At 34.2% G+C, this 72,089-nt stretch overlaps 1 protein-coding gene across 1 annotated transcript; it reads left to right on the forward strand.

Moving 5' to 3' along the window:
* Positions 1 to 34,192: 34,192 nt before the first annotated feature.
* Positions 34,193 to 35,448, forward strand: LOC124893094. The gene is made up of 2 exons (XM_047404217.1): positions 34,193 to 34,513; positions 35,053 to 35,448. The coding sequence occupies exons 1-2, from the start codon at positions 34,193 to 34,195 to the stop codon at positions 35,446 to 35,448; spliced, it is 717 nt and encodes a 238-aa protein (XP_047260173.1).
* Positions 35,449 to 72,089: the final 36,641 nt, after the last annotated feature.

A 72,089-nucleotide genomic window follows, 5' to 3' on the forward strand; every position in this document is an offset into this window, starting at 1 on the left:
TGCTTAAGTGTTAAATTGTGATTTATTTTATGATATTCTTATTTTGGTATTGATAAAAGCACATTATCTATTAGATGTCCATGAGATCCTAAATTAGTGATAATGGTGATTTATAGAAATGTGCGTATGAGAGGCTTATTTGATAATGATATCTCCTTGTATTAATGCCATGAATGGCTTGTTGATGTTTGGATTGTTGATGCGTGTATAAATGATTATTGAAATTTACTTGATGGAATTGTCACATGACTTTAGGTGTACTTGTAAACTTGTTACATCATATTATATGTTGTGAGGAAGTGTAAATTTGATATTAATATTACTTTTTTATGTTGGATCGGGTACCATGCCAGTACTGATATATATATATTGGATCGGGTACCATACTGGTATGGATATTTATATGATTAATCAGGTACCACGCCGATACAGATATGTATATGTTGGATTGGGTACAATGCCGGTACAGATATATGTATATTAGATCGAGTACCACACGAATATGTATATGTTGGATCAGATAACATGCCGATACAAATATATTTATAATGGATCAGGTACAATAACAGTACGGATATGTATATGTTGGATCGGGTACGATGCCGGTACAGATATATGTATGTTGGACCAGGTACCATACTGGTACGAATATATACATGATGTATCAGGTACCATTCCGGTATGGATATTTATATGATGGATCGGGTACCACGCCGGTACGTTACGTAAACATAGATTGTTCCCTATAGGTCATGACTATTTGGGAAAAAATAAGTCCCATATCATATGTGTACATATTTATGTTGATTCTGTGGATGTTTATAGCATGGTTGATACTCTTGATGGTTATGTGCCTTGTTTGTGACCACTTTTTGATCTGTTATTGCTGTATTATTGATTCATTAGGTATTTGATTGTGTGATATGTATTTGAAGAAGCGAAACTTTATACTTACTTATATGTTGGTTGACTTGCTTAATTTATATGTGTTTTAATCGCAGCTTACCATAATAGCTAGTTATCATTCTTTAATATTATATGAGAGCATTTATTTGTTAACTCGAGAGTTTAGTGTGGGTTATCCATGATTATGGGTTTGTTTCTGTGAATATGAGTAATGCAAAAGATAAGGTGAATAAAGAGGAATGGTGATGTATTAGCGTTAAATTGTGGTTGATTGTATGAACTAATGAGGCTAGAGTATATTAGTAGTGAATATTATACTGATGGAGTTGAAAGAGTAATTGAATAATGTAACTTATATAGGTAAAGTAATAATGTTATTAGATCCTTGGTTGAATTATATTCCATTCAAGATGTTATGATTTATTTTCCTTAATTCTATTTTATGATTATATGAACTAACACAGTTGGCCGATGATGCGTACCAGTACATGTGGTTGTACTGACCCTACTTTTCTACATTCCTTATTAGGGTGTAGACTGAATGCAGGTTAATTTGAAGTTAATAGATGGATGATGATATTCAGCACTAACTTCTACCTTTCTTCCAGGCAGATGTTAGAGTTCTTGTATTATTTATTTCATTGCCAGTCTATGTTGTAATAGGTAGCTATTGTACATAATTGGCCAAGTCTTGGGATAGTGAAGGTCATTTGTAAGAAATTTTTGAAAAAGTTTATTTATTAGTATTTTATTTACTTTATATTTCCATAAAAATAGAAGTCTTCCGCATATTTTTAGTTAGGTAATAAGGGCTCTCCTTGCTACTTAGAATAGAGTAGGTGCCCGTACGCTCTATTAGTCTGGGTCGTGACAAAATCTTAATCTTTTCATATCATTGCACCATTTTTCTCAAAAAGAATATCTTTATCTAAATGAATATCTTTGTTTATACCATTCTTTTTTAATAGAATTTTCTGGGCTATTCCATATTTATCTAGATATTCCAAGTCAGGTTCAAATATTACAGCTAACCTAATCATGCATAGGGAATCTCTTACACCTAGCATTTCACTGGAAGTGGAACTTATTGATTTTTTAGTTTTTAAATTTGTAGATTCATATTCTACTTTTGTAATTATTTTTGAGAAATCAACTCCTTTTAATTTTCTTTCAATATCTTTTAATGTTACTTCCCTTTCTTCCACAGATTTCGAGATTGAAGGTCTAGAAAAGGACATTGTTTTACTTGAAGATAGTTGATTAAAGGATTGTGATCTTAGAAATTCTAAATCTATAGATCCATTTGGATATTGTACTACTTGTTCAATATTTGAATTTTCTTCTTCTATTTCTAGCTCCGTTCTGGAGTTGAAATGCCAATTCTTTTATATTAATACATGATCCCATTTTATCATTTTGGGGACAAAGGTATTACTGTGATTATAATTAGCTTCCATAAGCATGGTAGCTCCTTTATTACTAAATATAACCCTTAGGGGCTAAGGTTGTTTTCATTAATCTATAAAATACTCTATATATTATTGTTATTTCTCTAGTATTTACCATACTATTCATGTTTTTTTTTTAACATTTAAAGTAAATGTATCCATAAAATTTTGATCCTTAATATCTACAAAAAAATTAGGATAACAATTAAAGTATGTCGGGCCATTAGCTAGGTTACTTTGTAATACTGCTAATAACAAATCATCAAAATTTAATAACTTATTATCTCTTAAAAGTAGACATATAGGAACATCGAAACCTAATATATAAAATGGTTTAAATGCTACTTGAACAAGACCTATGTGAAGGAACATGTTATTTTTTCTATATCTATTAATATCTTCAGCTACTAATAATTTAATAGTTTCAGTATTTCTATTAATTGCAACAGTAGATTCAGAAGTTTTGATATTATAGTTTTTTACAAAATCAAAGTGTGCAGCTTTATAGACTCTATTAAAAAATTCTTTTGGATCATTTCAATTTTGTAAATCACTTTCTATTTTAGCAATTTTACTAGAGATAGTCAAATTATTAAGACTACTTATTTTGTTTTGGTTGGTTGGAGTATTCATTAGGATTTTTGTAGATGGGAGAGAAAACACTATCCTAGGACCAAAATCTAATTTAGATGTTTCTTCTACAATAATTATTTTTGAGTGCAGTAATTACTAATTTTCTTCTTCTAAAACTCCTTTATTTTATTACTATAGGCTTGGTAACGAGAACACCCTATGGGTCCGGATCTATTTTTAACACATTATTTGAGTTAACCCAGCGGAAAATTCAAGATTTGCCAAAGTCTAAACTGCTATTAAACTGCTACCCAACTTAAGGAATAAAACTAAGAATATAGAGGAAGAACAACAGTAATTACTAAGCTGACAAATGATTATTGCAAGAGTAACACAAACTTCGACCAGCTTAAGGACAGCGTAATGCTCTAGCCTCTCCTACTCATACTTACACCCCCTCTGGGCAACTTGGTCCTAATATTATTTTGGGGACGGATCGAAAAAATGGGGAGCAAAATAACAGTTTAAAATAATTTAATCTTTGAAAGTATTTTAAACTTTCAAATTAAACTTTAAAACAACAAAATAAGAACAAAATAAATGTAAAGCTAAATTAATTAAAACAGTAGAGAATGAGAGAAATTTTTACTTACAAAAAAAACTAAAAAGAGATAATAAAATAACTCGAAATGAGCTATGAAGCTTTTAAAAACATTTTGGATATATAAAGTTATCATCCCCTTCAAAGGAAGCTACCTAGAAGATTAAAAGACAACATAAAAATTATAAAGATAAATCTGAAAAATCTCATTATAAAAGACGATTTAAAAGATCTAAAAAAGCTTCTAAAGGTGAGTATAAAACCAGCAGAAAAGGGTCAAAAATAACCCTCAACTATTAGAAATGGATCAATATGAATGGAATGTTATGCCTTTTGGACTAAAAAATGCTCCATCTGAATTTTAGAATATTATGAATAATATATTCAATCAATATAGTCATATATCTATAGTATATATAGATGATGTTCTAATATTTTTTGAACATATGGACCAACACTTTAAACATCTCCAAACCTTTTTAAAAATTGTCAAAAAAAATGGACTAGTAGTTAGCATTAAAAAGATTAAATTATTTTAAAACTCTATTAGTGTCACGACCAAAAAATAGGATCATGACTGGCACTAAGGAGTTTAGGACTCTAAAGCAAGCCTCGTCAGAATTCTACAGAAAATCGGGTAGAGTTTCCCCTATTTTTTAGCCTAACAAGAAATTTCCCTATCTCAAATCCACAACACAATAATAAAACATCACACAACCACATCAAACCCCAACACAATCCACCAAAATCATCAACAATTCATTAACACCACCAAATAATAACATGAAATCCATCTCTAAAATAGGAGAGGAAGTCTAATACTCCACAAGTCCTAAATTAATGAAAGAATACCCCAAACTCTAAAGACATCACTATGGAGTGACTCTAAGAGTTTCTAAGACACAGAACATAACAAATAAATAAACTCCTACCCACGTGAACAAATGTGGGGCTCACCATGAATATGAAACTCGAATCCTTTAGCCAACGAGATCCTCGCCATCACCTGTGTTCTCTGAAAAATAATAGAGAAAAGAGAGATTCTAGCTCAGTGAGTAATAACACTTAAACACAATCATTTTAATAGGGACAATTCATAAAACATCATTAAATAAATTTTCTTTTAGAAAACAGTAACAGTAAATAGTATCATTTGTTTGGTATAAGCAAAGTAAACCAATAGTTTAGTAATAAACTCAATAAGCATTATATCATATCAAATAATATATATTGAGAGTTTTCCAAGAATGAATCATCTAATTGGTGTGGCATTCTACATCAGGAATAGCCCATAATAGTGAACCACTCATAAAAGAGTCAAATATCATATTAGTAGGTCCCTATTTGATGGAGATCAGTAATAGTTTTCTAGTTCTACCTTTCTATTATCAGGGGATGTAACAGTCATTAGTAAATACAATGTGTACCAGGTCTAATGATTCCGCTGTTAGCTACGGGATTAGAATTAAGCTCTGTTCCTATTTATAAATCTTTATAAACAATAAGATATTTATATGAAAGCATTTTTCAGAATAGTACATATCATTTAACGTTCATATAAAATCATGTTACAAGTAAACTTGAAAAAAAAGACATGTCAAAATACATATTTCTCATGTAAGTGAAGAATATTCACAGTAATTATATCAAATCTCAAATAACCATTTTAATATCATATCAATTAAAGGACTTGCCCCACATGCAATTTCATAATATTTCATAACTCATTGTTTCATCAAAATCAATTATAAAATATGCAAGTTAACAAACACAAATTATGGCAAGATTACTACTCACGGTACATGTGTTGAAATTCCAAACTGATTTGTATCACTTTCTTAGATAAAACCTATAATCACATTATATCCATTCTCGTGTTAATTCTCTAATTTAGTTTAACTTTGTGATAAAATAAGATAACCCAACCCTCATTATTTCATGTTAAGTTTCAATTCATCAAACTTTGTATACAAAACAACACCTTATTGTCCAAAATTATTGTCTTTAGCAACTAAATTTCAATACACAAAATAAATTATCAAAACTAAAATCACTATAATAATGTAGGAATGAATTTACCTTAACCCAAAAGAATCTCTCGGTAAAACCCTTAAGCTTTTCTTGCTTTAAAAAAATTGGAGATTGAAAATTCTCTTTTCTTTTGCTAGCTTTGCATGATTTGTTGCTGACAATTATGCTGTGACATGAATGACATAGGGATAATCCCTTTAAAAATTATTTTTAAAGTTAAGGTGGGAGATGGGCCCTAGGCCTTGGGCCCTTTTTCCTCTTTCTTTCTTTTTCCCTTTCAATGTGGGCTTTAGCCTATTTTTTATTCCTTTTTATATCCTTTTTCAACTATAATTTCTTAATAATTTATAATAATAGGGTATTGCAATTAGAGTTTTTGGTCATAATTTATATCAAGGAACCTATAAACCGATTTGTAGAGCCATAGAATTCTCCTCTAAGTTTCCAGACTAATTAACTGCTAAAACCCAACTTTAAAGATTCTTAGAAAGTCTTAACTAGGTTGCATATTTTATTCCTAATATTAGATAGTTTTATAAGCCCCTTTATTAGTGTCTTAAGAAAAATTCAGTAACTTGGGGCTAGAGCATACTAATACTATTCCAAAAATTAAATCAATAGTTCAAAAACTTTCATTTCTAGGGAGACCGCATCCAGAGGCTCTTATAATTGTAGAAACTGATGCCTCGGACATAGGATAAAGAGGCATTCTTAAATAAGGATTTCCATAGAGTCTACTGAATAATTAGTAAGACTCACATCAGAAATTTAGAACGATACTAAAAAAAATTATAGTATTATTAGAAAGAAATTTTGGGTATAGTGCTATGTATTACTAAATTTCAAGATGATTTAATAAACAAAGATTTTTTTACTAAGAGTGGACTACAAATAAGCCAAAGATATTTTTAAAAAGAATGTTAAAAATTTAATTTCTAAACTGATATTTGCCAGATGGCAAGCCTTATTATCTATTGTAACACCCCAAATTTTTCGAACTAGTCTTTGAACCATCGTTCTTACGTGTATAAGTTATAATCTAAATGATTTCCATGTGAATATAAGTTTTATGATATTTATCCTCATGTTTGATATGATTTTGATGTGAAAAATATTCATAGCAATGACTTAGATCAAAGTTAATCTAAGATCATTTAATTCGCCCAAAATTTTATATTTGATTCTACAAGAGTCTACTTTAAACGAGTATAACTTTTCATATATGAGGAATTTTTCATCTCAACACATACCAAATTTTAGATAAATGAATTGCTTTCCAAAGATACCAATTTATCCTAAATCCGATACCCGAGTGAAAAGTTATAGTATTTTTTGTCTGAGGCAGTAAGCTGCAGCGATTGCACCGCTCAGTGGTAAGCCTCAAAATCCTAATCCGAGTTACAAATTTTCTATTTAAATGAGTAAGGGGAAATTCGGTCTTTTTCCACCTCAACCCAGGTCATAAATACACGATCTAAAGCCTCTGTCAGGGTATTATTTGCCCTCATTATCCTATTTTACTCTAAAAAAAACCCTAGTCAATCCTCTTTAAGAACAATCAAGAATCAAGCTTCCCAATTCAAGAAATCTTTCAAGATTTTGTTTCTTCTTTAAGATTTATTATTTTAAGGTATGTGGGAGTTCATTCATATGTCACCTTTCACCCATGGAGCCCAAAAACCCTATTTTCAACTAAAGAATGAATTTTTATTCTTATTAGGGAAATTTGTATGTTCAAGAAAGATTTAATTTCATATTTTTATGGTGTTTTTAATTTAATTCATCCCACATTTGATTCCATGCAAGATCTTAAATTTCATAAGATATGAATTTACATTTTCCATGCTTTATTCAAGTAAATTCCATGATAGATCCTAAATTCATGATGTTTAGCAGTATTTCCATGTTTGAAATTCATGCCTTCCACATGTTTGATGAAATTCCCATATCATGTTAAGTAAATTTCAAGATGAATCCCCAAGTTATGAATTTTACCATATAATTCTATTGTTCACCCATGTTTAGGACATTCTTATGTTCAAGCTATGAACTTTACATATTTTGATGAAACACCCATGTCCTATTTCAAGAGAATTTCATTTGAATTCCTAAATTGATGATTTTAGTTATGTAATCATGATATTATCCCATGTTTAAGATATTCCTATGTCCAAGTTCATGATCCCCATGTGTTTTGTGAATTTTCCCATGTTAAAGTATTAATCTCCATGTGTTAGACGAAATGTCCAAGTGATGGGTTTCTTTAAGTAATGGATACTTATTATGGTAACTAATGCTCTCATGTGTTCTTATTGTTATTGCTATAGTCCTGGGGGTTATGACTACTCGAAGTTTAGCTTTTGTCTAGTTTTTCAGTATCTACAGAATAATATCAGTTATACCATAGGAAATATTATTCAGTAAGCGATATGGTCAGTTGTGAGTCCAATTAAGTTAGATCTATCCGCTTTTAATCCCAGTATCATTTTACACTTTAATAATTACCTTAAAATCCATAGGCACTATTTTTTTAGAATGCCTTGACTTGAGCTTATCAACTATTAGTTAATAGTGCATGCACTAGTTAGTATTTCAGTGTTTTTTAGGTGGGAAGAGGATTTAGCACCGAGCAAGTGCAGAGATGGAGATTTCCCCGTCAGTTAGGAAAAGTTGTTAGTAGCAGTCCTTGTACTCCAAAACTACATAGCCAGCATATGATATGAAGAGTTACCGATCAGTTTAGGTTTGATGACCTCCCAGGGGTCACCCGTCATATTAGGCTTAACATCCTTAGTCCTTCAAGGAAGTACATTAGTATAGTGGATCCAGACAACCATTGTTAGTACCCATGGCATAGTACTGAAACCCTTCTAACTAGAGTTACGAGTTAGACCCTAATTAGCTCATAATGGGGCATGTCTGTTAGATGACACCTCCCACAGTCTCAGTTACAAACTCAGTACAATAATTAGTTCAAAATTGGTTTTAGTATTGCTTGAGCATATAATATAGATATCAGTTATTCAGTTATCAAATTTTAGTATTTCAGTTTATAGACTATTTCAGAATCATGTTATATGCTTAGTCTTGCATTCTCAGATATTACAGTTATCACGTATTTATACTCAGTTATCTCATGTTGCTTAGATAGTCCGTACCTCATAAGAATAGTACTCCACAGTTTCAGTCCAGTTATTCAAACTAAGTACAACCCAGTTCTATATGTCCAGTATTCAGTTATCAGTTATTCAGTAATCATATAATCTTAGTATATGTCAATTTACATTACATAGTTTCAGACTCATCATTCATATAGTATCCATATTTTATCGTATCCCAGCTTCAGTTCTGCTTATATAATAAGAGTACAGTTTTACAGAAACTAAGTATAGAAATTCACCAGCTTACCAGATTATGTTCGTTGCTTATGCTTTTAAGATATTTTAGCTTTTAATTTATTCCATCCTATTGGAGAGTCTACATACACTTAGGATGCATGTTTTACAATTACGTTTGAAATTAGTTTTACTTATTGCATCACCTCTGCATACTTAGGACATTCTAGAAGTACTGATCCATATATACGCCTGTGTGGCTACATTATTTGTAATGTAGGTACCATTTGTAAACCGCACATCATAATTAGACAATTGGAATTTCCAACCAGCAAGTGATAAGTTCTCTTATTTTTGGAACTTCATACAATTTTTAGTTTATGTATAGGTAATTTATTTTCCATGTGTATTGATTAGTGGTAGTTAGAGGCATGTTCTAGCTACTTATAGCCAGTATAGTAGAGGCTCCATAGATATCAGTCAGAGTCAATCATGTAATTTCAGTTTCTTGCTTCAAATTTATCAGATTGTAAAGCTTTATCAGTATTATATTTATTTAATATTTTTAGTATGATTTTGTTTCTGCATAATAGAACCACTCTTTTTTATGTTATAATTCAGTTGCTTAACAGTATGCCAGTTTATGGGATAGCTTGGGATTACTTGGGGTTCCTAAGCACCATGTGATGACTAGGGGTAGTCTCGAGTCATAACAAACATGGTATCAGATCTAGGTTTTTAAGTGTCCTAGGATGTTTATGAAGCCGTTTCTAGTAGAGTCTTACGAAATGGCACAAAAATGTTTGTACTCTTTTTCAAAAGGTTATAGGGTATTTAGTAAATGTTTCCCTTCTTTCATTTCTTAGATCATGCTATAGAAAGGTTCTCTAAGAAACTTACAAAGATTCCCATCCTGCTCTATTCATGCCACCTCTATCTTATTTTTGAGGGAATTAGTCAAGCTCAAATTTCTAATAGCTTCCTCAGCTAGTCCCCATAGATATTTATGGGATAACATGTTGGCTCAGAAAGTATTCCATCAATGCCCTTATATCCTAAAGTTTGAAATATTTCATTCATGTTCATAAAAATCATGCGTTAAGCCAAAGTCAGATGTGCTTTTAGATCCTTTCTCAGAATTCCACTTTACAGTATGTGATATAGAGTTAGAAGCATAAACCCAAAAGTTTAGCAGTAGTAGAGTTGGATAGCATTATCCTAATTGAGAAGATTATATATTTATGGGGATAATTGTACGGAAGATAAATCAATCGGCTTGAACAGTGTATGCAAGAGTTTAAGTTTGTTTATTTAAAATTAAGCATGATGGTGTAGATGTGAGTTAAGAGAGGTGATATTAGTAGTCTATGATGATATATAAGTATGTGATATGTTTAGTGAGGCAAGTATGTATTAAAGAGAGTGTAAGTATATGGTGATGATTGCGGAAGCTAAAGAAAGTCAGGGGTAGCATATTTTATGAGAGTTTAGTATTTATGTGTATCATTATACCTCAGGCTCTAGAGTAAAGTAATTGCATTTCAGTTTAGAGTTTAGTAAAGTTGTCCACAGACTTAGAGTAATGGCATAAATCTAAGAGGGAGATGATAGAACAGGTAACCAAGTTGGTCCCTCAGATTTTAGTAGTGATGCTAGAGTATGGTAGAACATCAATAAGGGAGGATAAATCCCAACACATTCTTATTTCTGTATTGTATTTCAATTATCATGATATCTATTCATGCCTTACATGTCAACTCCATCATCATAACTCATAGCTATGCACTTTATAGAAAATCATGTACTTTCCTAGCTCCTATTGTGAGGAGTTTAAGTTCACTCAGCATTACGAATCATGTTCTATGAATTCATGAACTTCAAACTCAGGTCATGCACTTCATGACTCACGTACTTATGCGTTACAATATGTTCAGTACTAGTAATCATGCTACACTCCTACTGATTAAAAAAATTCAGTTTATGTCATGTATGACCTTTGTTTAGATCTCTTTGATAAATCCATGATGTTGATGCTCTCTTTCTCAAACCTCAATAAAGTGTCAAGTTTTGCATAGTATCCCTTCGTGTTTTAGGTCCTCATTGTCTAACCATTCAGTACCCTTACTTTATGTCAAGATAGTGATGATGAGAATTTTTGATAGCATAAGGGGTTTTAAATTCATGATTCAAAGTAGTATTACTATATTATGGGCTCCCTTAGGCACGAACATAGTAAGAGAATTCATACTATCTCAGACTTCAGTAGGTAGCTTTATCGATGCCCATGTGTAAATTTTACGTAGCCTCATGTGAAGTGCATTTTCAAAGTGGAATGTATAGTTGAGTTTTGGCTTTCAATATAATTCAGTTTGCATAACCAACAATCCAGTCTAGTAATCAGATAAATAAGTTCCTATGATTTCCCATCTTTCTTAATCATAAGGTAATACATTCACGACCATGCACATTGTAAATTCAGCTCATTTCATGCGTTAGGCATCATATTTAAATTCAATATATTCAATCATGATACAATTCGTAAGTGTCCCATGCATCATCTCAATTTTTCCTTAGTATTTTAGCCAAGTCAGTATCATTCGGGAGACGAAGTATCTCAAGGGGACTATGTAATACCCCGAATATTAATGTCCTAAATATTTTATCTTTTCTTCACGAAACAAGTTCCATCTAGAAGGTATGGTTACCCATAAGTTGACTCCCTTTTTTTTTATCTTAGCCTTAAGACCATTCTCATGTCATTACATGTATTCATGAAATCAGTTCATTTCATGTATCATGCTTAGACTTAGTTTTGAAATCATGTTCCAAGTCATGCATTCAAAACATGATCTCAGATACCTTCATATATTACTCTCAGTCTAACCAGTTTCATTCAAGGAAGAATGTTTCCAAGAGGGAGATAATATAACACCCTGCATTTTTCAGACTAGTCTTTGAACAGTCGTTCTTACGTCTATAAGTTATAATATAAATGATTAACTTGTGAATATAATTTTCATGATCTTTATCCTCATTTTAGATGTGATTTTGAGGTGAAAAATGTTCATAGGAATAACTTAGATCAAAGTTAATCTAAGATCATTTGATTTGCCCAAAATTTTGTATTCGATTCTACAAAGGTCTACTTTAAATGTGTATAAATTTTAATATATATAAAATTTTTCATCTCAATATCCAGAAAGTTATAGATAGTCGAATCATCTTTCCAATGATACCAATTTCGCCTAAATCCGATACCCAAGTGAAAAGTTATAGCATTTTTGTGTGAGGCAGTAAGCTGTTGCGATTGCACCGCTCAGTGGTAAGCCTCAAAATCACAGTTCGGGTTATGAATTTATAATTTAAATGAGTGAGGTGAAGTTGGGTCTTTTTCCACCTCAACCTAGGTCGTAAATACATGATCTTAATCCTCTATTAGGGCATTATTTGCCCTCATTATCCTATTTTACTATAAAAAAAACAAACCCTAATCAATCATCTTTAAGAACAATCAAGAATCAAGCTTTCCAATTCAAGAAAGCTTTCAAGATTTTGTTTCTTCTTCAAGATTGTTTATTTTAAGGTATGTGGGTGTTCATCCATGGGTCCCCTTTCACCCATGGAGCCCAAAAACCCTCTTTTCAACTAAAGAATGAATTTTTATTCTTATTGTGGAAATTTTTATGTTCAAGAAAGAATTAATTTCAAGTTTTCATGGTGTTTTTATTTTAATTCAGCCCATCACTGATTACATGCAAGATTTTAAATTTCTCATGCTATGAATTTGAATTTCCCATGCTTTATTCAAGTAAATTCCATGATAGATCCTAAATTCATGATATTTAGCAATATTCCCATGTTTTAAATTCATGCCTTCCACATGTTTGATGAAATGCCTATATCATGTTAAGTCAATTTCAAGATGAATCCCCAAGTTATGAATTTGACCATATAATTCTATTGTTCACCCATTTTTAGGACATTCTTAGGTTTAAGCTATGAACCTTTCATGTTTTGAAGAAATACCCATGTCCTATTTCAAGAAAATTTAATGTGAATTCCTAACTTCACAATTTTAGTTATGTAATCATGCTATGCTCCCATGTTTAAGATATTCTCATGTCCAAGTTAATGATCCCCATGTGTTTGGTGAATTGCCCCATGTTAAGGTATTAATCTCCATGTGTTTGATAAAATGCCTAAGTGATGGGTTTCTTTAAATAATGCATACTTATTATGGTTTCAAATGCTCTCATGTGTTCTTATTGTTATTGCTATTAGTTCCTAGGGTTATGAATACCTAAAATTTAGCTGTTGCCTAGTTTTTCAGTAACTATAATATGATTTTAGTTATACCATAGGAAATTTCATTCAGTTAGTGATATGGTCAGTTGTGAGTCCAACTAAGTTAGATCGGTCCCATTTTAATTCAAGTTATGATTAAAATAATTATCTCTTAATCCGTATGCACTATTATTTTCAGAATACCTTGACCCGAGCTTATCAGTTATCAGATAACAGTGCATGTACCAATGTATTTCAATGTCTTTCAGTCGAGAGTAGAATTTAGCACCGACTGAGTGTAGGGATGGCGGGTTCCCCGTCAGCAAGGCATAGTCGTTAATAGCAGTCCCTATACTCTAGAACTGTATAGCCAGCGTAGGATTTGAGGAGTCAACCATAAATTTAGGCTTGACTACCTCTCAGGGGTGGCCTGTTATTTTAGGCTTGACACCCTTAGTCTTTAGATACAGTACATCGGTATAGTAGATCCACACAGCCAGTGTTAGTACTCGTGGCACGGTATTGACACCCTTCAAACTGGGGTTACTAGTTGGACCCTAATTAGCTCAGATTAGGGCATGTCAGTTAGATGATACCTTCTACAGTCTTAGTTAAAGAATCAATCTAGTAATCAGTTTAGTAAAGCAGTTTTAGTGTTGCTTGACCATATCATATAGATATCAGTAATTTAGTTATCATATTTCATAATTTCAGTTTGTAGACTATTCTAGAATCATTTTAAATGCTTGGTCCTGCATTCTAAGATTCTACAATTTTTACGCATTCACGTTCAGTTATCTCATGTTGTTTTGATAGTCCGTACATCATAAAAATAGTACTCTATAATTTTAGTCTAGTTATTCAGACTGAGTACAACCCAATCCTAGAAGACCAGTATTTAGTTATTAGTCATTTAGTAATCGTATAAGCTTAGTATATGTCATGTTTCCATCACGTAGTTTTAGACTTAAAAATTATATAGTATACATGTTTTACCTTATCCCAACTTCAGTTATTCTTGTATCATAAAAGTATAGTTTTACATAAACTAATTGTAGTGATTCACCATTTTACAAGATTATGTTTGATGCTTATGCTATTAAGATATTTCAGGTTTTAGTTTATTCCAGCCTATTGGTGAGTCTAATTAAACTTAGCATGCATGTTTTACGATTACGTATGAAATCAGTTATACTTATTGCATTCACCTCTGCATACTTAGTACATTCTAGAAGTACTTATCCACATATACGTCTATGTGGCTACATTATTTTATAATGTATGTACCATTTGTAGCTCGCATATTATGATCAGACAGTTATAATTTCCAACCCGTAAGTGATAAGTTCACTTATTTCAGAAACTTCAGATAGTTTTTAGTTCATGGACAATTCATTTATTTTCTATATGTATTAATTAGTGGTAGTTGGAGGCATGTCCTTGCTACTTATAGTTAGTATAGTAGAGGCTCCATAGATATCAGTCAGTGTCAGTCATATAATTTCAGTGTTTTTCATCAGATTTATTAGATTATAAAACTTTATCAGTATTGTAGTTATTTTAGATTTTCAGCATGATTATATTTTCGCACAGCAGAATAGCTATTTACCGTATTCTAGTTCATGGGTTAGCTTGGGATGACTTTTTGTTCCTAAGAACTGTGTGATGACTCGGGGGTAGTCTCGGGTCATTAAAAACTTAGTATTAGAGCTAGGTTTTCAAGTGTCCTTGGGTGTCTATGAAGCCGTGTCTAGTAGGGTCTTGTGGAATGGTACGGAGACGTCTGTACTTTTCTTTGAGAGGCTAGAAGTTATTTAGGAAATATTTCCCTTCTTTCATGTATCAGATCATGTTATAGATAGGTTCTCTAAGAAACTTACATAGATTCTCATCCTGCTCTATTCATACCACCTCTACCGTGTTTTTAAGGTAACAAAAATAGTAACGCTCAAATTTCTACAGCTATAGCTTCCTCAGCCAGTCCCCATAAATATTTATGGGATTGTATATTGGCTTAAAAAGTATCCCATCAATGCCCTTATGTCCTAAAGTTTGAAATATTTCATTCATGTTCATGAAAATCATGCATTAAAATGAAGTCAGATATGCTTTTAGATCCCTTCTCAAAATCCCATTTTACAGTATATGATCTAGAGTTAAAATCATAAACCCAAAAGTTTAGCAGTAGAAGAGTTGGGATAGCAATATCCAGATTAAGCAGATTATATATTCATGGGGCTAGTTGTTTGAAAGGTGAACAGGTAGGCTTGAACAGTTTATGCAAGAATTTAAGTTTGTCAAAATTAAGCATGCTGATGTGGATGTGAGTTAAGAGAAGTGTTATCAGTAGTCTATGAAGAAATGGAAGTAGATGATATGTTTAGTGAGGCAATTATGTGTCGAAAATAGTGTAAGTATGTGATAATGATTGCGGAAGCTAAAGAAAGTTAGGGGTAGCATATTCTATGGGAGTTTAGTATTTATGTGTATCATTATACCTCGGGCTCTAGAGTAAACTGGTTGCATTTTAATTTAGAGTTTAGTAAAGTGGTCCACTGAGTTAGAGTGAAGGCATAAATCTAAGGGTGAGATGATAAAACAAGTAACCAAGACGATCCCTAAGATTTTAGTAGTGATGCTAGAGTTTTGTAGAACAATCATTAAGGGAGGATGATTCCCAACACATTTTTATTTCAGTGTTGTATTTCAGTCATCAGGGTATCTGCTCATGCCTTACATGTCAACTCCATCATTACAGCTCATAGTCATGCACTTTATAGAAAATCATGTACTTTCCTAGTTCATAGTATGAGGAGTTCCAGTTCACTGATCATTATGAATCATGTTCCATGAATTTATGAACTCCAAACTTAGGTTATGCAGCTCATGACTCATGTTCTCATGCTTTACAGTATGTTCAGTTCCAGTACTCATGCTACACTTCCAATGATCAGCAAAATTCATTTTTTGTCATGTATGCCCTTAGTTTGGATCTCCTTGATAAATCCATGATATTGATGCTCTAAACATCAGACCTTAGTGAAGTGTCAAGTTATTCATAGTATCCGTTCATGTTTTAGGTACTCATGTTCTAACCTATCCGTACCCTTTATTAATGTCAAGATAATGATGATGAGATGTTGTTAAAGCACAAGGGGTGTTAAATTCATGATTTAGATTAGTATTATAGTGTTATGGGTTCCCTTAGGCTTGAACGTAGTAAGAGAATTCAGTTCATCTCAGACTTCAGTAGGTATATTTATCGATTCCCATGTGAATATTTTATGTAGCCTTATGTGAAGTGCAATTTTGAAGTGGAATGTATAATTGAGTTTAGGCTTTCAATATAATTCAGTCCATATAGCCAACAATCCAGTCTAGCAATCAGATAAGCAAGTTCCTATGGTTTCCCATCTTTTCCATTCATGAGGTAATTCATTCACGACTATGCAAGTCATAAATTTAGTTTATTTCATGCATTAGGCAATAGATTCAAATTCCATATATTCAACCATGATTCAGTTCATAAGTGTCTCGTGCATCATCTCAGTCTTTCCTTAGTATTTTAGCCAAGTCAGTATCATTCGAGAGATGAAGTATCCCAAGGGGAAAATGTAATACCCCGAGTATTAATGTCCTAAATATTTTATCTTTTCTTCACGAAACAAGATCCAAGTTGAATTAATGGTTACTCATAAGTTGACTCTCTCTTTTCTATCTTAGCCTTAAGACCATTCTCATGTCATTGCATGTATTTATGAAATCAGTTCATTTAATGTATTATGATCAAACTCAGTTATGCAATCATGTTCCAAGTCATGCATTCAAAACATGATCTCAGTTACCTTTGTACAGTACTGTCATTCTAACCACTCATTCAAAGACGAATGTTCTCAAGGGGGAGATAATGTAACACCCCGCATTTTTTGGACTAGTCTTTGAACTGTCGTTCTTATGTGTATAAGTTATAATCTAAATGAATCCCATGTGAATATAATTTTAATGATCTTTATCCTCGTGTTTGATGTGGTTTTGAGGTGAAAAATGTTCATAGCATGACTTAGATCAAACTTAAGCTAAGATCATTAGATTCGCCCAAAATTTGGTATTCGATTCCACAAGGGACTAATTTAATTGGGTACAACTTTTAATATCAGTGGAATTTTTATCTCAAGACCCAGAAATAATTGAATCAACTTTCCAACGATACCAATTTTGCCTAAATCCGATACCCAAGTGAAAACTTATAACATTTTTCGTGTGAGGCAGTATAAGCTGCCGTGATTGCACCGCTTTGCGGTAAGCTTCAAAATCGCAGTCCAAATTATGAAGTTTCAGTATAAATGAGTTAGGAGAAATTAGGTCTTTTTCCACCTTAATCCAGGTTGTAAATACTCGATCTTAACCCTCTATTAGGGAATTATTTGCCCTCATTATCCTATTTTACTCTAAAAAACAAACCGTAATCAATCTTCTTCAAGAAAAATTAAGAATCAAGCTTCCCAATTCAAGAAAGATTTCAAGATTTTATTTCTTCTTCAATATTTATTATTTGAAGGTATATGGGAGTTCATCCATAGGTCCCCTTTCACCCAAGGAGCCCAAAAACCTTTTTTTTCAACTAAAGAATGAATTTTTATTCTTATTATGAGAATTTTTATAATCAAGAAAGTTTTAATTTAATGTTTTCATGGTGTTTTTAATTTAATTCAGCCCATGTGTGATTTCATGCATGATTTTAAATTTCTCATACTATGAATTTGAATTTCCCATGATTTTTTCATATAAATTCCATGATAGATCCTAAATTCATGATGTTAACATTATTCCTATGTTTTAAATTAGTGCCTTCCACATGATTTATGAAATTTCCATATCATGTTAACTCAATTTCAAGCTCAATCCCTAAGTTATGAATTTTATTATATAATTCTATTGTTCACCCATGTTTAGGACATTCTTATGTTCAAGCTGTGAACTTTACATGTTTTAATGAAACACTCATATCCTATTTCAAGAGAATTTCATGTGAATTCGTAAATTCATGATTTTACTTATGTAATCATGTTATGCTCCCTTGTTTAAGATATTCCCATGTCCAAGTTTATGATCGCCAAGTGTTTGGTAAATTGCCCTATATTAAAGTATTAATCTATATATATTTGATAAATTGCCCAAGTGATGGGTTTCTTTAAATAATGGATACTTATTATGGTTTCAAATTCTCTTACGTGTTCTTATTGCTATTGCTATCGAGTCTTGGGGGTTATGAATACCCAAAATTTAGCTGTTGTCTAGTTTTTACAGTATCTACAGAATGATTTCAGTTATACCATAGGAAATATCATTTAGTCAATGAGATGGTCAGTCGTGAATCCAATTAAGTTAGCTCATTCCGGTTTCAATTCGAGTATCAGTTTAAACATTAATAATTACCTCATAATATGTATGCATTGTTATTTTCAGAATACTATGACCTAAGCTTATCAGTTATCAATTAACTGTGCATTCACCAGTTAGTATTTTAATGTCTTTCAGTTGGGAGTAGGATTTAGACTTGAGCGAGTGCAGGGATGGCAGCTTCCTCGTTAGTTAGGTAGAGTTGTTAGTAGTAGTCCCTTTATTCTAGAACTACGTAGCCAGTGTAGGATATGAGTAACCCATCAGTTTAGGCTTGACTACCTTTGAGGGGTCATCCGTCAAATTAGACTTGACAACATTCATCCTTCGAGATAGTACATTAATATAGTGGATCCATACAGCTAGTGTTAGTACCCGTGGCACGACACTGACACCCTTCCAACTAGGGTTACGGGTTGGACCCCAATTAGCTCCGATTGGGTTGTATCGGTTAGATGATACCTCCCACAATCTCAGTTAAAGACTTAGTCCAGTAATCAGATTTTTATATCAGTTTTAGTGTTGCTTGACCATAGCATATAGATATTAGTTATTCAGTTATCAGATTTCAGAATTTTAGTTACAGACTATTTTAGAATAATGTTATACTCTTGGTCTTGCATTCCCAGATATTACAGTATTCACGCATTCACACTTAGTTATCTTATGTTGTTTTGATAGTCCGTACCTCATAAGCATAGTAATCCACAATTTTAGTCCAACTATTCAAACTAAGTATAGCCCAGTCCTACATGACTAGTATTCAGTTATCAATCATTCAGTAATCAGATAATCTTAGTATATGTCTGTTTCCATCACACAGTTTTAGACTCAGCATTCATACACTATCCATGTTTTACCGTATCCCAACTTCAGTTCTGCTTATATCATAAAAGTGTAGTTTTATAGAAACTAAATGTAGAGATTCACCAGCTTACCACATTATGTTTGTTGCTCATGCTTTTAAGATATTTTATCTTTTAGTTTATTCCAACCTATTGGTGAGTCTACTTAGACTTAGCATGCATGTTTTATAATTACGTATGTAATCAGTTTTAGTTATTGCATTCACCCATGCATACTCAGTACATTCCAAAAGTAATAATCCACATATACGTCTGTGTGGCTACATTATTTCATAATGTAGGTACTATTTGTAGCCCACATATTATGATCAGAAAGTTGCAATTTCCAACCAGCAGGTGATGAGTTCTCTTATTTCAAGAACTCCTGACAATTTTTAGTTCATGTACAGTTCATTTATTTCCATGTGTATTGATTAGTGGTAGTTGGAGGCATGTCCAAGCTACTTATAGTCAGTATAGTAGAGGCTTTATTTATGTCATTCAAATTCAGTCATTTAATTTCAGTGTCTTTCTTCAGATTTATCAGATTGTAAAGCTTTATTAGTGTTCTATTTATTTCAGATTTTCATTATGATTATATTTCCGCACAGCAAAACAAATATTTATCATGTTATAATTTATTTTCTTAATAGTATGCCAGTTTATGGGTTTTTTTAGGATCACTTGTGGTTCCTAAGCACCGTGTGACGACTAGGAATAGTTTCGGGTCATTACATCTAGTTTTTATTTTCAAATAGAATTTGTAATGGGAAAAAACAATTCACTCCCAGATTTCTTCTCTCCCATATTTATTGACTAGGGAACTTCAACAGAAAAATACTGAGACCCGAAATAATAGAAATAATATCGCTCATACCCCATTTCAATTTGAATGTTAAAAGATATTCAATATTGGTACAATTTCCATCTTTGCAAAAGAATCCATCACTAGTTACTACTATTTAAATAAGTTTATATCAATATAAATGCTTCTACCAAGAAACATGTTTTACATAAATTAATTTAGAATATAACTTCACCAAATTATTTCTCTAAAGACTTTAAATAGAAGGGTTAAAAACCTTTTTGAAGCGATCAATATTAACTCATTTTATAAGATTTCGTTAATTCTACCAGTAACTTTAAGATAACTAAACATTTTAGTTTTCTAATATATAAAATTATTTTTTGCAACAAAAATTATGTTGATGAATATTTAATTTTGTATTAATCAATTAGGTATGAATTATGCAGATAAAAATGCAATTTTGAAAAGTTTCACGTAGAATATCTCTACACTATCAAAATATTAAATAGTTTTCATAGATTATGGGTTTGTTTTCAAAGTCAAAATTAAATTATAAACACCATCAAAAAGATCTACACTATGTTCTCACCCGCGGAAAGAACCCAACAAACCATGTCACTACAGAATAAAGAAGCACAAGACACAACAAATGATGGACCCCATGAAATTCACCAAAAAGATCATGTGACTTCAAGACAAAGAAGCACAAATATTCATTTTACAAAAGACAAGGACAGATAAGACAACATGGTGGACCCTCCAAAAGGCAAAAATCCCTTCAAAAATATTTTAAAGACACATCTCTTCAAAGTCATCAAAGGTAATAATAACCTATTCGATGGGTATATAGTCATCAACTACCAGACAGGTGTAAGGGAAATAACATGTACTAGTATATAAACAGATGTAAAATAGAAAGAGTTTCTAAGATATGAGTGAGCACTTTTGAGGCCTATTTAAGGGATTTCAACTTGTAATAGGAGAGCATTCTATAATTTCCACAACTCAGAAACTCTCTACCATCTCCCACATTTTCCATCTCCCTCTGTAATCTCTGTACATTTCCCTAATAAATAAATTTTTTTTTGTAAGTATAAATTTCTCTCTTTCTCTACTATTTTATTTAATTTTTCTTTACATTTATTTTATTCTTATTTTGTTGTTTTAAAGTTAAAATACCTTCAAAGATTAAATTATTTTAAACTGTAATTTTGCTCCCCATTTTCCCGACCCGTCCCCTAAATGGTATCAAAGTCAAGTTTTTCAGGAGGGAGTGTGAGAATGAGTAGGAGTGGCTACAACGTTACTCTGTCCTAGAGGTGGTCGAAATTAGTGTTACTCTTGGAATAATCATTTTCTAGTTAGTAATTACTATTTTCTTCCTCTGTGTTCTTAGTTTTATTTCTTAAGTTGGGTAGCTGTTTAATAGTGGTTTAGACGTTGGTAAACCTGGAATTTTTAGTTGGATTAGCTCCGAGTATGTGGTAAAAATAGAGCCGGGCCCAAAAGGTGTTCCTGTCGCCAAGCCTATGGGAATAAAATAAAGAAATTTTAGAAGAAGAAAGTTAGTTATTACTACATTCAAAAATAATTATTATCTACATTCAAAAATAATTATTATCGAAGTTACATCTAAAGTAAATTTTAGTCCTAGGATAGTGTTTTCTCTCTCATTTGCAAAAATTCGAATGAATACTTCAACCAACCAAAACATAATAAATAGTGTTAATATTTCTGCTATCTCTAGTAAAATTGCTAAAATAGAAAGTGATTTACAAAATTGGAATATTTCAAAAGAAAGTTTTAATAGAGTCTATAAAATTGGTCACTTTGATTTCCTAAAAAAATATAATATTAAAACTTCTGAATCTACTATTGCAACTAACAAAAATATTGAAACTATTAAATTATTAGCAACTGAAGATATTAATAGATATAGAAAAAATTACAAGCTCCTTCACATAGGTCTTGTTTAAGTAGAAATTAAAACATTATATAGATTTGGTTTAGATGTTCCTATATGTCTACTTTTAAGAGATAATAGGTTATTAAATCTTGATGATTTATTATTAGCAATATTACAAAGTAACCTCGCTAATGGACCGGTATACTTTAATAGTTGTCCTAATTTTTCTATAGATATTAACGATTAAAATATTATGGATACTTTAACTTTAAATGTTAAAATGAAAAACATGAATAGTAGGGTAAGTACTAGTGAAATAGCAATAATATATATTGAATATATTATAGATTAATGGAAACAACCTTAGCCCCTAAGGCTAAAATAGATAGTAATAAATGAGCTACCATGTTTATGGAGGCTAATCAAAATCACAATAATATCTTTGTCCCAAAAATGATAAAATAGGATGATGCATTAATAAAAGAAAATTGGTATTTCGACTACATAATGGAGCCAGAAATAGAAGAAGAAAATTCAAATATTGGACAAGTAGTACAATATCAAGATGGATCTATAGATTTAAAATTTCTAAGATCACAATCCTTTAATCAAGCATTTTCAAGTAAAAGAATGTCCTTTGCTAGACCTTCAATCTCCAAATCTGTAGAAGAAAGGGAAGTAACATTAGAAGATATGGAAAGAAAATTAAAAGGATTTAATTTCGCTAAAACAATTCCCAATGTAGAATATGAATCTACAAATTTAAAACTAAAAATAAATAAGTACTGCTAGTGAAATGCTAGGAGTAGAGATTCCCTTTGCATGATTAGGTCAGATGTAATATTTAAACCTGACTTTAAATATCTAGATAAATTATGAAATAACCCAGAAAATTCTATTAAAAAGGATGGAATAAAAAATATATTCATTAAAAGAAAGATATTCTTTTAGAGAAAAATGGGACAATGATCTGAAATAATTAAGATGTGATATTGAATTTTTTAAATGGTTTGAAATCATAGGAAAATAGATGATCAAAAGGATTCGTTAAACATTATTGTTAATAAATGGTATACTACTAGTAATAAAATTATAGAATAAGTAATTCCCCCCCTAGAAGAAATTAGTCTACCAGTAGGATGGTAGAGTTGTTACTGGCTCACCTTTGAAATTAGATATAATAGATACTAAAGGTGATCCTACTAATAACGACATAAATTAGATACTTGTAATATCCCATACAATTTTTTATATTAGTATTTTTAAAAATAAGAGAAAAAAGGGAAAAGGGAGTGGAAGAACCTGATGGGCCAAGCCCATAAAACTGATGGGCCGTATGACTTAGAATTGGCAAATCTGCCAATGTGAGACAAAACAGAAAAGGCCAAATGGATTATATAAAATAAAGAGAAGGGAAACACTTTAGCCTATTCTCATAATTTCATGTTCAGGGATCATCGGGCAGCAAAAATAAATAGAAAAGTTAGTTAAAAGAAGGTGCAAATCCTATTGCTCAACCCTTCGGAAGTTCTGAAAAAGAAATTTTAGCATCTATTTGATTTGAGCTATCATTACCAACATTGATGGTAAACCTTCTTAGATAAATTTTTCGGATTCCTAGTTTAGGTAAATTATTTGAGGTACCGAAACTTAATTGCTAACGACAAGAATTATAGGTAGCAAGGTACGGTCTTGGATGCAAGGTTTGATAAATTGAAAGTTACCATGGAACTCTGATGGTTTAGTAATCTAATTTTATCATGGAGTTAACCTAAACAAGAAAATTAACACTACAATAGATATGATGTGATTATAGGTTTGATCCAAGAAAGTGATATTAATCGTTTGAGGTGACAAGTTTGGTATTTCAACACATATACTGTGAGTAGTAACCTTCCCATGATTTGTGCTTTTATTGAACTTGCATATCTTATACATGATTTTGATGAAAACAAGAATTACTAAATGCTTGAAATTGCATGTGGGGCAAGTCTTTTACTTGATATGATATTGAAATTGGGTATTTGAGATATTCATAAGATATATTTGTCGTTACTTGGGATATGATCACTAATCTTATGAAATTTCTTTAATTATATGAGAAATAAGTATTTTTTACATGTGGTTTATTCAAGTTTAAAAGTAATATAATTTGATATGAACTTTAATTGCTTTGTACTATTCTGAAAAATACTTTCATACGAATATCTATTGTTTACAAATAAAGTATAAGTGTGAGTAGACCTTAATTTGAATCCCATAGCTAACAGCAGAATCATTAGACATGGTGAACCTTGAATTTATTAATTACTGATAAAATCCTTGCTAGTGGGAAGGTAGAACTAGCATACTGTTATTGATCTCCCTCGACTAGGGACCTTCTGATATGATATTTGACTATTTTATAAAGGTTCCACTATTATTGGCTTTAATTGATGTAATGCCATACTAATTAGAAAATTAATTCTTGGAAACTGTAACACCCCGCAAAATTGTCCATGCATTAGCTCATGGTAATATGCTCTTAGAGTTAAATAACTAGAATATTGTCAAAGAGACTTGGTCTTATTTTTGGCTTCCAAAATGAGTAAAGTTTAAACCATAAATAATTTCCCTTATTACAATTTTTTATAATGTAGGAAATTAAATGAACTTTCCGTCGATATAAGATTCGCCCAATCCGATACCGGGATAAGAATTTAAGGCTAATTTAATTCCTAATCATAAAACACCATCATTTTGGTGCTTGGCATGTCGTGGAGTAGGCCTATTTAGCAATTGTCAAATTCTAGTAGCATAGCGCGATTGTAGCGCATCGCACTGAGGTTCCAGGTCCCAACCAGTGGGACAACGCGATGGCTCCGAGTTGCGGTGACCTTAATAATTCCCATCATCAATTTTCAGTGAGCCACCGCAATCGTGGCACGTCGTGGTGGTCCATAAAATAGGGCTCCCAATTATATTCTTATTCCATCTCATTTAGGGTTTATTGGGTATTTTCACCCCCTTATCATCTTAAACACGAGATTTTAATCCCAAATGACCTCATTATTAATATTTTCATCAGAAACCATCAAAAATACACCTTAGGGTTTCAAACAAGAAAACCCAAACAACTCAAGATTCAACTATGGATTTTAGAAATTGATTGAAGATTTGGGATCCCCAAGCCGTGGGCATCAAGAATCATCCTTTAATTTCCTAGATAGAGGTACGTGAGGTTTATCCTAAAAACTACATGGGATTATCAATACTAGAACGTTATTTAAAGATTATCAAGGATGAATTTTAAAGGGGTTTTGGAGCTTATGATTTAACTTTCGCATCTTAGGTCTGTTGATGATAGTTTTGTTTTGTTCTTTAGGCCTTTCCCCCTTAAATTGATTTAAACTTATATAAATATATATGATATTGAATATTTGATTGAGAGCATTATTATTGAAACCCCTCTCTTTGATGGTTAGAGTTGATGAACTTGGTGGGAATGATTTGAGATGCTTGTTTAATTTTTTGAAGGGGATCTTTTCAGTATTTAAGTATTTAACATGATATTTATGATTATGAGAGGGAGTTTCTTTTTATGATTTCTTCCTTGTCTTAAAAAAGAAAGAATTATCTATGAGTGATATCTTTGACATGACCACCTTGTGTATGTGAAATGGTGAAAAAGAGAGTTTCTTGCATATGTTTACATGAGCTTTAACAAAGAGTTTCTTGAATGATTTATTGATATGGTGGTCCCAGATTTAAGTTTTGAAACAGAGATTATTATATGCTAATAATGGCTCAGAAATGAGACTTGAAAGTCATTGGTATGACGATACCATATAAATGTAAGCCATAATAGAGTTAGAGTTTTTAGAGTATGTTTTCAAATAATTCATATCTTAAAGAGTTAAAAAAGGGAATAAAGAGAGTTAGGTGGTTGCCTAAAAAGGGCTAGAGTTCAAGTAACTCTTAGCTTAAAATCGTGATTTGTGTATCCGGGTATATTATTTTTACACTGGTGATGGCCGTGTGGCATAGTAGAGTCAAAGACTCCAACCCTTATGGCACACTTAGCTTAAAGGCTTGCCCACCGAGTCAATGGCGATTTCCATATGGCCCATGGAATTTTAGAGTTGTAGGGTATACCACCTAGCGCAGGAGTAAAACAAAGAATGTCTCCGAGTTCAAATGATTTTCTTTCAGAGTCTTTCAGAAATGCCCATTAGATTTCTTACTATATGATATGCTTATGAACTATTTTTAAATTGCTCTCATATATGTTGAATATAAATGATTATTTTGGATTTGATCTGCGTAGCAGTACATCTGTATAGACCTCCTACCTCTCAATTTTGGAGGCTCGGTCTAAGGGTCTGGCTAATCAGTAGAGTATCCCAGAGAGAAGTGATCTGTGCAGTGGTGATCCTTATTTGTTCCAGTAGGCCTATTATTTTAGATTATATTATTTCATTTTTTTGGTTTACTGGGGGGCCTTATCCTAGCTTTCAGATAGTTATCAGATTTTCATATAATAGATATTTCCTAGACTGTTCCAGATGTTATTTTGTTGAGTTTGGAATTCAATCCTTATTGTTAAACTAAAACCAGAGTATGACCATGTTTCCATATTTGATTATATTTCTGCATCTCCTTTTATTATGTGAATATTGTGCATGATTACCAGATAGAGTAGGATTCTTGGGCCTTCTTGGTTCAGGATGTCCATTATGGCTTGGCCCTAGTTTAGGTCATGAAAAACTTGGTATCAGAGAATGGCTCATGGTCCAAGGGTATCTACAAAATTGCATAGGGTAGAATCTTATTTATGGGATACAACAAGCCACACTTATAAGCAAGAGGCTAGTAGGAATTTAGGAATATTTCCTTTCTTTGTAATTTAGTTCGTGCTTTGAAGTCTAATCTATCCTCTAATCTATCATCTATTGCATTTCAGAAAAATAATCATGCCTCCCCATCGTACTAACGATCAGAATGCTCAGACAGATGAGGTCCGTCCAACTCATGTTATGAGGACCCAAAATAGATCTCAGACTTCAGAGATTGATACTACTCTGGAAGTCCCACTTGCTCAGACCAGCCCACCTAGGGCACCCATAGCTCTCCGGATAGGGACTAACCGCACTCAGCCTAGTGAGAGAGAAGTATCTAATGCTTAATTCAGATATTTCATTCATATGCTTGCACAGTTCGTAGCCATATAGACTCAATGGTTTGAAGATATTGGGTATATATCTTTTAATTCTGAGGCTATAAGAGTGGGCCAATTCATGAGGATAAACCCGCCCAAGTTTACTGGTACTAAGGTAGAAGAGGATCCACAGGAGTTTGTGGATGTGATGGATAAGATTTTTAAGTTGATGCATGTAGATGAGTTAGAGAGGGTTGAGTTAGCATCTTAATAGCTTAAGGATGTTGTGAGCCAATGGTATAATGAGTGGGAAGATTTAAAGAGTGAGCATGCCGAGCCCATAGTTTGGGCCAAGTTCAAGGAAGCTTTCCTCGATCGGTTCTTTCCTCTCGAGTTGAGGGATGCCAAAACTGAAGATTTCATAAATGTAAAGTAGGGAAAGATGAGTGTACAAGAGTACACTCTAAAGTTCAACCACCTAGCCTGTGAAAAATAAGGGAGAAATCATCTAGGGAGATATCAGTTTGGTGCTATCGTGTGTTATTCGTATGGCCAGCTAGGCCATATTCATAAAGAATGTCCAGCAGTAAAGGGTAATGTTGGTGGATCCAAGTCATAGGCTAATTCTTCTTCACCACCACCGCCTCAGAAGGGTGCCACTTCTGCCGTTGGAAATGGCCGCAACCGGTTGTACGCCTTAAACAAACTCCAAGAGGCAGAGTCCTCACTGGATGTAGTTACTTATAGATTGCAAATCTTTTCCCATGATGTTTATGTGTTACTTGATCTCGGGTCTACCCTTTCATAAGTGACCCCTTATGTCGCTTTTGGTTTTGGGTTTGAACCCGAAGTGATTGCTGAGCCCTTTTAATTTCTAATCTGGTGGGGGATTCTGTGGTGGTTAGGAGGGAGTATAAAAATTATGTGGTGACTGTTTGTGGCCGAGAAACTGTGGAAGACCTCATAGTCCTAGAGATGCTTGATTTTAATGCTATCCTAGGGATAAACTGGCTTTATTCATGCTATGCCACATTAAATTGTAGATCCCTAAGAGTCACCTTTTCTTTTCCAAATAAACCAATGATAGAATGGGGGGGGCATTCTTTAATGCCTAGAGGGAAATTTATATCTTATCTCAGAGCCTATAAAATTATTTCTAAAGGTTGTTTGTACCATCTTATTCGAGTTAAAGATTCTAATACCGAAAGTCCTTCCTTTTTATCTGTCCCGATAGTAAATAAGTTACCAAAAGTCTTTCCAGATGATCTCCTGGGAATACCACTTGATAGGGAGATAGATTTTGGCATTGATTTATTGCCAGATACCAGTCCCATCTCTATTACGCCATATAGAATGGGTCCAGTAGAGTTAAAAGAGTTGAAAGAACACCTATCAGATCTTCTAGATAAAGGTTTTACCCATCTTAGTATTTCTTCCTGGGGTGCACTTGTGCTCTTCGTGCAGAAGAAAGGTGGTTCCCTTCGTATGTGTATAGATTACCGTTAGTTGAATAAGGTCAAAATTAAAAATAAATATCCTCTTCCTTGGATTGATAATCTTTTTTACCAGCTTCAGGAAGCTAAATGTTTTTCAAAGATAGACCTTTATTCGAGATATCATCAGTTGAAGGTTAGGGAGTCAGAAATTCCCTAAATAGCTTACCAAACCTAATACAGTCATTATGAATTCTTAGTCATATCCTTCAGGTTGACTAACATCCCTGCAACCTTCCTAGATCTTTTGAACAGCGTATTCCATCAGTTTCTAGATCTGTTTATTATAGTTTTCATTGATGATATTCTAATTTATTCCAAGAGTGAGAAGGACCATGCCAATCACTACTTAATCATCCATTAGACTCTCAAAGATCAAGAGTAGTATGTGAAATTTTCCAAGTGAGAATTCTGCCTTAATGCTATTGCTTTCTTGGGGCATATCGTGTCTAGTGATGGGATTAAGCTTGATCCCCAGAAGATTGAGTCATTGAGAAAATAGCGCAGACCCACAACTCCTATCGATATTTGGAGCTTCTTGGGTTTGGCAGGGTATTAAAGAATATTTATAGAGAGTTTTTCTTCAAAAGCTGCACCACATACTAAGTTAACTCAGAAAAAGGTGAAGTTCGTGTGGTCTAACTCCTGTGAGAATAGTTTTGAGAAGTTAAAAGATAGGTTGACAACTGCTCTTGTTTTGACTCTTTCGAAAGGTACAAAAGGGTTTATTGTGTACTGTGATATGTCCCGTGTGGGACTTAGGTGTGTACTTATGTAGCACGGTAAGGTGGTGGCTTATGCATCTAGGCAATTAAAGGTGAATTAGTGAAATAACCCCACCCACGACTTGGAGTTAGAGGATATGGTTTTTTCACATCAAATCTAGCGGCATTATCTTTAAGGGGTAGATGTTGATGGTTTCATTGACCATAAGAGTTTACAGTATATTTTCTCGTAGAAAGAATTGAACCTCAGGCAATGGTGCTGGTTGGAATTGGTAAAGGATTATGACATGAGACTACAATATCATTCGAGCAAGGAAAATATGGTAGCCGACGCCCTTAGCAGGATGTCTATAGGTAGTCTTTATCATGTTAAAAAAGGGAAAAGAGAGGTGGTGAAGGATATTCACCGACTAACAAATCTTGGAGTACGAATCTTAGATTTCAAAGATGGAGGGGTAGGTTTTCACGAGATAGCTAAATCATCCCTTTGTATGGAAGTTAAAGAGAAGCAGATCGAAGATCCCATCTGGATGTAGATCAAGAAAGATGTGGGTCAACAGAAGGTAATGTTCTTTTAAATTGGTGGTGATGGTATTTCGAGATATTAGGGTAGATTATGTGTGCCAGATGTAGATTGTCTACGGAAGAGAATTCTTGACGAAGCTCACACTTTGAGGTATGTTGTTCACCCAGGCTCTACCAAGATGTATCATGATCTGAAAACTATTTATTAAAGGACTAATATGAAGCATGATGTGGCTAACTATGTCGCCAAGTATTTGAATGTCAACAAGTTAAGGTAGAACATATGAGGACTGGTGGTTCTTCCCAAGTGATTGCCTTGCCCTTATGGAAATGGGAAATGATCAATATGGATTTCATTACAGGACTTCCGAGGTCCCGAAACCAGTATGATTCTATTTGGGTAATTGTTGACAGGCTGACCAAGTTAGCATATTTTCTCCCTGTGAGGACTAACTATTTGGGAGATGATTATGCTAAATTTTACATTGAGAGGATAGTCTATTTGCATGGGGAACCTGTATCCATCATATCTGACAGAGGTACGCTTTTCTCTTCACAGTTTTGGAGATCTGTTTAGAGGGGTTTAGTTACCCAAGTAAACTTGAGTACTGCTTTCCACCCTCAGAATGATAGGCAAGTTGTGCGCATAATTCAGACCCTTAAGGATATGGCTCCATTTAAAGCTTTGTATGAGAGAAGATGTAGATCCCCAATAGGGTCATATGAATTAGGTGAGACTCAGCTTTTCGGGCCTAATCTTGTTCATCAGGCAATAGAGGACATAAAAATAATTAGAGAACGACTTGAAACAGCCCAGAGTAGAAAAAATCCTACGTCAATGTTAGGAGAAGAGACTTAGAGTTTAAGGTTGGTGATTGGTTGTTCCTCAAAGTCTCCCATATGAAGGGATTTATACGATTCTGGAAGGAAAGTAAGCTGATTCCTCGCTATATAGGGCCATACCAAATTTTGAGAAGGAAAGATGGAGTTCCGTACGAGTTAGAGTTGCCTATAAGTTTGGGTTTTGTTCATCCGATATTTCACATATCCATGTTGAAGAAATGTATTGGAGACCATTAATTAGTGTTTCCTATAGAGGAGGTCAAAGTGACAGACTCCTTATCCTATTAAGAAGAGCCCATGGAAGTCTTGGATTGCCAAATTAGGAAACTAAGGAGCAAAGAAATAGCCTCGGTCAAAGTGTTGTGGAAAAATCAGAATATTGAAGAAGCAACTTAGAAATCAGAAAATGACATGAGAGATAAATAACCAGACTTATTTAATCCGGTGAATGATGAAATAGAAGTTACAATCCATGTCTTATTCTTTTATGGCCTTAGTGTACATTAAATCATGCCTGTTTGTGTTCTGTGTCATCATTCAGAGACGAATGATAACAAGGGGGGATAATAAAATACCCCATAAAATCGTCCATCCGTTAGCTCGTGGTAATATGCTCTTAGAGTTAAAAGACTAGAATAGTGTCAAAGAGACTTAGAATCATTTTTGGCTTCCAAAATATGTAACGTTTAAACCATATATAATTTCCCTAATTTTAATTTTTTATCATTTGGAAAATTAAATGAGCTTTCCGTCGATATAAGATTCTCCCAAATTCGATACCCGAGCAAGAAGTTATTGCTTATTTAAGTCCTAATCGTAAAACACCATCATTTTGGTGCTTGGCACGCGGTGGAGTGGGCCTATTTAGAAATTGTCAAATTCCAGTAGCATAGTGTGATTGTGGCACGTCGCACTGAAGTTCCAGGTCCCAACCAATGGGACAATGCAATGGCTCCACATCGTGGTGACCTTAAAAATCTCATTTGCCCATTTCCAGTGAGCCACCGCGATCGTGGCGTGTCCCAATGGTCCATAAATTGGGATCCCAGTTATATTTTTGTTTCATCTCATTAAGGGTATAGTGGATATTTTTTACCCCCTTTATCAGGTTAAACACGGGATTTTAATCCCAAATGACTTCATTATTAATATTTTCATCAGAAACCATCAAGAACACTCCTTAGGGTTTCAAAGAAGAAAACCCAAACAACTCAAGATTCAATCGTGGGTTATAGAAATTGATAGAAGATTCGAAATCCCCAAGTTTTCGGCATCAAGAATCATCCTTTAATTTCCTAAATAGAGGTACGTGGGATTTATCCTAAAGACTACATGGGCTTATCAACACTAGAACATGAATTTTAAAGGGGTTTTGAAACATACGATTCAAATTTTGCATCTTAGGTGTGTTGATGATATTATTGGTTTGGTCTTTAGGACTTTCCCCCTTAAATTTATTTAAACTTATATGAATATGTATGATGTTTAGTATTTGATTGAGAGCATTATTATTGAAATACCTCTCTTTGATGTTTATAGTTGATGAACTTGTTGAGAATGATTGGAGATGCTTGTTTAATGTTTTGAAGGGGATCTTTAAAATATTTAAGTATTTAACATGATTTTTATGATGATGAGATGGAGTTTCTTGTTATAATTTCATCCTTGTCTTAAAAAGAAAGAATTGCCTGTGATGATATCTTTTACATAACCACCTAGTGTTTGTGAAATGGTGAAAAGTAGGGTTTCTTGCATATGTTTACATGAGGTTTAAGAAAGAGTTTCTTAAATGATTTATTGATATGGTGGTCCCAGGTTTACGTTTTGAAATAGAGATTATTATATGCTAATAATGGCTCAGAGATATGACTTGCAAGTCAATGGTATGACGATACCATATAAATGTATGCAATAATAGAGTTAGAGTTTTCAGAGTATCTTTTTAGAGAATGCATGTCTTAAAGAGTTAAAAATTGGCATAAAGAGAGTTAGGTAGTTACCTGAAGAGGGATAGAGTTCAAGTAGCTCTTAGTCTAAAATCGTGATTTGCCGATTTGCATATATTATTTTTACGCTGGAGATGGTCGTGTGGCATAGCAGAGTCAGAGACTCTAAACCTTGCAGCACACTTAGGTTAGAGGCTTCCCTACCAAGTCAATGATGTATTCCATATGGCCTGTGGAATTTCAGAGTTGTAGGGTAAACCACCTAGCGCAAAAGTAAAACAAATAATGTCTCTGAGTTCAAATGATTTTCTTGCAGATTCTTTCAGAAATAGCCATGAAATTTCTTACTATATGATATGTTTATGAACTGTTTTTCAATTGGTCTCATATATGTTGAATATAAATTATTATTTTTGATTTGCTCTGCGTACCAATATATCTGTGTTGAACCCCTACCTCGCAGGTTCGGAGGCTCAGTCTAAGGGTTCGGCTAATCAGTAGAGTCTTCCAGAGAGAAGTGATCGGTGCAGTGGTGAGCCTTCTTTGTTCCAGAAGGCCTGTTATTTTAGATTATGTTATTTCGTTATTTTGGTGTACTGGGGGCCTTGTACCCGCTTTCTGATAGTTGTCATATTTTCATGCAGTAGAGATTTCGCAGACTGTTCCAGATGTTTGGTTGAGTTTGGAATTCATTCCTTATTGTTAAACTAATTCCAGAGTATGACCATATTTCCGTATCAGATTATATTTTAGCATCTCCTCTTATTATGTGAATGTTGTGCATGATTACCAGATAGAGAAGGATGCCCGGGCCTTCATGGTTTGGGATATCCGTCATGGCTAGGCCCTAGTTCGGGTCGTGGCAAACTTGGTATCACATCATGGTTCATGGTCCTTGGGTGTTTGCAAAATTGCATCAGGTAAAATCTTGTTTATGGGTGTGTAGCGCACCACACTTATAAGTAAGAGGCTACTAGGCATTTAGGAATGTTTCCCCTCTTTGTAATTTAGTTCATACTTTGGAGTCTAATCTGTCCTCACATCTGTGATCTCTTGCATCACAGAAAAACAATCATGCCTCCCCGTTGTACTAACAATCAGAATGCTCAAACAGATGAGGTCCGTCCCACTCATGGGATGAGGACCTGAAACAGAGCTTAGACTTCGGAGATTGATACTACTCCGGGAGTCCCACTTACTTAGACCAGCCCACCTAGGGCATGTAGATCTCTCCGGATGGGGACTAACAACACTCAGTTTCTTAAGAGAGAAGTGTCTAATATAGAATTTATACAGTCCATTCATATGTTTGCACAATTAGTAGCCACACAGACTCAACAATCAAAAGATATTGGGTCTGCATCTATTAAGTATGAGGCTACAAGAATGGGCCAGTTCATGACGATAAACCTGCCCAAGTTTACTGGTACCAAGGTAGAAGAGGATCCACAAGAGCTTGTGGATGAGATAGAGAACATATTTAAGGTGATGTATGTAAATGGGGTAGAGGGGGTTGAATTAGCAGCTTACTATCTTAAGGATACAGTAGACCAATTGTATAATGAGTGGGAATATTCAAAGAGTGAGCATGCTGAGCATACAGTTTGGGCCAAGTTCGAGAAAGTCTTTGTCAATCGGTTCTTTCGTCTCGAGTTGAGGATGGCCAAAGACGAAGAGTTTAAAAATTTAAAGCAGGGAAAGATAAGTGTCTAGGAGTACACTCTAAAGTTCAACTAACTAGCCCGTTATGCTCTAGATATGACTAGTAACATGAGAGCTCCAATGATAAAATTTGCATCTGGCCTTTTAGATGACTTAGTGCTCGAATGTAAGGGAGCAATATTGAATCAGGACATGGATTTTGCTAGACTATCAGTCCACATGCTGCAAGTTAAGGAAAAGTAAAAAGAAGATCACTGAATCTAGAGAGAAAGAAAGACAAGAAAAGAGAGCCAAAACAACAGATCAGAGCTACAGTCAACAGTAGAGTAGGAATTGGGATAATAAATAGAAGAAGAAAAAAAAAGAATTAGAGTAATGCAAAGTCTATAGCCAGTGCCCCAGTGACTAGACGCCCATCTGAATAGCGCACTCAGGATTTTTAGCATAGGCCAGGGCTGAGGATGCAGGGTTCACAGTCTCAAGGAAGTGTAGCTCGGACCTCTTGTACATACACGCACTGTGAAAAATAAGGAAGGAATCATCTAGGGAGATGTCAGTTTGGTGTTATGGTGTCTTATTTGTAGGGACAGCCAGGCCATATTCAGAGAGAATGTCCGGTAGCAAAGGGTAATGTTGGTGGAGCCAAGTCAGAGGCTAATTCTTCTGCACCACCACCGCCTCAGAAAGGTGCCACTTCAGCCGCTGGAAAAGGCTGCAACCGGTTGTACGCCTTAAAAAACCGCCAAGAGGTAGAGGCCTCACCGAATATATTTACTGGTATGTTGCAAATCTTTTTTGGTGATATTTATGTGTTACTTGATCTCAGGTCTACCCTGTCATATATGACCCCTTATGTGGCTGTTGGTTTTGGGTTTAAACCCGATGTGATTGTTGAGGCCTTTTCTGTTTCCACTCTAGTGGGGGATTATGTGGTGGCTATGAGGGTGTATAGAAATTGTGTGGTGACTATTTGTGGCTGAGATACACTAGCAGACCTCATAGGCCTAGACATACCTGATTTTGATGCTATCCTAGGGATGGACTGGCTTCATTCATGCTATGCCATATTAAATTATAGAACCCAAAGAGTCATTTTTTCTTTTCCAAATGAGCCAGTGATAGAATGGGGGGGATTCTTTAGAGCCTAGAGGGAACTTTATATCTTATCTCAGAGCCCGTAAACTTATTTCCAAAGGTTGTTTGTACCATCTTATTCAGGTTAAAGATTCTATTACCGAAAGTCCTTCCTTTCCATCTATCCCAGTAGTAAATGAGTTCCCAAAAGTCTTTCCAGATGATCCTTCAGGAATACCAGGAATACCACTTGATAGGGAGATAGATTTTCGCATTTATTTAGTGCTAGATGTCCGTCCCATCTCTATTCTGCTATATAAAATGGCTCCAACAGAGTTGAAAGAGTTAAAAGAGCAGCTAGCAGATCTTCTAGATAAAGGTTTTATTCGTCTTATTATTTCTCCCTGGGGTGCACCTATACTTTTTATGCAAAAGAAAGATGGTTCCCTTCGTATGTGCATAGATTACAGTCAGTTGAAGAAGGTGACAATTAAAAATAAATATCCTCTTTCTAGAATTGATGATTTTTGTAAGCAGATTCAAGGTGCTAAATGTTTTTCAAAGATAGACCTTCATTCGGGATATCATCAGTTGAAGGTTAGGGAGTCAGATATTCCCAAAACAGCTTTCCAAACCAGATATGGTCATTATGAATTCTTGGTCATGTCTTTCAGGTTGACTAACACCCTTGCATCCTTCATGGATCATATGAACTGGGTATTTCGTCAGTTTCTAAATCTATTTGTTATAGTTTTCATTAATGATATTTTGATTTATTCTAAGAGTGAGGAGGACCATGCCAATCACATCTGTATCATCCTTCAGACTCTCAAAGATCATGAGTTGTATGCAAAATTTTCCAAGTGCGAATTCTGGCTTAATGCTATTACTTTCTTGGGCATATCGTGTCTAGTAATGAGAATAAGGATGATCCCCAGAAAATTAAGGCTGTGAGAAAATGGCCCAGACCCACGACTCCAACCGATATTTAGAGATTCTTGGGTTTGGCAAGGTATTACAGAAGATTTTTTGAGAGTTTTTCTTCCATAGTTGCACCACTTACTTAGTTGACTCATAAAAAGGTGAAGTTCGTGTGGTTTGACTCCTATGAGAATAGTTTTGAGAATTTAAAAGATAGGTTTAAAACTGCTCCTGTCTTGACTCTGCCAGAAGGTATGGAAGGGTTTGTTGTATACTGTGATGCATCCTGTGTGGTACTTGGGTGTGTACTTATACAGCACATTAAGATGGTCGCTTATACATCTAGGCAGTTGAAGGTGCATCAGCAAAATTACCCCACTCATGACTTGAAGTTGGTGGCTATGGTGTTTGCGCTTAAAATCTGGTGACATTATCTTTATGGGGTGCATGTTGATGTTTTCACTGACCATAAAATCTTACAGTATGTTTTCTCACAGAAAGAATTAAACCTCAGGCAACGGCGATAGATGGAATATCTAAATGATTATGACATGAACCTACATTATCATTCAAGCAAGGCAAATGTGGTAGCCGACACCTTTAGCAGGTTGTCTATGGGCAGTCTTTCTCATGTTGAAGAAGGTAAAAGAGAGATGGTGAAGGATATTCACCGACTAAAAAATCTTGGCGTGCGACTCTTAGATTTCAAAGATGGAGCGGTAGTTGTTCATGAGATAGCTAAATGATCCCTTTGTACGAAAGTTAAAGAGAAGCATATCGAAGATCCTATTGTGATGCAGATTAACAAAGATCTGGGTCAACAGAAGGTGATATTGTTTGAATTGGTGGTGATGGTATTTTGAGATATCAGGGTAGATTGTGTTTGCCAGATGTAGATGGTTTGTGGAAGAGAATCCTTGATGAAGCTCACACTTCAAGGTATGTTGTTCACCTAGGCTCTACCAAGATGTATCATGATCTGAAAACCATTTATTGGTGGAATAATATAAAGCATAATGTGCCTAACTATGTCGCTAAGTGTTTGAACTGTCAACAAGTTAAGGTAGAATATATGAAGACTGGTGGTACTTCCCAAGTTATTGCCTTGCCCTTATGAAAATGGGAAATGATCAATATGGATTTCATTACGGGACTTCCGAGGTCCCGAAACCAGTATGATTCTATTTGGGTGATTGTTGACAGGCTGACCAAGTCAGCACATTTTTTGCCTGTAAGGACCAACTATTCAGGAGATGATTATGCCAAATTTTACATTGAGGGGATAGTCCATTTGCATGGGTCACCTGTATCCATCATATCTGACAGAGGTACACATTTCTCTTCACAATTTTTTAGGCCTTTTCAGAGGAGTTTAGTTACCCAAGTGAACATGAGTACTGCTTTCCACCCTCAGAATGATGGGCAAGTTGTGCGCATAATTCAGACCCTTAAGGATATATTGAGGGCTTGTGTAATTGACTTCAAAGGTAGTTGGGTAGATCACTTTTCGTTAATAGAGTTCGCTTATAATAATAGCTACCATGCCTGTATTAAGGTGCCTCCATTTAAAGCTTTGTAAGGGAGAAGATGTAGATTATTGGTAGGGTCGTATGAATTGGGTGAGACTCAGTTTTTTGGGCCTGATCTTGTTCATCAGGCGATAGAGGACGTGAAAATAATTAGAGAACGACTTGAAACAGCCTAGAGTAGAAAAAGATCCTACACCGATGTTAGGAGAAGAGACTTAGAGTTTGAGTTTTTTGATTGGGTGTTGATGTATGACCAAAATCTAACACATTTAATGCTTTTTAGCTCAAATTAATTGTGAATTCTGAAGCAACTCTTGTTGTTTTGATATGTTTGCTCATGATATTGCTGTAAAAGACTAAAGGAATGGAAATAAAAGACAATGGAGCAAAAGAGTTGAAAATTTAAGCAAAAGAGAAGACAGCATGGCTGACGACACCCGTAATAAGTCGTCAGCCTTGTGATAGCCTATCAGAAGCAGCATCAGCCTTAACCAGGGAATTAGAGCTTAGAAGCAGTTCTGATGACGTCTGTGATGTGGTGTTAAGTGGGTGATAGGGCATCAATAATAGCATTAGCCTTAAGCACAAAATCAGCGATAGGAGAAGACATCTAACGATGTTAGTGATACGCCATTAGATCCTTGACATGGTGTTAGAGTCATCATCAGCCTAAGTCAGAGAATTTAAGAAAATGGAGCAAGTCTGATGCTATCCGAGATAGGGCATCAAACTCTTGATGCGGCATCAGCTTGGGCGTCTCCTAATCCTATTTTATTTTCTTCAGCACTTATCAACTATTTATGGATTCCTATTTTCGGGATTAAATTGAAGAAACTACTTGTTGATTTGCATCTGTTCGTAAGTTTATCCTTATTATCATAAATTCAACTTTGTATTTCGTTCATCAAGTCATGAGCGGCTAATTCTATTAGCCTAAGTTATGGGATCCATGGACTAGGATTTGATAGGTTACTAGGTATTTAATGGATCCAAAGAGTAGTAGGACATCTTGAAATTCTGTTGTTATAACTGAAATCTACAGGTTGCAAACATTAGGTTATGCCTTAGGTTTTATTTGCTTCTAATGGAGAAATAGACTAGAGGTTGTGAATTATCAATAGGGACTCGGAAGCTAACAACCTTTTGTTTAATGATCTATGTCGTAACTGGATTGATCTATTTGAGATAAAATCCTATTGGAAATAGATAGGTTATCTAAGTTCAAGAGAATTAGATAATAAATTGTCTAGTGAGGTCGAGAGATAAGTCAGATAGTATCATCACCAGGGAGAATTTGTTGTTTCTACTTACTTCAAGAATCCCAATCATTACCTAGTAACTGTTAATTCCCAAAACCCATGGTGAACATAACTCTTGTTTCCCATTTAGACTGATTTCAAAGACTAAAATATTGAAAGTGACAATTAACTCTCTGTGAAGCTTAAACCCCCATTTTATCTTTTTATATCGATTGTTTGAATTTAACTTGTATCTTTAGATTCAAACTAGTTTAATTGCCACTCACATTGTTCCTTGTGGGATTTGACCCCACCTAGTTGGGTTTTATATTGACAACGATCGCTTATACCCATTCAAGAGTGTAATTTGAGAGTTATAAAAAATGACACTGTTGCCGGGGAACAATTTGGTGTATTGAGTTGGTTTGGAATTTTAACCTACTAGCTTGAATTCAAACTTGTAAATATTTATTTTTAGTTTTCTTTTATTTCTTGTGTTATGTATATTTTTATTTTAGTTTACTTATTACTATGGCGTCGTGGAATGATTATGAGCTTGGTGGTTTGAAATCTTATCTTGATGATCCATGTCCATATTGTGATGGACCTCAGTTTTGTCAAGACTGTTGATATGCTTTACAGAGAGAGATGTGTGCGCCATCTCCATCCTACCAGGAGTATAATTATTCTTTATATGGCGGTCGAGATGGACATTGGAGTGATTACCCAAATACCCTCTCCCACTATTGTGCTAACCCAAATTCTAGTTCTTCTTATGAGTTTGATAGGTCTTATGGTCAAAAAAAGGAAGAAGAAATAACCGGTAAGAGTGGTATTGAAGCTATGTTTTAACAAATGTTGGATCTCCAGAAAGAAACATATGATAGCTTATGTGATATGCGTCAAGATATGAATCCGATTATTCATGAGGAGATGGATATAGATGTCAATTATTCAAAGCATTCTTCTATATTATGTTTAGATGATATCTTGTCTGTGGAATCATTTAACATAATGGAAGAGTGTGAAGATAAGTAGCAAGAATCCTATACTGATGATGATCTTGATGTTGATCTTCCATTAGAGATTTTCCAACCAACCAAACTATTCATGAACTAAGATGCGAAAGACGAGGAAATGGTACAAGAATTGAAAGAAGAAATCAAGAACAATCCTTGTGAAGACTCTAGTCCATTTCGAGGTAAAGATACTAATAGAGACGGTACTCCAAAATTGAGAGTCAGTCCTCATTCGAACAACTTTTCAATATTATGCTTGGTGGATGTGAAGAAAGTTGAACCACCCAAGCAAATGATGAATTTTGAAAATAAAAAGGAAAATTCTTACATTTTAGAGTTTATCTTTCTGAAAGGGTATACAACAACCCCATTCTTAAAGTCCAAAAAGCTTAAAGTTTGATATCTATTTAGTGGCTTTTTAAGATCCTCATCGTTTCCCAATGAGCCCACGTAAAAGTTCGATGAGAAATTGGGCAAGCGGTTCAAGTCTTTGAAGTGGCGTGATAGAACATTCCTTGTCATGCCCTCACATTTGCCCAATGGACCTAAAAGATGTAAAGATCAAAAGAAGGGGATGATAATTTAAATCATCAAAGTGGAGGGATAAAGAATAACTGGATGTTGTCTTGCCACGATACTAAATTTGGCACTTCTTGGGAGGCAACCCAAGGTATTTTGTTGTTTGTATTCGTATTATGTGATTGACATCAGATCTTCGCACCCATGGTGCCACAAGTATGTTTCTATGTCTCTTGTTTTGGTTTGACGCATTGGGGATATTCCATGATTTTAAGTTGAGGGTGTTAGGGCTACTTATTGGAGTTGATATCCTCCTGGGGTTTTTATTGTTGTGCCTCTTTTCCCCGGAGTCTTGTTCGTAGTAGAGATGGTATTTTTAGGCGTATTGCACTTGTTTTGTGACGTGTTGTAGTTGACTAGGTGAATTACAAGTAACTAAGGCAGTTAGCTTGTTTTTGAGATTTTTGAGCACCTCTCCATTGGTCTGATATATTACTATGTGAATTGCACCCATTTGTGATCATGGTGTATCTTTTTGTCGCATTAGTTTTACAATTAAATAACCTTTGTTAAACAATTGCATAAACTGGATATGTGGTGATATGCGAGATACTTGTGTGCCTTATGTGTGTAAGGTCTTACTCAATTCCCATTGTGTGTTTAATCTAGAACTTGGCTTGTTAGTCTTGCCAAGGTCATAGGATAGGAATTAGGAAAGGATCATAGGCCATTTTTTATTTTAGCCCACTTTAGCCAAAATAATCTTCCCTATGTGTAAAATTTCTCTTGATCCCTGTTTTGAGTCTAATTAGCCTATTTCTTTCTACAGCACCTCTCACCTTCCCGTTTACATCACAATGAACCTATTTTTTCCCTAGTCCTTCTTGGACACTGTGCACCTTGACTAAGGCAGATAGCCTAAGTTAAGGCTGGCTATCATAGGGGTGCGTGATACAAAATCAGCATGAAGAGAGGAAGGATAAAAAATAATAAAAATTTAGGTGTGGTGAAAAATGAATAAGAAATGAGAAATTGTGTAGAAGATGATAAAAAGATAATGTGATAATTGAAAAGACCACATCCATCTTGAGCATGTGTGATCAATAAAAGATAGAAAGAAAATAAGGTAGGGAGTTGAAACCCCAAGAGTTTAGTGTAGTGTCAAGAAGGCATAGTCTCTCTGAAATATCAATGAATATCATACCAGCCCCTAGCCTACGTTACAAGATTAAGAAAAGCCCTACAGTAATCCGAACTGACCTGTCTGACGACTTGGGTACTAAATATAAGGGCAATCCTATGGCATTTTATGCACAATGTTGGAACTTCATTCTGAGAGTGACTTTTGTGTTTATCCCTGTGTTTATGTATGTAAATTCTGACATGAGTGAAAAAGGGATTTCTTTATTGTGAGGGCACACTACGTAGTTGCTAATCACTGCCTTATTCGGATAGTATGATTTGGGTATGTGTTAGGTTGTTATTGCTAAAATTCTTGCCATATGTTGATCCTTGTGAGTTATATGGGTGTTTTCAATAATAGACACAGTTGCTCTTAATTTGACTGACCTTGGAGATAGTGCATGTATTCTGAATTAATATGAATAGTTAGTTGCCAACTTGTACTTTGTATGCTCTTAGTTAGTTTGTTGCTTAAGGACAAGCAATTCTTTATGTTGAGGGTGTTTATGTGTGAGCAAAAGCTAGCATATTTAATGCTTTTTAGCTCAAAATAATTATGAATTCTGAAGCAACTCTTGTTGTTTTGATATGTTTACTCATGATATTATAGTAAAAGAATGAAGGAATGGAAATAAATAACAATGGATCAAAAGATTTGAAAATCTAAGAAAAGGAGAAGAAAACATGGCTTATGACATCCGTGATAAGTCATCAGCCTTGTGATAGCCTATCAGAAGCAGCGTCAGCCTTAACCAAGGAATTGGAAATAAGAAGCAATTCTGACGACGTCTGTGATGTGGCGTAAAGTAGGTAATAAGGCATCAAGAATGGCATCAGCCTTAAGCAGAAAATCAGAATCAAGAAAAGACATCTGACGACATTAGTGATACGGTGTCAAATCCTTGATACGGCGTCAGAGTCATCTTCAGCATAAGGCAGAAAATTGAAGAAACTGGAGCAAGTCAGATGCCATCCATGATAGGGCGTCAAATTCTTGACTCGAGGTTAGCTTGGGTGTCACCTAATCGAAGAATTAATTGAATTTGTTATTTTATTTCCTTAAATAGGATTTAGTATAAATTACATCTTTTAGGGTTTATTCGAAAAAGAGTTCTCTTTTTTTTAGTTTTGGAGAATTTTATTTTCTTCAACACTTATCAACTATTTGTGGATTCCTATTTTTGGCATTAAATTAAAGAAACTACTTGTTGATTTTCATCTGTTCGAAAGTTTGTCATCCTTATTATCATGAATTCAACTTTGTATTTCATTCATCAAATCATGAGGGGATAATTCAATTAGCCGGAGTTACGGGACCTATGGACTAGGTTTTGATAGGTTACTAGGTATTTAACAAATTCAAAGAGTATTAGGACATCTTGAAATTTTATTGTTTTAATTGAAATCTACTGGTTGCAAACATTAGGTTATGCCTTAGGTTTTATTTACTTCTAATGAAGAAATAGACAAGAGGTTGTGAATTATCAACATGGACTCGAAAGATACCAACCTTCTATTTAACGATCAATGCCATAACTGGATTGATCTACCTAAGATAAAATCCTATTGGAAATAGATAAGTTATCTAAGTTCGAGAGAATTAGATGATAAATTGTCTAGTGAGGTCGAGAGATAAGTCAGATAGTCTCGTCGTCAGGAATAATCTGTTGTTTCTACTTACTTCAAGAATCCCAAGCATTACCTAGTATCTGTCAATTCCCAAAACCCATGGTGAAGATAACTCTATTTTCCCATTTAGACTAATTTCAAGCACTAAAATATTGAAAGTGAAAATTAACTCTCTGTGAAGCTTAAACCCCCATTTTATCCTTTTTTATATCAATTGTTTGAATTTAATTTGTATCTTTAGTTTCAAACTAGTTTAATCTCCACTCACATTGTTCCTTGTGGGATTTGACCCCAACCTAGTTGAGTTTTATATTGACAGTGATCGCTTACACCCATTCAAGAGTGTAATTTGAGTGTTATCAGGTGTTCCTCAAAGTCTTCCTTACGAAGAGAGTTATGCAATTCTGAAAGAAAGGTAAGCTGAGTCCTCGCTATATTGGGGTATACTAGATTTTGAGAAAGATAGGTGGAGTTGCGTACGAGTTAGAGTTGCCTGCAAGTTTCGGTTCTCTTCATTCGGTATTTCACATATCCATATTGAAGAAATGTATAGGACACCATTCATTAATGTTGCTTGTAGAGGATTTTAATATAACAGACACCTTATCCTATAAAGAAGATCCCGTGGCAGTCTTGGATCTCCAAGTTAGGAAAATGAGGAGCAAAGAAATAGCCACGGTCAAAGTGTTGTGGAAAAATCAGAATGTTGAAGAAACAATTGGGAAATCATAAAATGACATGAGAGATAGATACCTAGACTTATTTAATCTGGTGAATGATGAAATGCAAGGTACAATCCTTGTCTTATTCTTTTATTGCCTTATTGTACCTTAAATCGTCCTTTTCTGTATTCTGTATCATTATTCGGTGATGAATGATCCCAAGGAGGGGATAATGTAACACCTCGCAAAATTATACATGTATTAGCTCGTGATAATATTCTCTTAGAGTGGAATGACTAGAATAGTGTCAAAGAGACTTGGTCTCATTTTTGGCTTCCGAAATGAGTTAATTTTAAAGCATATATAATTTTCCTAATTTTAATTTTTTATCACATGGGAAATTGAATGAGCTTTCCGTCGATATAATATTCACCCAAATCTGATACTCGGAAAAGAAGTTATGGCTAATTTAAGTCCTAATCCTAAAACACCATCATTTTGGTGCTTGGCGCATCGCAATGTGGGCCTATTTAGCAATTGTAAAATTCTAATAGCATAACGCGATTGTAGTACGTCATGCTGAAGTTCCAGGTCCCAACCAGTGGGACAACGCAATGGCTCCGCATCGCGGTGACCTTAAAAATCCCATTCATCAATTTCCAGTGAGCCACCGCGATCGTGGCGCTTCTTGGTGGTCCATAAATTTGGGCTCCCAGTTATATTTTTATTCCATCTTTTTAAGAGTATATTAGGTATTTTTCAGCCCCTTATCAACTTAAACATGGGATTTTAATCCCAAATAACCTCATTATTAATATTTTTATCAGAAACAATAAAGAACACTCCTTAGGGTTTCAAACAAGAAAACCCAAACAACTCAAGATTCAACCATGTGTTTTAGAAATTGATTTAAGATTTGAAATCCCTAAGCCGTGGACATCAAGAATCATCCTTTAATTTCCTAAATAGAAGTACTTGTTGTTTATCCTAAAAACTACATGGGCTTATCAACACTAGAACATGATTTAAAGATTATCAAGCATGAATTTTAAAGGGGTTTTGGAACTTATGATTTAAATTTTGCATCTTTGGTGTGTTGATGATATTATTGTTTTGGTCTTTAGGTCTTTCCCCCTTAAATTGATTTAAACTTATATGAATATATATGATGTTAAAGATTTGATTGAGAGCATTATTATTGAAACCCCTCTCTTTGATGATTTAGAGTTGATGCACTTGTTGGGAATGATTTGAGATGCTTGTTTAATGTTTTGAAGGGGATCTTTTCAATATTTAAGTATTTAACATGATTTTTATGATGATGAGAGAGAGTTTCTTGTTATGATTTTGTCCTTGTCTTAAAAAGAAATAATTGCCTATGATTGATATCTTTGACATGACCACCTTGTGTCTGTGAAATGGTGAAAAAAAGAGTTTTTTGCATATGTTTACATGAGCTTTAAAGAAAGATTTTCTTGAATGATTTATTGATATGTTGGTCCCAGATTTACGTTTTGAAATAGAGATTATAATATTCTAATAATGGCTCAGAGATGTGACTTGCAAGTCAATGGTATGACGATACCATATAAATGTATGTCATAATAGAGCTAGAGTTTTCAGAGAATGCATGTCTTAAAGAGTTAAAAATGGGCATAAAGAGAGTTAGGTGTTTACCTGAAGAGGGCTAGCGTTCAAGTAACTCTTAGCCTAAAACTGTGATTTGCCGATTCGGATATATTATTTTTACGCTAGCGACGGCCGTGTGGCATAGCAGAGTCAAAGACTCAAACCCTTGCGGCACACTTCAGTTGGAGGCTTCCCCGCCAAGTCAATACTAGATTCCATATGGCCCGTGGAATTTTAGAGTTGTAGGATATACCATCTAGCGCAGAAGTAAAACAAACAATGTCTCAGAGTTCAGATGATTTTCTTTTAGAGTCTTTTAGAAATGCTTATGAGATTTCTTACTATATGATATGTTTATGAACTGTTTTTCAATTACTATCATATCTGTTGAATATAAATTATTATTTTGGATTTTCTCTGCATACCAGTACATCTGTATTGACCTCTTACCTCCCAGGTTTGGAGGCTCAGTCTAACGGTTTAGCTAATCAGTAGAGTATCCCACAGAGAAGTGATCTGTGCAGTGGTGAGCCTTTTTTGTTCCAGAAGGCCTGTTATTTTAGATTATGTAATTCCGTCATTTTGGTCTACAAAGGGCCTTGTCCCAACTTTCAGATAGTTGTCAGTTTTTCATGTAGTAAAGATTTTGCAGGCTGTTCCAGATGTTGTTTAGATGAGTTCGGAATTCATTCCTTATTTTTAAACTAAATCCAGAGTATGACCATGTTTCCGTATCAGATTATATTTCCGCATCTTTTTTTATTATGTGAATGTTGTGCATGATTACCAAATAGAGTAGGACGCCCGGGCCTTCATGGTTCAGGATGTCTGTCACAGCCAGGCCCTAGTTCCGGTCGTGACAGAAACCTGCCACATATATGTAATACTTGCTATGATATAATGTTTACCGAGTTTATTACTGAACTATTGGTTCATTTTGCTTATATGACATAAATAATACTATTTATTGTTACTGTTTTCTGAAAAAGCCTTTATTTTATGATGTTTTCTGACTTTTCCCCATTAAAATAGTTGTGTTTAAGTGTTATTACTCACTGAGTTAGTGACTCCCTCCTTGATATTGTTTTTACATAGAACACAGGTGACAGTGAGGATTTTGGTTAGCTAGAGGATCCGAGTGACATATTACCAGTGAGCCCCACATTTGTTCATGTGGGAAGGAGTTATTTATTGCTATGTTCTATTCATTCCAAACTCTTAGAGTCGCTCCATAGTCATGTCTTTAGATTTTTGAGTAATCTTTCATTATTTTGGACTTATGAAATCTTTGATTTTCTCTCATCCTTGGAGATGGATTCCGTATTGCTAGCAGGTGGTATTGGTGCACTATTGATGATTTGGATAAATTTTGTTGGTGTTGTTGGTTTGTGTTTATGATGTTGAGTTTTTGTGCTGTGGACTTGTGACAAATAAAGTTTCTTGTTAGGCCCAAAAATAGCTGAAATTTTGTCCGATTTTTTGTAGAATTCTGACGAGGGTTGCTTTGGAGTCCTAACCTCCTTAGTGCCGGTCATAATCTTATTTTAGGTCGTGAAAAAGTTGTTATCAGAGACAGGTTAATTTTGTGAATATTGGAGCACACGGTAGTAGTAGAATCTCAGTTATAAGTACGTTGCCGACAATTCCTATAATTGTTATTCAACGAGAGCGTGATAGGATATGTCTTTCTTTCTTATTCTTCCTTATGTGTGTGGAGAATAGGGTCCACTGGATAAATTTAGTATTATTGATTATTCTATTACATGTCTTGAACTCAATCTTCCACAAACAAGAATAGTCCAAACGTTCCGTAGGCATCAAAGGCCACTTTGGTAAACACTAGTCCCATCCAGTTAAAGGGAACAAACAAAAGTATCTAAAAATTCCAAGAAAGTGGTTGTTATGCCATTACAAAGGATTTTCATAATCCTATTTGACAGGTAATATATCTACTTTCTGGACAAGAATATTTCTCTATCACTATAGTAGCAACATGAGAGTGTTACTATAAAGACACCTTTCCGTAATGCACCAGCGAGATTAATGGACATAATGAGTAGACCTTGGTAACAAAATAGTGGCAAGGCCATCTTTAGACATCCACAAAAATTCGGATTTGTCTAGAAATTATGTATCCTTGACAGTACTGCAATATTGATAGCATCAAGTTAATCAATTTTGATAATTCAACGTTCCCAGATGTTTGATAAAATGTTGGTGTTTTTAAGTTGTTGGATATTATAATGAGAGATTTGTGGAGCTAACTTACATACCGGATGATATGACCAAATACTTGATATGATATCCTATTATTAGGAATTTAAACATGAGCAACATCCCTGACTTGAGACGATTAGTAAGATACTTATGGATTGGCTCTTTCTTGGTAGTTTAAATTGTGTAAATTAGATGGGGAGTTTTAGAAATTGTGCAGGTGATGGATTAAAGCAAGGTTTGGATCCAAAAATTTTAACAGGCTAGATATGCTTCCTTATTATTATCTAATGAAGTATTTCAGGTTTACAGAAGGGTTGGTTAGCCTCTTGAATTTCTCCACATATGAAGAATTTTAAGATACTTTGAGGTGGTTAATATTTCTAAAAAGATTGGAACTATTTAACATGAGAACTGGACAATTCGAGTATTAATCTAAGAGTCAAAAAGAAAAACCTTCTATGAAGCTTTAGTGCTAGTTAAAGAGTAAATTATGAACACTAAATCATTAGGCAATACTTTAACTGGCTGGTACTCCCCTGGAACTTCTTACTAGACATGTATATAATGCTTGTTGGACTCAAGTTGAGGGATGTGATCTCATGTTGTATCTATATGATTAACTTGGACATGTAGGATCTGGATGAGTTATCTTCTTGCTAAAGTTCTTTCAATTGTTTGGAGAGAATAGATGTTTGAAATAATCAATGATCCTATTTTCTTTTAAAAAATGAAAAGCAAAAAGGAGTTACAGAGGCGGGCTATGTTATATCTTTTATAATGACGACTTAGTGACTCGTGAAAAAAATGTTATGCTTCCCTATCTATGGTAAAAGAAATGGTGCGCTCTCTTATATATATATTAAAGTCATCTGACTGAAAAGGTGCTATTAATGAGCGGATTAGAGGATGTATTCTTTTGGATTTTTCACAATTAGCACTTATACGAGAAGTATATTTGGTAATAATTTGAAACTTGATCCCTGGACTCTGGCCTATATTGATACTTCTCTATCGTATGGTACCTACAAAGTTGAGAGAAATAAGGAAACAATTGGTGGACCATTGAACAAGGTAATAGTATGTATTAAATAGCCATGGCTTCATAATGATGTGTTAGTTCACTTAAAAGTAGTCTTTATTTTTTAAAATGACCTTCAGTATGGTTATCAACAGCTTTAAATTGGAGAGTAGAATATTTCAAAAAAAAGGGAGAAAAGTCTTCAGAACTCTATACAGGTATCATAAATTCCCTGTGATCTTTTAAAATGGACAATGCTTCAATTGCACTTATGGATTTAGCAAGTAGGATGTGCAAGCCATTTCTTGATAGATTGTTGCCGGTGTTGTTCATTATATTCCTGTTTATTCAGGAAGAAAATAAGGGTTATGTCGAGAAAATGTTTTAGACATTACAAGAACATCAACTTTAGGTCAATTTCTTCAATTGTGAGTTTGGCTAGACTCAAAGCCGCTTCTTGACTACAAATGTTCCTAGGTGTCGGTCATAGTGGATCCTAAGGAGAATTAAGAAATTCTTAGATGGCCAAAATCCACTAATTCTATAGAATGCACAACTTCTTGGACCTTACCATCTATACTAGATTATTTTTTTTTGGAAGGACTTATCAAGAATAACTATTGTAACCGACAGGTTAAACAAAAGAAAATTTACAAAGTCTATGGGTATTGGAATGTGAAGAGACCCTTAGGAAGTTCAAGACATATTTGACTACACACCGATGTTAGCTTGACAATATGGTTATAAAGGATTCACGGTATTCTATAGTTCTTTATTAATGTAGTTAGGATGTGCTCTCATGTAGGGTAATCGTGTGATATTTTATGACTCAAGATAATTGAAAAGGCACAAAAGAACGACGCTATTCATGACTAAAAGATGGTCTCATTGGTTTCTACACAAAAGATTTTTAGACACTACTTCTAGGGTGAAACTTGCGAGATTTTTGGAGGCATAATTTTATTTTATTTTATTTTTAATATCAATAAAATAAGAGGGTTGTGGTTACAGAACATGTAATTCGATGAACCAGTGTCTGAATTATTTTTCTAGTAGACAGACCTGAGTTTTTAGCAATGTTGTTGGATGAAACTACTTAAAGACAATGATTTTATTATGTTTAATTATTCTAGAAAGGTCAATATTGTGGTTATTCTTTGAGCAGGATATCTAGGGGCTTTCTTTCATATATGACTTCTGTGAAGACGCTTTTGGCTAAATATATGCATAAACTAGAAGGTTCATGCACCAATTGGAGTGGGTAATTCAAAGACATTGTATTCAAGAAAGTCTTTATCTGTAGAACACATATAAGCCATGCAATATGAGGATGAACAGTTATGTATATATTGGCTTATGGTCCTAGTTGGTAAAAGAAAGGACATGGGTATTGATAGTAATGTTGTACTCCGATTAAGTGGCCAATTATGTGTAATAGATATAGATAGAGACGATCTATTGTTGAGGATTTTCTATAACTTGGATACATTATGCATCCTGGACCTACTATTATGTACAGTGATTTAATGAAGTCTTCTTGAAAAAAAAAGAACGATGATGTTGTTACTTTGTTTCAGCTGTTTAACATGTCTCCTGATAAGGCAAGCCATGTGGAGTATGATTATAGTTATTCTATTTCAAGAGATTAGAGGTGATGATTTATTATGAGTAACTCTTATATTGGTTACCCACTTTTTCTAGTTAAAACTAGTAGTTAGTCGTAATATACACATATATTAATGTATTAAAAAAATTGCTAGACTTCATGGAGTTTTATTGTCCATTATTTCTGACAGGGGATCACAATTAACTTCACGTTTTTAGAGGTCTTTTCAAGAAGCATTGGGTACCTAAGTAGATCTTAGTACTTCATTAATCTACAGACGGACGGACAGTCCGAGTGTACTATACAAATCTTTAAGGATATGTTGAGATATTGCATTCTTGATTTTTTGATACAGTTGGGATACTTTCTTACCCTTTTCTGAATTCGCTTACAATAATAGTTTTCAGTCAAGCATTTAGATGGCTCCATGTTATGCCTTGTATGGTAGGCGATGTCGTTCTCCTATTGGGTGGTTTGAAGTTGAAGAGACTAAGTTTTTAGGACAAAATTTGGTGCAGAAAGCTATGGACAAGGTCTAATTGATTGGACAAAGGTTACTCACAGCTCAAAGAAGACAAAAGTCTTATGCAGACAAAAGGAGAAGAGATTTAGTGTTCACAATTAGGGATAAGGTTTTTCTATGAGTCTCTCCTATGAAAGGTGTGATGCAATTTGGGAAGAGAGGTAATTGAGACCGAGATATATAGGACGATATGAGATACTTGATCGAGTAGGACGTGTGGCGTATCATTTAGCACTCCCTCCTAGGATGCCTTTCATCCATCCAGTGTTCCCTGTTTCTATGCTAAGAAAGTGTATATCAGATTTTTCTCGTGTGCTTAAAGCACCGACCTTACAACTTGATGAGAATTTAACATACGAAGAGAAACCGGTGGCAATAATTGATAGACAAGTAAAAAAGTTATGGTCTAAATATTTTATGTCCGTGAAAGTATTATAGAAGAACCATATCATTGAAAAAGATACATGGGAGTCAGTAAAGAATATGAAACTCAAGAACTCTCACTTGTTTCAATCTTTATTCAGGTATGCACTTGTTTTAAATTCGGGGACCGAATTTCTTAAGATGGGGAGAATGTAATATCCTACACCATTTTTTATAGTAGTATTTTTTAAAATAAGAGAAAAAAGAGGAAAAGGGAGTGGAAGAACCTGGTGGGCCAAGCCCATAAAACAAATGGGTCGTATGAGTTAGAATTGGCAAATTTGCCAATGTGAGACAAAACAGAAAAGGCCAAATTGATTATATAAAATAAACAGAAGGGCATCACTTTAGCCTCTTCTCATGATTTCAATCTCAGTGATCATCGACCAACAAAAATCAATAGAAAAGTTAGTTAAAAGAAGATGCAAATCCTATTTCTCAGCCCTTCGGAATTTCAAAAAAGGAAATTTTAGTATCTATTTGATTTGAACTATCATTACCAACACTAAAGGTAAATCTTTTGACAGAAATTTTCGCGATTTCTAGTTTAGGAAATTATTTGAGGTACTAAAACTTAATTGCTAAAGACAAGAATTATCAGTAGCAAGGTACAATCTTTGATGCAAAGTTCGACAAATTGAAAGTTAACATGGAACTCTAAGGGTTGAGTAATCTAATTTTTTCATGGAGTTAGCCTAAACAAGAAAATTAACACGATAATGGATATGATATTATTATAGGTTTGATCCAAGAAAGTGATACGAATTTTTCGAGGTGACAAGTTTGGTATTCAACATGTGTATTATGAGTAGTAACCTTTCCATGATTTGTGTTTTTTTAACTTGCATATCTGATACATGATTTTTATGAAAACAAGAATTACTAAATGCTTGGAATTGCATGTGGGGAAAGTCTTTTCACTTGATATGATACTGAAATTGGGTTTTTGAGATGTTCATAAGATATATTTACTGTTACTTGAGATATGATCACTGATGTTATGAAAGTTCTTTACTTACATGAGAAATAAGTATTTTGACATATGTTTTATTCAAGTTCACAAGTAATATGATTTGATATGAACTTTAAATGCTACATACAGTTTGGGAAAATGCTTTCAGTGAATATCTATTGCTTACAAAGAAAGTATAAGTGGGAGTAGACCTTGATTTGAATCCCATAGCTAATGGAAGGATTGTTAGACCTGGTGCACCTTGTATTTACTGATTACTAATACATCCCTCGCTAATGGGAGGGTAGAACTAGCATATTGTTACTGATCTCCCTCTTGTATGGACCTTCTGATATGATATTGGGCTCTTTTATAAGGGTCCACTATTATTTGTTATTCTTGATGTAGAATGATACACTGATTACAAGATTCATTCTTGAAAACCTCCTATATATATGTAATATTTGATATGATATAATGCTTTTTGAGTTTATTATCAAACTATTAGTTCATTTTGCTTATATGAAACAAATGATACTGTTTGTTGTTACTATTTTCTAAAAGAGCCTTTATTCTATGTTGTTTTCTGACTTGTCCCCATTAAAATGGTTCAAATTATGTGTTATTACTCACTGAGCTAGCGTCTCACTCCTCGCTATTATTTTTACAGAGAATGTTGGTGATGATGAGGATTTTAGTCAGCTAGAGGATTCGAGTGACATATTCCTGGTGAGCCTCGTATTTGTTCATGTGGGAAGGAGTTATTTATTGTTATGTTTTGTTCCTTCAAAACTCTTAGAGTTGCTCCATAGTCATGTCATTAGATTTCTAAGTATTCTTTCATTATTTTGGACTTGTGGAATATTTGATTTTCTCTCATCCTTGGAGATGAATTTCGTATTGCTAGTGGGTGATATTGGTGCATTGTTGATGATTTGGATGAATTTTGTTGGTGTTGTTGGTGTGTGGTTATGATGATCAGTTTTTGTGTTGTGGACTTGTAATAAGAAATTTTCTTGTTAGGCCCAAAAAAGGGGGAAATTCTGTCCGATTTTTTATAAAACTCTGACGAGGCTTGCTTTGTAGTCCTAACTTCCTTAGCATCAATCATGATCCTATTTCTAGTCATGACAATACTCCAACAAAATAATTATACAAATTAATTATTACATGTAGTATATAAAGAAATTATTGAAGTCGAGAGTAAATCAACTTTTAAAGATAAACCAAGTTCTCCTCATCATGATAAAAAGTTAGAAACTCATCCAAGTTTTAAATTACCAGAATTCTCAAAAGATAAATTTCATAAATTTGATGAAAAGATTAAAGTAACAGACGATATTTTAGGAAAAATGAATGAAAAATTAAAATCTGAATAGAAGGTTATAAATGACAAGGTCATAAGAATTCTATCGGAAAGGAATGATAATGAAATTAATAAAGGCCTACATTTTCGGATAACCAGTATGAAGAAAGTGAAATTTGATCTCATACATCACCTTTTGGAAAAGAAATTGTCAAATGGAATATAAATGGATTAGCAGAACATCAAATGTATAATAAACTACATGAAATAGGAATGGCTATTACGACATATAAAATTACCGAAATGTTAAATAAACAAGCATCGTTTATGATTATATCAGGTTTTATAGGAGCTATTAAATATTGGTGTGATAACTACCTCACAGATTAAAATAGACAAAACATTCTAAATGCTACAACTATTTCTCAAGATATTAAGATTGAGTCAACAGGACAAACAGTTGAAAACCTAGTCTTAGAAAATGCCACCACCACTTTAATTTATAGTATAGCTAAACACTTTATAGGAGAACCTCAGCCTTTTCAAGATAGAACTTTAGAAATAATATCAAATTTATCGTTTCCAAAGTTAGATGATTTTAGATGGTACAAAGATGTTTTTCTCAACAGATTCATGGTTAGAGAAGATTGCAATCATGATTATTGGAAGGAAAAATTTATAAATGGTTTACCAACTTTATTTACAGAAAAGTTAGAACAAAATTAAAAGATAGATTTGAGGGGAAAATCCCTTATAGTAATTTAACTTATGGTGATATTATAAGTTTTATAAATGTGACAGGACTTGAATTCGTATAGATACTAAACTTAAAAATCTACTAAAAAGGGATAATAAAATAACTCGAAATGAGCTAGGAAGCTTTTGTCAAGAGTTTTGTTATATATAGTTATCAGGCCCTTCAAAGGAAGCTACCAAAATGGTTAAAAGACAAAATAAAAATTATAAAGATAAATCTGAAAAATATCATTATAAAAGATGATTTAAAAGATATTAAAAAGCTTCTAAAGGTGAATATAAAACCAATAATGAAAAATATTGGAATTACGGAAAAACTGGACGTAGAGCTAAAGATTGTCGAGTTCCAAATAAAAAGAATAAAAAGATAAATATCTTAGAATTAGGAAATGTTGTTAAAGATAAATTATATTCAGTTCATGATGAAAATGAAAATAGTTCTTTTTTTGAAGAAAGTTTTAGTGATAATAATCAACTTAAAGTTGCGTATAGTTCAGATAGTAGTGAATTAACAGACCATTGTAATTATAGCAGAGCAATTTGCACTTGTGATAGTTATTCTATAAATGTTATCACCAATATTAATAAAGAAAAAAATGCCTTGTTTGACATGATATATCATCTAGAAGATCCAACTCTTTGGAGAAAATATTAAATAGCCTTAAAAAATATTATTCTTGATCAATAGATTGATAATAAAGAAATTATTGAACCCTTTAATATGAAAAATGTACTAAATAAATTTAAAGAACATAAGTCTAAAACAACAATACAAGATCTTCAAAAAGAATTATTAAACATAAAAGAACTTAGGCAAGTTAAGAAAAGACTGGACAATCTAGAAATAGAATCACATGCTAATAAAATATTAAAGGATTTAACTTCAAACCAAGACCCCATATCACATCAGTTTGAGCTTGGTGAAACATCAGGAGTAAAAGGTAACAGTAAAGAAATAGTGTCTCTAGAAATAGAATTCTAGAAAAACCTCCTACAAATAAATCAGGAATTAATAAAATTAATATAGTTAAACCAAAAAGTTACCATATATCAATTACTATAATTATCAATAAAGATTATAAAATTCATAAGTATGTATTGTTTGATACAGGTGTTGATGAAAGCTGATTATAGAAGGATTAATTCCTACAGAGTACCTAGAAAAAGGTGCTATGTGATTATTCTCCACAATAGGAGAAAGATTAAAAATAAATTATAAACTCCTCAAAGCACTTATTTGCAACGACGGAGTTTGTTTCATAAATGATTTTGTAATAACTAAATATATTAATGAATAAATAGTATTAGGTCTTAAAACCTTATATTACCGACTTAGATGGCATCCATACCACCATTTTAGGAAAAAGAATTATTTTCCTCTATCTAAACAGTATATCAAAAGAAGAAAGTAATTTTATAAAAGATCATACTACCTTTAGGATAATGTAACACCCTAAAATCTCATCCCAGAACGTCACACGGTGCTTAAGGCTATAAGTAGCCCCAAGATAACCCTTTGATCCTGTTACTAATTCTACCACTTACTTTAGGATTAATAACCAAACAATAAATGTTATATTATATTAAAACAGAACTGAAATCGTTGAAAGCAAATATGTGTATATCAAATACTATAAATCTAGAACAAAACTTTAGCTGACAGTCTGACAAGCCTCTACTTACTAAGAACTCGAGAGTCATTGGAACAAATCTCCAACTGACTCAACTGGACTGAAAAGAAATAATCAAATAATATAAATATTGAAAATAAGGGATTAGGTCCTCGAACCATGAGGACTCACCAAATGCTGATGTGTAGATAAGGTACTCAAAGATCACTGTCACTACTGAGACTGTGCACCTGAATCTACATTATAAGATAATGTAGCACACAGACGTATATGTGGATCAGTACTTTGAGGATGTACTGAGTATATGGGGGTGTATGCAATACTTAAAACAACAATATCATTAATCTTTATAAAAATCATGCATGCTCTTATAACTAACTCACATAGCTTGAATAATCTCAAAAAAATGTATATCTCGTAAATTATGAATAATGGAATGCATAGTATGAATCTCGTGAGTCAATATACTTTTTCTGAAATCTGTAGTTCTATTCCCTTATCAAAACATATAGACTAAGTGGTAAAAGTCTCACCTCTGTATTTGAGAGCTAAGACTGTAATTTTAAAACTGAAATCTAAAGTAAAACACTAATTGAATAAGTTTGTGAGCCTTTACACTTATTATCTAAAAATCTTTACTGGCCAGGATATCTTTCAAAGATTTAGAGAAAATAACTCATCTTAAGGAACATACTTTACTTTAGAAACTGATTATTTACTCTTACTAGTAGGGAGGTTCTCTTAACCGACATACACCATGTGAGCTACATTGAGTCCAATATTTTGTCCTCCTAAGGAAGAAACCTAACATTGGGGATAGGCATCATACTTTTTCCAGGGAGTATAACCTCAACTTAGTGATCACTATCTCGGCCTCAAACCCATAAATCTCAATCCTATGGTGGCATGTAGTTCTGGGGTATGAAACTGTAGTAACTTACGTAACTTGGTTCTAAATACTACTCCTTTTAATTAGTTATTCTTGTCTCATAGGAAATTCACTTTTAATCTCATGGTTTATAATGAAACCAGCTACAAAATTTGTAATCTCATTCAGTGAGGTGGATTTCAAGGCTACTATGACCATCACAGTCAAAACTTTCTCAATATTCTTGAAATACTCAAATCATGGGTGCTTATAGCACCAAAGTTCTTAAAATTACAATCCCAAGTAGGGATTAATAACCCATAATTCAATCTCAAGTTAAGATGTATCAAAATTCATACTCGTTATCATAAAGATTCATAAATCATATAAAAATCTGGAAATTTTCAGCAATATGCATTATAATCACAACGTATTCATGTACTTCAATTTCTAAAACGTTGAAACCATCATAATCTCAAGAAATGATAACATAGGGTATAAATCCATACTTCAATTTCATAACAAAACATGTAAAACCATATATCTTTAAAGTTAAAACAACTTTTGGACACAAGGACGAAAGGATTGTCCTTGTTCAAACCCCACATAACTTAGATTATGAATTTAGATGAACAAGATTGCTTGAGACTCTTTTTCGTACTCTTGGGTGAGGGTTCTTGAAGCTTTTCTTGGAGAAGGAATTGGGTCTTGCTTTTAAGGGTTAATCTTGAGAGAAAACCATAGTTCTTGACGCTTTGGATGAATCTAAGTTCTATGCTTCATTTTCATATATCTAGGTGTTAAAAAGGGTGGAGAAAGACAAAATATCCCTTTTAAAAATGGCTTTAAGATGTTGAATGGGATTAACGATGGCTCATGCAAGGGTCCATCGCTGGCTCGACGGTTCGTTGTTCTGACCGTCACACCAGGGACAGAACAAGGACTTACTGCCTTAGTTGCGATGGCTTGGGCGATGGCCTATCGCTAGCTGATGGTCCATCTGCCTGACCGTCGTACTTGGCTAGTGAAAAGGTCTACTTCCTCAGTTACGGCGACTGAAGAGACGGTCCGTTAGCCTACCCGTTGCTCCTGGGCAGTTCAGACAGTTCTCCATAAAATGTGATTTTAAAGAAATCGGTATCATTGGAAAGATAATTCAATTTTCTCCATGATAAAAAGTTGAAATTAGGAATACTCTATATAATTTAAACACTATTCACTTTGGAAGTCATTCCTTAATCTTATAGAGATACAATTTTGGCTTAAGGAAAGTTTGGGGTATTACAAATAAACTGTCGAAAGATTCAAATAAATATTAAAGAATTACTATTTCTAGAAAAGGTCATACAATGAGAGATTTGTTCCAAAGAAACTTAGTCCCAAAGAGTTTTAGGAATTTCCAACTATCTTATCGATTTTATATTTGAATTAATAGAAAGGTTTGTAGGGTGCATCGCAAGAAAAAAATCAATTCTGTAAAAATTAGAAAATATTGATTTACCATTAAAAGGAAATTTTATGATATTATGAGTTATCAAATTTAAAAATTCTTTAAAAAACAACCAAAACTATTTTACAAAAAATGTCAACATTTTAATTTTAGGGAGAAATTTTTTAAAAAATTTTCTATAGGAAAATTATGAGACCCGAAACAAAAATAACAAGGCTAAGACCTCCATTTCAGCCTTTTCAGCCATAAAAAAATGAAAAGAACCTTCAATGAAGACGATAAAAAGTTTTAAAATAGATTTTAGTCCTGGCAAAATTTCCATCCCAGCCAAAACCTACCATTCCCCTACTATCAAAAGAATGTATTACCAGTTTACCTAGAATGCAACCTGTTAAACAAATATTTAAAGAAGAATACTCCTCAGTCAATAAGAATATTGCTATCCAAATCAAAGATAGTTATGAGATGAAACTACCAGAGACATATTCAAAGGCAGTCTCCCCAGCCACTTTGCAAAAGAAGGAAGAACAAAGTATTTCTAATAAAAATCAATTTGAGATAGCAAATTTTCAAGTTTTGCCAATAACGACACTTGATAAAAATATAAAGGTTTTTGAGTACCAGAGTTGTTAAAACCTTGTTATACAAATTGGGAATATATGGATACAAATGATCCCCTCAAGACCCGAAGGTATTAGGAGTTCATATTAATAGATACTAATTCGATACAAATTGAGCATAAGTTAGAATATGTAAATTATCCCAACAGTATGCACTACTCAAAGTTTACAATTAAAAGGATATGAATCCTATTCGAATGGTATGTAGATAATCTACATACACCTATTCCTCTGTCACAAAATTATCGACCTCAAACATATAATTTGTATAATTATAAGGCGGCTTGGTATAAATTTATGTATGGTAGGCCTAACACTCATTCTTGGTTCTTTAAATACTCAGAGCAAATAGTGACCAATATAATTCCTCGCTGGTTTTACGATTTGTGGAGCTAATTTAGAGGAAATGAACAGGTATTGTCAACTCAATTTCAAAAGCAATTTGAAAAGTTTCAGGTAGAACAGAATATCTCTATACTACCAGAGAATGTTAAATGGTGTAAATTGTTTATTCCAAAAGGAATTTCATATATTATATATTAGTCTTTTGATATTTATGAATTTGAGAGAATTAAATACTTAACAAAGACCATTAATATTAAGGCGTAGAGTCCAGTGGAGAAACCAGCGACAAACACATCCTTACAAAATGAATCACACCATTCTAAAGAAGAATTAAAAAAAAAGACACAAAGAAGCCTTGTCAAATCTAAATAAAGTGAAAATTTCAAAGAAGTTAATGGAATTATTAGATACTACATCTTCACAACCAATTTAACCCAAAAATTGTGACATGATAGATCCACATAGGATAGCAAAGGCTGTAATGCACAGAGAGTACACCCTGGGTGTCACACAGTGCTTACAGTCCTAAGGCACCAAAAGTTTACCCAGAGCAGGTACCTGCTATGAGTACTGAATAATATAATGATAATGTGGAAGAACATCTGTTATGCCATAAGATTTTAAGTAATGAAAACTGATAAAATCAATAAATGCCGAACTGATAAAATAATCTAACAATATGAACTGAAGTTTGAATACCGAATAACTAACTGTAGTGTTTGAAAGCCTTTAAACTGACTAAATATGAGTTGATAGGATAGGACCCAACTAACTCCAAATGACTACTAAATTAAAAGCATGAAATAAAATACTCTATCCTCAAAATATGAGGGCTCACCACTACTACTGCTGAAATCCTGAGAAATCTAAGCGCGATCTGGGAACTAGTCATCCGAACCAATGATATGAAACATTATAGTGCAAGAAAAGGATATGCAATTAGTACTTTGAATGTACTGGTGCTAAATGAGGCAGGAAAATACACATGGTTTCATGAACATGAACAAATAATCATCTTAATATATATACGAATAACATAAGGTACTAAATAGAGTGAATGAAGTCTGTAGATACTGAGAATACAACAAATCTTTTAATACTGGGGATGCATGACCAAGCATATAACATGAACTGAATATAGTCCGTAAACTGAAATACTAAAATTAGGATAAATGAAATTCTGAAATCTGTATGATATGGTCAAGCAACCTAAAACTGAGTTACTAAACTTATTTTTAAACTGAGATGCTGGGAGGTATCATCTAACCGACATACCCCAATCTAAGATATTTAGGGTCCAACCTGTAACCCCAGTTGGAAGGGTGTTAGTACTGTGCCACAGTGTAACACACCTAGTTTGTACCCTAAATGCTACACGATGCTCATAATACCGAGGGACCACAAGCTAACCCGTAACTGGTACCCGTTGCAATAACTGAGCAATAAAACTAAATAATATGCAGAATTAGGTGGAAACATACCATAAGGTTCAATCTGTAAATAATACTGGATAATACTGAAAGCGGTATCATATACCAAAAATGAAAGACAAATCTAAAATCTGAATAACTGTCTAAAAACTCTAGTCTGGGAATCCTCTAACATTCTAAACTGTGGAGTTGATGGGACAAGTCCCCAACTAACTCTATCTACTGACATAAATTGAAATATTATAAATAATAATCTTATTCTCAAACTAAGAGGACTCACCACTTTGCTAAATGCTGAAAGTCTTGTCTACTAAGGGTGTTCTGGAGCTAGTGCATTCGAACCTATGATATAAGACATCATAGTGCAAAAAGCATGCGTCAGTACATTGAATATACTGGTCTGCTCAGCAAGGTAGGCTGAAATGCATGGGTTCATATAAATTAACAATAGTAACCTTATAACATAAGTATGACTGAGTAAGAGTACATGCATGAAAATTTATATAGAAACTGAAATCTTGATAACACTAAACACTGAGTCTGAATACTGGTCAATTGATTTATTGGATACTGATACTATATAACTGATGACTGTATGACTGTATCTGACAATCTTGAATTCTGGGGAACTATATAGAGTTCAGTACTGAGCCAAGAGACTATGTCTGATAGTCCTGAATCTGTAGAATTGGACTGAGTACTATTCTGAGACTGAGACTCTAGGAGGTAATCATCTAACTAACATGCCCTTTTCCTAAATTGATTAAGATCCAACTTGTAACCCCAGTTGGAAGGGTGTCAATACCGTGCCATGGGTAAGGACAAGCTTTGAGTAAACCCTTTCTGACAGGAAGCTCTTTCGTCAACCCTTGCTGACAGGATAACTCAGATGAGAAGTATTAACCCTCATAATATCTGGCAGGAAGATACCTCAACCTATGCTGGCTACGTAGTACTATAATGTAGGGATTGCTGCTAAGGGTCAAACCCTCTACTAACTGAAATGCCCCCAGCCCTGGGCTAACTCGGGTCAGAGTCCTACTCCCGACTGAATAGACACTGAACTGGTTTTTAGTCTGTACTAGGCTAGACTGAATGGTTACTGAGATTACCATGTAGCTCAGTGGAATGGAGTTCACTGAGTTTTATTGCTTGACGGAACACTACTGAATTCTGTTAACTGATAGAGTTTACCGAGGTCTAAACTGAATACTTAGTTAGACTGAAATATTACTAACTCAACTGAATTTTATAACTGACTGAGAGTACTACTGATCATGATGTGACTGATACTTTTCTATACAGACCATGGCTCTCGGTAATCAGCTAAAACATCGGGTACAAGTACCCCCAGGACTCGATAGCATAAATTAAGAGACATGGCATAAACATGAAATATGTAAACTATAAACTTGATTATCTTTTATTCATTGGGCCATTTTAACAAACACTTGCATGATTTTATTCTCTTAATAGTTCACATAAACAATTTATCAAACGCTTGGAAGGCATAGAAGATGCGTATAACACTAATTAACATGTGAGTATGTAATTTAATAATCAAATTCACAATTTGAAGGCTTTAACAAGATCTAACATGGTAAGACACATAAGTCAATAAACTCCACATGAAACTTAGAATAACTCATGGATTTGATACTCAAATAATCATTGTAAACATGAATATTATCAAATCCATTATGATATTCATGAAATTCATATACTTGAAGATTAAAAATTGATTCTTGAACTTTAAGGGTGGAAGATACCCTTGGATGAACACTTCACATACCATTATTGAAAAATTTCTAAAAGTTTATGGTTGAATCTTGAGTTCTTGATTTGAAATTTGAGCACCTAGGGGTTTGTTCATGATTTAATTGGAAAATGAATTAGTAAATTTTCTCTCCAAAGAATTAATTTTGTGTTTTGGGGGCTGAAGGACAAGGGGAAAAGACCCAAATACCCCCAAGAATGCGATATTTTAATGACTAAAAACTAGGCTACCGACGCGCAGGTCGACGTGGCGCGTCGATGCCATTGACGCGATAGCTAATGCATCGTGTAATGTTCGCATCGATTCACTAGAATTATACATTAGTAGCTTGGAAAAAAATACTAATCTATGCAATAGTAAATGCGGAATGCCAAGATCGCATTAATCCACTATTTTAAGGTTCCAAATGGGCTTTAAATAAAGTCCAAAAAATTCAAAACTTGTCTAAAACACCTACGGATATTCCTGATCATGAATCAACCTAAACATCAATATTTAAGGGGCGTAAAGGTTGAGAAATAAGATGGAAAACCTTCGTAGGCTAAAATGACACTAATTCTGAGTACTTAGTTAAAAATATTCTAAGTCTGGGACCCCTTGACAAGCCTAAAAGACTGAATTAAGCTTAAAATTTTATAGGGTCTTACATTATCTCACCCTTGGGAACATCTATCCTCGAATGAGATTGCTGAGACTGAGAATATTGAGAGACTAGCTTACTTATTGGATATGAACATCTGGAACATAACTATATGACTAATATTCTGAATTATCATACTGAACAATCATATCTAATATGTAAGTATAGTTGAACAAGATTCATGAATGCATAACTAGGATTACTGATAAACTGAATCTATATACTGAACATGCATATCTAATACATGGATACATGACTAAACTGGCTCATAAACGTATAACTAAACATGCAATGGTAACTAATACCAAGTTTGTAACTTAGATCTAAACATGAAACTGATAAGCTTAAGGAAACTATTACCTTGAACTGAGTCTGGATTAGCGAAGAATAGATAAGGATACTTGGTTTGCATGTCTTCTTCTGCTTCTCAAGTAGCTCCCTTAACGGACTTATTCAGCTAAAGAACTTTGACTAGAGGAACTTCTTTGTTCCTCAGTCTACCAATCTTATAGTCAAGCATTTTGATGGGGATCTCTTCATAGGAGAGGCTGTTTTGAATATCTATTCCCTCAATAGGGACTACATATGATGGTTCACCTTTGCATTTCTATAGAAAGAAGACATGGAACATTGGATGAACTGAAGATAAATCTGAAGGTAACTTAAGCTTATAAACTACCTTTCTGAAATGGCTGAGGATTCGGTAAAGACAGACATATTGGGGACTGAGTTACCCTTTCTTGCCAAAATGTTTCACTCCTTTCATAAGAGAGATCTTCAAGTATACATAGTTAGAAATCTTGGACTCGTAATCCTTTTTATGCACATCTAAGTAAGATTTCTGCCGGCTTTGAGATGTCTTAAGCCTTTCCCAGATCAACTGGACCATCTCTAAGGTATCAAACACCAAGACAAGCCCTACTACTGTGGCCTCAACCACTTCAAACCAACTAATAGGAGATCTACACCTTCTCCCATAAAGCACCTCAAACGGAGCCATCTGAATACTGAAGTAATAGTTGTTGTTATATGCGAACTCAATCAAAGGCAAGTGGTCATCCTAACTACCTTTAAAATATATCGCATATGCTCGTAGCATATCTTTTAAGGTTTGAATGGTCATTTTTTCTTGACCATCTATCTGAGGATTAAAGGCTATACGGAGATGAACTCGTGTACCAATACCCTTTTGGAATGCCTTCCAATAATGAGAGGTGAACTAGGTCACTCTATCTAAGATAATGGATAACGAAACACTGCGTAATCCGACAAAATCCCTGATATAGAGTTTGGAATAATCCTCGGATAAATAGGAGGTATGGACTTGAAGGAAATGAGCTAATTTGGCCATCCTATCAACAATGACCCAAACTGAATCATGCTGACGATGGGTAGAAGGCAAACCCATCAAAAAGTCCATGTTCACATCTTCCCATTTCTAGGTGAGAATCCTAAACTCCTCATAGACCCACTAGGCTTCTGATACTCAATCTTAACCTACTAATATGTTGAGCATTTGGCTACAAACTCTGCAATGTCTCTTTTCATCCCACTCTACTAATAGATCTCTCATAAATCGCAGTACATATTGGTGGCCCCTGGATGAATAGAGTAGAAGGCACTATGCACTTCTGCAAGAATTCGCTACCTCAATTCATCTATACCTGGCACACATGGACGACCCTTACAACACAAAACACCATCTACCCTTTGGGAAAAATGTCTACTTTCTGATTTTTAACTGATTTCTTTAACTAGACTAGACTGGGATTCATATCCTGTTTTTTCTTCACTTCAAAAACTAGGGATGATTCTGAGCTACTCTGTACCTACACACTACCTTCTGCTGAATCAACTAAGCAAACACCTAGTCAGGCTAGCTGATGAACTTCCTGAGCTAACTTCTTCTTACTGTTCTCAACTTAGGAAACAATACCCATTGACATTATACTAAGAGCACCAACCACTACATTGTCCTTTCCTGGATGATTAAGAACACTCATGTCATAGTTTTCAATAATTCCAAACACCTTCTCTGACGAAGGTTGAGGTCTTTTTGAGAGAACACATACTGCATGCTCTTATGATTAGTGAACACATCAACGTGCACACCATAAAAGTAATGCCTCCAAATCTTTAAGGAAAAAACTACTGCTTCTAACTCAAGATCATGAGTAAGATAGTTCTCCTCATGGGGATTAAGCTGTCAGGAGGTATAGGCCAACTCTGGAAATTTCATAATACACAACAAAACCATCAGAACCATCTGGAAGGATCAACACTGGAGCTGTTTGTGAGTCAAGTATTTAACTACTAAAAACTCTTCTCACAAGAATATGACCACTAGAACTTAACTTTCTTCTAAGTCAATATGGACATAGGGGATACAATAGACAAAAATCCCTCAACAAACCGTCCGTAATAGCCAGCCAAACCCAAGAAACTCCTAATATCTGATGGAGAAATGGGTCTAGGCCATTTTCTTACTACTTTGGTCTTTTGAGGATTAACTCTAATGCCATTATCAAAAATTATATGGCCAAGGAATGCTACTGACCTTAGCCAAAATATGCACTTACTGAATTTGGCGAATAGCTAATGGTTTCTGAGAGTTTGCTATACTATTCTGAGATGGTCTGCATGATCGTGTTCACTATGGAAGTAAACAAAAATGTCATCTATGAAGACTAGGATGAACATGTCCAAGTACGGCTTGAACACACAGTTCATCAAATCCATGAAGTCTCCTGGGGAATTGGTAAGACCAAAGGACATGACTAAGAATTCAATGTGATCGTACTGAGTTTTGAAAGATATTTTTGGTATATCATTTTCCCTGACTCTGAGTTGATGATAGCCTGATCTAAGGTCTATCTTAGAGAAATAATTGGTACCCTGAAGTTGGTCAAACAAGTCATTGATTATGGGGAGTGGATATTTGTTCTTTACCATAACTTTATTTAACTGATGATAGTCTATACATATTCTGACAGAATCATCTTTCTTATGCATGAATAAAATTAGTGCGCCCCACGAGGACACATGGATCTGATGAATCCCTTATCTAAGAGATCCTTTAACTATTCCTTTAATTCACTAAGTTCTTCTAGATCCATTCTGTATGGTGGGATAGATATGGGCTGAGTATTTAGGATAAGATTGATTTTGAAATCAATTTCCCTCTCAGGAGAAACTCCAGGAAGATCTTTAAGAAACACATCCAGGAATTCAAATACTACTGATACTGATTCAAGAGTAGGGGTTTCTAAACTAGAGTCCTGGACTCAAATGAGATAATAGACATATCCGTTAGATATCATGTTTCTAGCTTGAAGGTAAGAAACAAGTTAACCCCGAAGTGCTGAAGTACTACAATTCCACTCTAGGACGGGTTCATTTGGAAACTGAAATTGGATAGTTTTGTTTCTGTAATTGATTGAGCCATAGAAGGAATGAAGCCAATCAACATCAAGAATGACATCGAAATCAGTCATCTCTAATTTGAGTAAGTCTTTTAAAGTGACTTTCTGAGATATCATAACCAGACAATTCCTGTATACCCATTAGGCTATGATAGACTTACCCAATATGGTAGAAACTATAAAAGGCTCTGCTAGAATTTTGGGACTGGCTCTGAAATTAACTGTTACATATGGAGTAACAAAACATAAAGAATATCCTAGATCTAGCAAACTATAAACATGCAAATGGAAAACTTTTAATGTACCAACGACCACATCAGGAGAACTTTCCTGATCCTTTCAAGACTAAAGAGTATAGATTCTGTTTAGGCACTGCCCACTGGTGGCACTAAAAGAGGAACCCTACTGATTCGGTCGACCGGACTGAGCAGGGGGACGGTTATACTGATTCTGTAAACCCACCTAAGGACACTGTCTGACTCTGTGGCCTGACTTTCCATATCCAAAACACACATCGCTATTACCTCTGTTGATACCTTAGTGGTTTTTACCACATTTATGGTAAAAGGGATTGGTTTGGGCACTGCTAAAACTGCCCTGGGGTTTAGGGCCTTATGCCCTATCTCGGTTGCCATCTCTGAATTTTGGAACTGGAGTACTGGCTGAGGAAGGAGCTAGAACTAAGGGTTTTAGGAATAACTGAGAATGATTCCCACCCTCTTACTTAGGCTGACCAACATTAAAACTACTTATTCTCGCTCTCTTATTATCTTTTTTTTATTTATTCTTAGCCTCCTTTATCTTTTGAGCATGGACCATGATCCTGGCTATGTCTGTCTCCTTAATAATCACTATGGTCCTACACTCTTTGACGACGCTGCTAGACACTCTTGATATGAACTGACTCATCTTCGCTTTACTATCTACTACAACATCCGGGGCATATATGGCTAACTGAATAAACTTGAGAGAAAACTCTTTCTCTGTCATATTTCCCTACTTAAAGTTTATAAAATCCAAAACCTTTACTTCCCTCAACTATATCTGGAAGAACCTATCCTAAAAAGCAACTATAAACTCCTCCAACTCTATGGACCCTTTATATATGGCCCCTTACCTTCCACTATTTGAACCATGAGTGAGCCACATCCTATAACTGATATGTGACCAACTAAGAGCTCTCAACAATAGTCAGCCCCTATACTTGGTCAAGAAATTCCTGAGGGTTCTCATCTGACTTAGACATTATGAACAATGAAGGGTTCATTCGAGTGAAGTATTGAATCCTGGAAGCAATAGTATTGGCCACTGTATTAGCTGGAACCACAGCTGGACATTTATTCTGGGATGCCATAGAATGAGCTAAGGTGGTGAAGGCTGCTTTAAACTACGTGTGGGATCCATGATCGCCCAAAAGATCTAGATCGATGGGCTGAGGGGCTGACTAATCTCCCATTCCTCTTCCTTGAGTCCTCTTTGGAGGCATATTCTATAAATGGAAGAGAAGCTATGATTAGAAAAACTGTGTAACTGGAGCTTATGCTCACTCGTACGATATGAATACTAAAAGAAAGGAAACTATTCCTGAAACATCACATAGCCTCCTTTCTATAGTGTGGCACGCAACACACCTATGCATAAGACTCTACTAGATATGTCTTCTAGACTTCCTATGACTCTATTAAACCTTAGGCTTTAATACCAAATTTGTAACACCCCAAGTCTGTACCTTGAACGCTACATGATGCTCATAATCCCGAGGGACCAAAAGCTAACCTATGATTGGTACCTGCTGCAATAAATGAGCAATAACACTGAATAATATGAAGAATTAGGTAGAAATATGCCATAAGGTTCAATATATAAATAATACTAGATAATATTGAATGTGGTATTAAATACGAAAACTGAAACACAAAACAAAAATCAAAATAACTATCTAAAATACTTTAGTTTGGGAAGCCTCTAACTATATTAACTATGGAGTTGATAGGAAAAGTCCCCAACTAACTTCGTCTCCTAACATAAACTGAAATACTATAAATAGTAATCTTGTCCTTAAACTATGAGGACTCACCACTACATTAAATAGTGAATTTTTGGTCTACTGAGGGTACTCTGGAGCTCGTGCATCGAAACCTATGATATAAGAGATCATAGTGCAAAAATCATACGTCTGTACTTTGAATGAGCTGGTATGCTCAGTAAGATAGGCTAAAATGCATGGGTTTATATACTTGAACAATAATAACTGTATGACATGAGTATGACTGAGTAAGACATCATCTCCATTGTATTTGTATTTACTTTGTACTTTTCTGTGATGTATATTTTTCTTAATGTGATACTTATCAATGTGTACTTCTTCCTTCATCTTTGTATATGTTATATAAGTATATTTATAGTTATCTTTCATATGTACATGCATGAATACGTATACCATAACTAAAATTGTGATAATACGGAACACATAGTCTGAATACATGTTAACTGATTTACTGGATACTGATAAGGTATAATTGATGACCGGGTGACTATATCTGAAAGTCTTGAATTTTGGGGAACTATATTGAGTTTCGTACTGAGTTGAGTGACTATGTTTGATAGTCGTGAATCTAAAGAACTGGATTGAGTTCTATTCTGAGACTAAGACTGAAAATGAGACTGTGGGAGGTAATCATCTAACCAATATGCCCTCTCTAAACTAATTGGGGTCCAACCTGTAACCCCAGTTAGAAATGTGTCAATACGATGCCACGAGTAAGGACAAGCTGTGAGTTAACCCTCTCTGACAGGAAGTTCTTTCGTCAACCCTCACTGGCAGGATAACTTGGAAGAGAAGAATCAACCCTCATAATATTTACCAGGAAGATACCTCAGCCTATGCTAGCTACGTAGTTCTGTATTGCAGGGATTACTGCTAAGGGTCTAACCCTCTCCTAATTGGAATGCCTCCATCCCTAGGTTAACTCTGTGCTGAATCCTACTCCTAACTGAATAGACACAGAATTGATTTCTAGTCTGTACAAGGCTGGACTGAAAGGTTACTGAGACTACTATTTAGCTGAGCTGAACTGAGTTCACTGAGTTCCATTGACTGAGAAAATACTACTGAATTCTGTTAACTGATAGAGTTTAGCGAGGTCTAAACTGAATATTAAGTTAGACAAAAATATTATTGACTCTATTGAGGTTTCTGAGTTATGTAGCTGACTAAGAGCACTATTGATCGTGATGTGACAGATACTATTCTATGGCTGACCATGTCTCTAGGTAATCAGCTAAATTAAAGGGTACAACTACCCCCAGGACTTGATAGCATAAATTAAGAGATATGTCATAAGCATGAAACAGGTAAACTATAAACTTGATATTTATTTATTCATTGGGGTATTTTAACAAACACTTGCATGATTTCATTCTCTTAATATTTCACATGAACAATTTTTCAAACACTTGGAAGGCATAGAACATGTACATAACAGTAATCAATATATGAGCACACAATTCAATCATCAAATTCACAATTTGAAGTCTTTAACATGATCTAACATGGTAAGACATATAGATTAATAAAATCTACATGAAACTTAGTATAACTCATGGATTTGATACTCGAATAATCATTATAAACATGAATATTATCAAACCCATAATGGTATTCATGAAATTCATATACTTGAAGTTTAAAAACTGATTCTTGGACTCCAAGGGTGGAAGAGACTGTTGGATGAACACTTCACATACATTTATTGAAGAATTTCTGAAAGTCTATAGTTGAATCTTGAGTAAATGATTGGAAATTTGAGCACCTAGGGTTTTGTTCTTGACTTAATTAGAATATGAATGAGTATTTTTCTCTCTAAAGGCTTAATTTCGTGTTTTGGAGGCTAAAGGACATAGGGGAAACACCCAAATACCCCCACTAATGCCATCTTTTAATGATAGAAAACTGGGCTACTGACACATAGGTCGATGCAGCGCGTCGATGGCATTGACCCAATAGCCAATGCGTTGCGCCATGTTTGCATCAATTCACTTGAATTGGATGCTGGTAGCTGGGGAAAAAAATTAATTAACGCGATAGTTGATGCGGAACACCAAGATCGCATTGATCTACTATTTTAAGGTTTCAAAAGGGGGTCAAATAAAGTTTGAAAAATCCCAAACTTGTCCAAAAATACCTACGGACATTCCTGATCATAAATTAAACTAAACATCAATATTTAACAAATGTAAAGGTTGAAAATAAGATCACCAACCTTCGTAGGATAAAATCATACTAAGTCTGAGTACTTAGCTAAAATATTCTAAGATTGGGACCCCTTGACAAGCCTGAAAGACTGAATTAAGATTGGAATTTTGTGGGGTCTTACACATGAGTACTAACATTTGCTGTGTAGATCTACTATACTGATGTACTGTATTGTCCTGAAGGACTAAGAGTGTTAAGCCTTAACTGATGGGTGACCCCTGCGAGATAGTCAAGCCTAAATTGGCATGTGACTTGTCAAATCCTATGTTGGCTATGTAGTTTTGGAGAACAGGGACTTCTACTAACGACTCTACCTATCTGATTGGGAATCCGTCATCTATACACTCGGTCGGTCCTAAATCCTACTCCCAACTGAATGACACTGAGTTACTAAACTGTTTCGAGTTTAACTGATTGGTCTAGTAATGCTCACAATACATTCTGAAGTTATTCTAAAGATACTGAGACGAGACTAATGTAAAAAGCTATGGTGTTTGAGTATTCAAAACCCCCAGGACTCAAAAGCAATAATACAAAAATACTACCAAGCCTACGGGACATAGCATTAGAGCTTTTATAAAGTACTCATTCTTATAGGCATTTTATCAAACACATATAATTCTAAGTTGTGTCTAATCATGGGAATGACATCAAACTTGAAGTAATAGCATGAATCTAACATCTATGACACCAAATTGGGATTTAATTCAATAAATAATAACATTAAAGTAGGTGAAATTTGATAACAACAGTAATTCCAATTAAACATAGCGTAGAATCCAAGTTCAGGGAGATTCTTGGTTGTAAACATCATTTAAAATCAAGATAACTTGAAAAGATCATAATTTTGCAAATAAAAGTGGATACTTGGACTTCATGGGCGAAAGAAACCCATAGATGAACATTTAACATACATTGGTGGACGAATTCATAAGGATAGAGGGTGAGTTCTTGAGAATTGGCCTTGAATTTTCTAAGGT

This window comes from Capsicum annuum, unplaced genomic scaffold (genome assembly GCF_002878395.1).
Source record: "Capsicum annuum cultivar UCD-10X-F1 unplaced genomic scaffold, UCD10Xv1.1 ctg5375, whole genome shotgun sequence".
In the NCBI taxonomy this organism is placed as follows: domain Eukaryota; kingdom Viridiplantae; phylum Streptophyta; class Magnoliopsida; order Solanales; family Solanaceae; genus Capsicum; species Capsicum annuum.

Coding starts and splice junctions, on each gene's coding strand:
- LOC124893094 (XM_047404217.1), top strand. CDS start 34,193: ATGGGCCAGTTCATGACGATAAACCTGCCCAAGTTTACTGGTACCAAG. Junction 34,514..35,052: donor TAAAGCAGGGAAAGATAAGT/GTCTAGGAGTAC, acceptor TCTTATTTGTAG/GGACAGCCAGGCCATATTCA.